The sequence below is a fragment of the Geotrypetes seraphini genome, chromosome 13, assembly GCF_902459505.1.
Source record: "Geotrypetes seraphini chromosome 13, aGeoSer1.1, whole genome shotgun sequence".
Taxonomy (NCBI): domain Eukaryota; kingdom Metazoa; phylum Chordata; class Amphibia; order Gymnophiona; family Dermophiidae; genus Geotrypetes; species Geotrypetes seraphini.
In genome coordinates this window covers 67,272,769-67,344,857 of record NC_047096.1, presented here as the reverse complement: position 1 = coordinate 67,344,857, position 72,089 = coordinate 67,272,769, and the positions used below count along the sequence as shown (strand labels likewise).

At 43.5% G+C, this 72,089-nt stretch overlaps 1 protein-coding gene across 1 annotated transcript; it reads left to right on the top strand.

Moving 5' to 3' along the window:
• Positions 1-38,087: 38,087 nt before the first annotated feature.
• LOC117347688 (keratin, type I cytoskeletal 47 kDa-like) lies at positions 38,088-59,269 on the top strand. The gene is made up of 8 exons (XM_033918927.1): positions 38,088-38,811; positions 42,090-42,172; positions 49,663-49,819; positions 52,097-52,258; positions 54,996-55,121; positions 56,412-56,629; positions 57,290-57,375; positions 58,936-59,269. Exons 1-8 carry the CDS (start codon positions 38,140-38,142, stop codon positions 59,034-59,036), a joined length of 1,605 nt encoding a protein of 534 aa, XP_033774818.1. The 5' UTR covers positions 38,088-38,139; the 3' UTR covers positions 59,037-59,269.
• Positions 59,270-72,089: the final 12,820 nt, after the last annotated feature.

The following is a 72,089-nucleotide window of genomic DNA, read 5'->3' as shown; positions in this document are numbered from 1 at the left end:
TCAAGCGGGCATTGTCAGCGCTCACCACCACTCAGAATCCGAGACAACATAGCTGAATTAAATAGCTGCATATTAAACAGTCATACATTGAAAAGAAGTTATTAAAATGCCTGTGTGGTGGACATCCTGACTGTAGGGTATTCAGGACAGCTATGGAAAGCCCTGGCTACATATAAACACTATAAGTTTCAAGTTTCAAGTTTAATATATATTTGATTGATCGCTTTATCGGTTTCAAAGCGATTTACACATGATTAAAATTACAATATAAAAGAAGTTTTAAAAATAATTAAAAACAAACAAGACATGGACAGTTACGAGATAAACTGGAAACATTAGGATAAGTAGGGGGGAAAATTACAATATATTTAAGCAGAATGGGAAACATATAAAGGAAAACACATATGGATGGGATAAGAGAGGGGATAATTGAAAAAATGTTATAGAAAAGAGAATAGAATTGGTTCCAAGACTTGTAAAAAATATGTTAAATGAGACCAAATAGTATTAAATAACAAAGGCGTCGTTAAATAAGAAAGTTTTTAGTTTACTTTTAAATTTTTCTAAGTTGAGTTCTTCACGTAGATAATTGGGGAGAGAATTCCAGGTTTGGGGGAGCTGTGGCTGAGAAGATATACTGCCGACGCGTATTGATTATTTTTAGCGAGGGAATTGTTAATAAGTGCTGTTCATCTGATCTTAAAGTTCTATTAGAAGAATAAGGGATTCATAATTTATGAATAAAAGCCGGAGTTTTTACAATGCCTTTCTCACACAAAACAAAACGAATCACGCTAAGACACTCCAGAACATGTTCTATAATAGAGTAGAATGTGGAGGAGAAGCGTAATGGTTACTGCAGTGGGCTGAGAACCCACTGGGTTCAGTTCCTACTGTGGCTTCTTGTGACCCTGGGAAATTCACTCCATTGCCCCATATAGATTGTGAGCCTATTAGGGACAAAGTACCAGTATAGAATATGTACCAGGGGCTGCTGAAAAGTTTTACGCCCAACCAAGAAGAGAATGATGTGGAACCATGAAACTTTTGATTTCAATGATTTGAAATGAAATGAAAAGTGTCAAGATTCCAGAATTTTCCTTTATTTTTTTTTTATTCCCCTTCATAAATATACACTAGAATAGATAACATGCACTTCATGTACTCAAGAGTCTGTCAAGGTTATGAGTGTATGTGTGCATAAGAATACAACCGCCCAGACAAGCATCATTTTTTGACGTGATCGGTCCATGAAAACTAATGGCAAGTCATTTTGGTTTTACTTTTTGTGCCATAGTTATCCCAACTTGAGCAACAAAGCAATCAAGGCTTTGTTACCGTTTGGATCTTCTTATGTTTGCAAACTTGGATTTTCAGCGACATTAAAGCGAAAAAAAAAAAAGAAAACACCTGCAGATGGTGGATGATGACATGCGTGTTTGCTTATTGACTATCGAGCCGCATTTTGAATTCATTTGCACTCAATAACAAGCTCATCCATCGCATTGATTAGCAATTCTATTCTATCTATGTTAGTTTCACCGTTGTTTACAATTACCCATGCATAGCTTTAAAAACTTTTAAAAAATGACTCTCAAATTTAATTTTTTGTTGGTTTTTGCAATTTTATAATTTCAATTATAATGTGCTGTGAAAAACATTTGCTCCATTTAGTGTGCTAGAGCTAAAAGAAAAAGTTTAAGAGACATTGGTATACAGAATAACAGCTTTCATGTCTGTAGCTATGGATCTGATTCAGACTATTCATATTATCCATCTGTTTCACTCTTTTCTCAATTACACCTTTTACACACAAAAAAAATAAAGATGCAGAGTAGTGTATTGGATGTACAGGCAATCACCCTGGGAGCGTGAGGAAAGGGGCAAATAGTTTCCATAACATGAAAGAGAAAACATGAAGAAAGAAGCCAGCGTGCACAAGGTGGCAATGTGGACCTTTAAGTTGCCAAGGAAAGGAGGCACGTTCAGCCAACATTTATTTATTTAAAAATGTATATACTGCATACAACTATGCTGTTTCCAAATGACATACATACTGAAGAATCTTGTTTCCCTCCGATTGTCACATATAACAGACATATATGTCTCCTCTCTTCTACCTTCCAAAGTATTTAGATCAATGCTGTCTTGTTAAAATGTTTATTTTATTTTTATTTTTCCTCTAACTCTACTTTTCACTTCTCTATTACCCTCCAGGTACTTTAGTTAGATTGTGAGCCTTCGGGACAGTAAGGGAATTTTTCAAGTACCTTTCTTATTTCTAATCTTAATGTATATTTTCTGTAAACCGCTTAGAACCTAACGGATGTAGCGGTATATAAGAAATAAATTACATTACATTACATTACATGGACCATTTGGCCTTCATCTGCCATCATGTTTCTAGGTTTCTATAACCATAAAGCTCTATGACATCACAATGCAGGCAAAGAGCCTTAGCCAATGGGAAGAAGATATGCAAATGTTAAGAGCCTTAGCCAATAGGGAGAGGAGGAGATAGTGGATGCTGCAGAATTCTACTGTTCAACGGCTCCCCCTTCTGCTTCTATTCCTTTCTCTCCTCTCTTCTACCTTCCAAAGTATTTAGATCAATGCTGTCTTGTTAAAATGTTTATTTTATTTTTATTTTTCCTCTAACTCTACTTTTCACTTCTCTATTACCCTCCAGGTACTTTAGTTAGATTGTGAGCCTTCGGGACAGTAAGGGAATTTTCCAAGTACCTTTCTTATTTCTAATCTTAATGTATATTTTCTGTAAACCGCTTAGAACCTAACGGATGTAGCGGTATATAAGAAATAAATTACATTACATTACATTACATGGACCATTTGGCCTTCATCTGCCATCATGTTTCTAGGTTTCTATAACCATAAAGCTCTATGACATCACAATGCAGGCAAAGAGCCTTAGCCAATGGGAAGAAGATATGCAAATGTTAAGAGCCTTAGCCAATAGGGAGAGGAGGAGATAGTGGATGCTGCAGAATTCTACTGTTCAACGGCTCCCCCTTCTGCTTCTATTCCTTTCTCTCCTCTCTTCTACCTTCCAAAGTATTTAGATCAATGCTGTCTTGTTAAAATGTTTATTTTATTTTTATTTTTCCTCTAACTCTACTTTTCACTTCTCTATTACCCTCCAGGTACTTTAGTTAGATTGTGAGCCTTCGGGACAGTAAGGGAATTTTTCAAGTACCTTTCCTATTTCTAATCTTAATGTATATTTTCTGTAAACCGCTTAGAACCTAACGGATGTAGCGGTATAGAAGAAATAAATTACATTACATTACATTACATATCAAGACAACATCGTTAACCATCCCTGTTATAATGTGGATAGAGCATACATTCGATCAGTTTAGAAGTACAAACCAGCTTTAAATCATACTTCGATGTCAGAAAAATTCTAGAAGGCGATTATCAACTGAAATACATTAGCAAACAATTGAGCTTTCAACATTTTCAGCATTTTCTTAAAATTTATCCTCCCCCTACAAAACCGCAGGATACCAGGCATAGTTGTACGCCAGCCACAGATATCATTGATGCTCCGATCCTAGCATAGTCGACATTCTACCCTCCAAACTTAATTTCATCCCATTTATATCTCTAAGCTGTACATGGAGGTGCAGCAAACGTTTGATACTTTAGGAGGGAAATTTGGCAGACTCGAAAAGTTAGGGTTACCAGATGTCCGTGCTTCCCTGGACATGTCCTCCTTTTGAGGACTTGTCTGGGGATCCGGATGGCTTTTCAAAACCCAGCACATTGTCTGGGTTTTGAAAAGCTTCTGGAAACGAGTGACGTCGGGACGGCAATCGCACATATGCAGATGCAACGTGGTGATATCACGGGTATGTACATGGCATTATCGCGTCACACCAGCGTATGCGCGGATGTCCTCCGATGTAGCTTGCTGCTTATGCAGGTCGAGGGGGTGGGGTATGGGGGGCTAAGGCGGGCCTGTAGGCAGAATTGAGCGTGGCCAACCAGAAGGTGGCAGGCCTGAGGATAGGGCCATGTGTTCAGATTTTCTGTTTGGAAAATCTGGTAACCCTAGGGAAAGCCAAATCATCAAATTCTGCTGACATTTGCTGCATTAAGAACATAAGAATTGCCGCTGCTGGGTCAGAGCGGTGGTCCATCCTGCCCAGCAGCCGTTCATGCGGTGGCCCTCTGGTCAAAGACCAGTGCTATAAATGAGTCCAGCCTCACCTGCGTACGTTCCAGTTTAGCAGGAACTTGTCCAACTTTGTCTTGAATCCCTGGTGGGTGTTTTCCCCTATAACAGACTCTGGAAGAGCGTTCCAGTTGTCTACCACTCTCTGGGTGAAGAAGAACTTCCTTACATTTATACGGAATCTATCCCCTTTCAGCTTTAGAGAGTGCCTTAGAGCAGTGATTCCCAACCCTGTCCTGGAGGAACACCAGGCCAATCGGGTTTTCAGGCTAGCCCTAATGAATATGCATGAGAGAGATTTGCATATGATGGAAGTGATAGGCATGCAAATTTGCTTCATGCATATTCATTAGGGCTAGCCTGAAAACCCGATTGGCCTGGTGTTCCTCCAGGACAGGGTTGGGAACCACTGCCTTAGAGAGTGCTTTAGAGAGGGTGAACAATCTGTCTTTATCTACTAAGTCCATTCCCTTCAGTATCTTGAATGTTTCAATCATGTCCCCTCTCAGTCTCCTCTTTTCAGGGGAGAAGAGGCCCAGTTTCTTCAATCTTTCACTGTATGGCAACTCCTTCAGCCCCTTAACCATTTTAGTCAATCTTCTCTGGACCCTTTCGAGTAGTACCGTGTCCTTCTTCAAGTACAGCGACCAGTGCTGGGCGCATCATGGCTCGGTATAGCAGCATGATAATCTTCTCCAATTTGTTCATGATCCCCTTATCATTCCTAGCATTCTGTTCGCCCTTTTCGCCACCACCGCGCATTGCGTGGATGGCTTCATTGACCTGTCGATCAGAACTCCGAAGTGTCTTTCCTGGGAGGACTCTCCAAGTACCGCCCTGGACATCCTGTATTCGTGCATGAGATTTTTGTTACCGACATGCATCACTTTACACTTATCTACGTTGAACCTCATTTGCCATGTCGATGCCCATTTCTTGAGCTTGGTTATATCACGTTGCAGATCTTCGCAATCCCTTCGTGTCCTCACTACTCTGAATAACTTCATATCGTCTGCAAATTTAATCACCTCACTCGTCGTACCAATGTACAGGTCGTTTAAAGTGCACGGGTCCAAGCACCAAGCCCTGCGGCACCCCACTGGTGACGTTCTTCCAGTCCGAATATTGTCCATTTACCCCACTCTCTATTTCCTATGCTCCAACCAGTTTTTAATCCACATGAGTATTTCACCCTCCATTCCATGGCTTGCAATTTTCTGAAGTAATTATTCATGTGGAACCTTATCAAACGCCTTCTGAAAATCCAGATATACAATGTTGACCGGGTCGCCCTTGTCTATCTGCCTGTTTACTCCCTCAAAGAAGTGCAGCAAATTTGTCAAACACGATCTGCCTTTGCTGAAACCGTGCTAACTGGTCCTCATCAGCCCTTGTCCGTCGACGTGATCAATAATGCAGTCCTTTATCAGTGCCTCTATCATTTTTCCCAGTACCGAGATCAGACTCACTGGTCTGTAGTTACCCAGATCCCCCCTTGAATCTTTCTTGAAGATCGGCGTAACAGTCGCCACCTTCCAGTCTTCCGGAATCTTTCCCGATTTGATCGACAGGTTGGCTATTAGACTTTGCGCCTCGGTGACTGTGTCTTTAAAAAGGGACCACGCTTGCTCTAGTGTTTTTACAGTGCTTATCCTCTTCTTAATCTTCTTCCCCACTATGAGTCTCATCCCTTCGTAATTTCCCTTTCAGAAGTTCAGCGCCATGGCCGTTGTTCTGGACCGATGTTTCTTCCCTGCGTCCAGGTCGAAGCGGATCACATTGTGATCGCTGCTTCCAAACGTCCCTTCTACTTCTACACCTTGTGCCAGTCCTTGCAGTCCATTTAGAATTAAATCCAGAATTGCATTACCTCTTGTATTTTCCTTGACAAGTTGTTCCAGGAAGCAATTGCCTACAGCATCCAGGAACTTGGTCTCCCTAGGTTCCAGTCTATCCCCGGATAGTTGAAGTCACCCATGATAACTGCGTTGCCTCCCTTGCAGTTGCGTTTAATCTCGTCCATCATTTCTCTATCAATTTCTTCGGACTGCCTTGGGGGTCGGTAGTAGATGCCGATCTTCGTTTCTTGTCCATTTCTTCCCTGAATTTTGACCCATAGAGATTCTAACTTATCCGTCGGTTATGGCGTGTTCTCTCCAGTAGATTCAATTCCCTCTTTGATGTATATGGCAATGCCCTCATCTTTTTGAGCCACTCTGTCTCTGCGGTATAGTTTGCATCCCGGTAGCACAGAGGTCAGCAAACTATGGCCCATATGAGGCAAATAACATGGGTTAGCATTTTAACACAGCTTGGTTACTTATCCCTATAATGCCCCTAACAGAATCCCAATCTTTATGAATAAAGAGTATAATTTAAAAAAATTAATCCACTGCAATAGATTAAGCAAAAGGCTCAAACAATTAGCTAAATTTAAATTTTAAAAAAACCTAGTTTTTCAACTGTTTTCTAAATAATCAGCTACTAGTCTCATACTTGGGCTGATAGAATTCCAGAAAAAGGCCTGGTATCTGCTAATCTGATTTAATTTTGTGTAGGGAAAACTATCTTGTGAGTTTCAGAATTACAGGGGGGCACTGGTGCTGTAATTATAAACAAGTCCTACTTTGGTTCATTTGTAGAGGATGACCTCTACTGAGAGATAAACTCCTGGATTCTATATGTGGCATCCAAAGTTGGACATCGAAATATGGATGCATGGCTAAGACTTACGCACAATTTAATAGCTCAACAAGCCATTAACAATCAATAATTAGGTGCTAACAGCCAATTATGATGTTAAATGGCTACAATTAGAATTTGAACACGTATCTGGCTGTACTCTATTCTGTAATGCAGGGCACCAGACTTTCATAGCGTGCAACCTAAAAAGGGTTGTTTTTATGGGAAGAGCATGGGTGTGTCAGCATGTCCTGCAATTTTGCATGTATTCATATAGAATAATGGCCCAGTGTACCCAACTTGGCTGCCAGCGTTTACACCAGATTTCTGCAGACGTAAGTCTGACGCCCAAAGTTAGGAAGGAGATCTGTTCTTAAGAGCATGTGCTGTTTATAGAATAGTACTTAACACTGATCTTTTTTGCACAATGACAGCAGTATGCTGTTTTGTTTGGAGGGGGGGCAGTTTCTTAAAAGCATCCAATTTTTTTTATGTTTAATGTAAGACGAGAGTCTATTCCACTCTTCTGGACTACAAGATGTAAAAGTATAGTGGGGAGGGGGGGATGGACAGGAACTGAACGCCAATCTTTGGAGAGGCCTTGGCCCCTGTGGCCTCCCCTGTTTTCCGATGCCCGTGCTTTTGCAGTACCTATTTCGAGTGCCATTCATAGTATCTGGCCCCAATGCATATCAGAGATAACCTTATTTTGATTCTATTTTTCTTTTCCTTCTTATACTTTACAGACACGTCGGCACACCTTGCAAAATTGCCACCTAACTGATCTTGGCCAAACTTCATATACAGAAACTGTCATGTTTCATCTAAATATGAACCTTTTTATTTTTCATTGCTATAAATTTTTTTTACATTTAAATTTTCATCTCTAATTGAGTTTTAATGGAAGACATGACATCTGTTGGTGTTTTGTGCTATAATTTGTGATGAGATGTATAAATACATCATTCGTTCAAGTAATATTTCCATGGCTGCTTTTTCTAATGGATCCATAAACAAGAACAAGTAGGATTGGGAATAGCCAGGACAGAATGTGCACAGGCCTTGAGTACTTTACAAAAAGTTCACTACATGGGAAGTCTTTTGTAATATTGTATACTCTCTATATAAAGACACCAGGTAAAGTCATCTTATCAACAGAGAATAAAACAAAAGATTTAAGCAATATCAAGCTACAACAGAGGATCCTTTTGCATAGAAGGAACACAATGGATGGATCTTTTAGAGCAGTGTTTCCCAAGTCCACCCGGAAGTACTTCTTTGCCAGGCAGGTTTTCAGGATATCCACAATGAATACGAGGTGCTACCCAAAAGTTTGGGGAATGTGAACAGTGCACACGAACTGGATATAGTATGCCCTACTGCCGCTAGAGGTGTCTAGTAGTATGCTTTGTGAATCAGTGTGCCAAAGTGTGTGCAGCTGAGTGGTTGCATTATTTTGTTTTGTGCGATTTTGTAAGGTTGTGTTTTAGTGACTCGGTGGATTTCGATATGACGGATTTTACTGAGCAAAGAATCTGCATCAAATATTGTTTCAATCTTTAAAAAACTGATGCAGAAACCCATCATATGCTCCAGGAAGCCTTTGGAGATAATGCCATGTGCCAAAGCAAAACCTTTCTTTGGTACAAACGCTTCAAGGACGGACGAACATCTGTCCACGACAATGACTGTTCCAGACGACCATCAACAAGCACAACAGTGGCGTACATAGGGTATGTGGCACCCGGGGCCCATCATTTTTTGACCCCCCCATGTAAAAAAATATTTTTTGTAATGACCATGAAACAGAATAAATGGTCAGAATAGAAACAGGCAATGAAAATTTTCTTATATTGAACCTCATATATATAACCATTATTCCAAACATAACATAACATAAATTATGTCTGAATTGTCATGACACCAGAAGTACATATGGAGTAGTTGCAGGTGATGCTTCGGATAGTTCTGATTGTGTTAGTTCGGTTTTATGTGTTTTTTGAATAGAAGGGTTTTTATTTCTTTTTGAAGGTTTTGCAGTATGTGGTCGATGTCAATTGGTTGTAGGGTTGGGGGTCGAGTGTTGCAGCTCGAATGGCTAGGAGGTTGTCGAACAGTTTTTTTTCTTTTGACATTTTTAGTTGGAGGGTGTGTGAATGGTGCGTGAGTTCTCCTATGTCTGGTTGAAGTGGATTGAATTATTTAGCTGAAGAAATTAGTTACCCCCCCCCCCCATTCCACACACATTAATTCTCTTCCATTTTTGTTCCCATTATAAAAAACACTGATAAGTTCCCAGAAAAAAAATACATTAAAATAAGAAGTGAAAACAAAGGCCCCTACAGATGAGAACATAACATAAGAATAGCCTAACTGGGTCAGACCAATAGTCCATCATGCCCAGTAGCCCATTCTCGTGGTAGCCAATCCAGGTCACTAGTACCTGGTCAAAACCCAAAGAGTAGCAACATTCCATGCTACTGATCCAGGGCAAGCAGTGGCTTCCCCTATGGCTTTCTCAAGGGACAGATTTTCTCAATATGGAGTGATTCACCATTTCACCTATGTTTTTATTTCTCCTAACTGAATATATAGGGCTATCACTCACCTTGGGAATTGCCAGTTTCACTGTATGCCAGTGTTTTAAAACGATGTGTTTGATTTTGGATGAATGCAACTGGCTCCATGGGGTCCGTGTTATTAATTTTATCCTGTAACAATAACTCACGTTGAGCATATTTGGCCCTTAAGTATGCTTTTTTGCCCAAGAAATTCTTTCTGTTTGTTCTTAAAAAATAAACTCAGAATCCATGCCTTTTCTGGTTGGAGAGCAACAGAAATTATTAATGTTGCTGGGGTCACAATTTCTTTATCTGACATCTCAAGTAATGCTGAGAAGTCCATTGCCTCTTGATCTCTAGACCTCAAATGTTGTCTTTGACCACCAGCAGGCAAATAGTAAACTTGAGACAATGGAGGTAAAAGTTTATCTGAAATTCCTAGAATTTCCTGAAAATATCTTTTGATCGTTTCCCTTGGAGTCACCAAAGTGACTTTGGGAAAATTAATCAATCTTAAATTATTACTTCGTGTGGTGTTCTCCAACATTTCAATTTTTCTTCAAAAATTAACATTATCTTTAATTATTGTCTCTTGAATCTGTTTAGTGAAAATAAAGTCCTGTTCAACTTTCTGAAAAGTGGATTTAGAGTCACTCAATTCCAATTTAACTTCTTTCAATTCCTTTGTATGTTCAATCAGTTTCCTTTCTAAATATGAGAAATGGGGATTAATGGCTTTACCAAAATTAGCCACTAATTCCCAAAGTGCCTCTAGAGTAACTTCAGAGGGTTTAATAGGAACAATAGGTTGCTGACAAGTGAAAAAGTTCTCGCTTGTCTGACAAATGCAGAAGTATCTCTCCTTTCCTCCAGTTGGTAATTTCCCCCATTTACAGCTGTAATCGCCTCCGGTTCCTTAACTGAGCTTCTCCGATGGAGTACCCCTCCTTCTGAGCTCTCCAGAGCTGGTAAACTTGCCTCAAGGGCCAGAAACTGCCCTATCTCCGGGGTTTCCTCGCCCCTTGGGGAGCTTGTTGTCCAGGGCTGTGGGGGTGGAGCTCGAACATCGGGGCTAAGGGTTGTATCTGGGCCTTGGAAAGCTACAGCTGTCTCGCCCAATCGCGGCACTTCCTGTGGGCTGCTCGCCGACACAACTGGAGCGTTTTGCATTCGCCGCAGGATATCTTCAATTGTGACCATCGGGACGCGAGGCAGCAGCGGCGCTTCATCCGCATCTCTTAGGCATGTCAGGTAGGGAAACAAACTTCCCTCACTCCCACGAAAAGGTTCTTTGAAATTTTTAGCTGGCTCCCATGGCGTGTTATTCAGCTAAAGCAGATAGCAGCCATCTTGGATCCCTTCCCCTCGAAGATTAACATTATCTTTAATTATTGTCTCTTGAATCTGTTTAGAGGAAATAAAGTCCTGTTCAACTTTCTGAATAGTGGATTTAGAGTCACTCAATTCCAATTTAACTTCTTTCAATTCCTTTGTATGTTCAATCAGTTTCCTTTCTAAATATGAGAAATGGGGATTAATGGCTTTACCAAAATTAGCCACTAAATCCCAAAGTGCCTCTGGAGTAACTTCAGAGGGTTTAATAGGAACAATAGGTTGCTGACAAGTGAAAAAGTTCTCATCAAATGCAGAAGTCTCTCTCCTCTCCTCCGTTTGGTAATTTCCCCCATTTACAGCTGTAATCGCCTCCGGTTCCTTAACTGAGCTTCTCCGATGGAGTACCCCTCCTTCTGAGCTCTCCAAAGCTAGTAAACTTGCCTCAAGGGCCGGAAACTGTCCTATCTCTGGGGTTTCCTCGCCCCTTGGAGAGCTCGTTGTCCGGGGCTGTGGGGGTGGAGCTCGAACATTGGGGCTAAGGGTTGTATCTGGGCCTTGGAACTGGACAGATGTTTCCTGACCTGTCATGTGAGACGCAGAAGCATAGGCGTGAATTTCTTTTACTAAAGCCAGGAGTATTAGCTTTAGGGGCTACTTTTTACTTGCGACATCCGTGCAAGTGTATTGTTCATCACCAAAGAATAAATGTTTTCTTTGAACCTTTTCAATTAACTACTTTCCTGTCTATATCCCGGTTGGATAAAGGAAAATCGTAAGCTCATTAGAAGTTATGCATTTTGCTCTCAGATTATAGCAGTGATTCTTTAAGTTGTAATCTACTTTGTATCTTCTCGCTAATTGTGTAAGTCTTGGATCCAATTTGAGGACTTGAGTAAAGTTAAGCCACTGAAATTTTTTACGTATTATTATGAACTTATTTGTATAACAATCTTTCTTTTTTGGATTGTTGTAGAATGTATCAGGCTTGATTTCTTTTCTGTACAAGTTTAATGCTTGATATTATGTTGAAACTTATAAATAAATTTTTTTTAAAAAAAGTATGCTTTTTGGACTGCTTCCCTGGGAGGGAAGCGAGTTTTCATCTCTTTTGCTTGTATGCGAAACTCTTCATGCGACATATGCATAGTTAAGCTCACTATAACACTGGTTCTTTATCACTTGTGGAAGTTATAAAGGAGGACAAAGCCATCGCCGATAAACTGAACACATTTTTTGTGTCTGTATTTACCAAAGAGGATATACACAACATACTGTAACCGAACAGGAGGCGAAGACAGGAAACTGACAAGGTTGACGGTCAGTCTAGAAGAGGTATGCAGGCAGATTGATAGGCTTAAGAGTGACAAATCCCCGGGACTGGATGGTATCCATCCGAGGGTCATTAAGAAACTGAAAGGGACTATAGCTGAACTGCTTCAACTAATAGCCAATCTGTCGATCAAATCAAGAAAGATTCCGGAAGACTGGAAGGTGGAGAATGTTATGCCGATCTTCAAAAAAGGTTCGAGGGGAGATTCGGGAAGCTACAGACCGGTGAGTCTGACCTCGGTACCGGGAAATATGGTAGAGGCACTGATAAAAGACTGCATCATTGATCACCTTGACGGTCACAATCTGATGAGGACCAGTCAGCACAGCTTCAGTATAGGACAATCTTGCTTGATGAACTTGCTGCACTTCTTCGAGGGAGTAAACAGGCAGATAGACAAGGGTGACCCGGTCGACATTGTATATTTGGATTTTCAGAAGGCGTTCGACAACGTTCAACATGAATGACTACTTCGGAAAATTGAGAGCCATGGAATAGAGGGTGAAATACTCACGTGGATTAAAAACTGGCTAGCAGATAGGAAACAGAGTGGGGGTAAATGGACAACACTCAGACTGGAAGAATATAGAAACATAGAAACATAGAAATAGACGGCAGATAAGGGCCACGGCCCATCAAGTCTGCCCACTCTAATGACCCTCCCTATTTATCTTTGCGGATAGATCCCACATGTCTATCCCATCTGGCCTTAAAATCTGGCACGCTGCTGCTGCAGTGCGGTGCTGCAGGGCTCAGTGGTTGGACCCGTGCTCTTCAACATATTCATAAATGATCTGAAAATGGGTACGACGAGTGAGGTGATCAAATTTGCGGACGATACAAAGTTATTCAGAGTAGTGAAGACGCAGGTGTATTGTGAAGATCTGCAACGCGACATAACCATGCTCAAGAAATGGGCAGCGACATGGCAAATGAGGTTCAACATGGATAAGTGTAAGGTAATGCATGTCAGTATCAAAAATCCCATACACGAATACAAGATGTCTGGGGCGGTACTTAGAGAGACCCCCCAGGAAAGAGACTTGGAAGTACTGGTTGACAAGTCAATGAAGCCATCTGCGCAGTGCGCAGAGGCGGCAAAAAGGGTGAACAGAATGCTAGGAATGATTAAGCAGGGGATCACAAACTGATCAGAGAAGGTTAGCAGTCCATGATGTGCCCTCACCTGGAGTACTACGTACATGAAGAATGACATGGTACTACTCGAAAGGATCCAGAGAAGAGTGACTAAAATGGTTAAGGGGCTGGATGAGTTGCCGTACAGTGAGAGATTTGAGAAACTGGGCCTATTCTCCCTTGAAAAGAGGAGACTGAGAGGGGACATGATCGAAACATTCAAGATAATGAAGGGAATAGACTTAGTAGATAAAGACAGGTTGTTCACCCTCTCCAAGGTAGAGAGAATGAGAGGGCACTCTCTAAAGTTAAAGGGGATAGATTCTGTACAAACGTAAGGAAGTTCTTCACCCAGAGAGTGGTGGAGAACTGGAATGCTCTTCCGGAGTCTGTTATAGGGGAAAACACCCTCCAGGGATTCAAGACAAGGTTGGACAAGTTCCTGCTGAACCAGAACGAACGCAGGTAGGGCTGGTCTCAGTTAGGGCACTGGTCTTTGATCTGGGGGCCGCCGCGTGAGCGGACTTCTGGGCGCGATGGATCACTGGTCTGACCCAGCAGCGGCAATTCTTATGTTAGGTCTTGCAATACAAGTACGTATAGTATTTTGTATTAAAGTTTTTTGTGGTTGTGGAATGAATCCTAAAGGGAAATTTGCTTTGATATACGAGTGTTTTGGATTACAAGCATGCTTCTGGAACGAATTATGCTCGCAAACCAAGGTTTTACTGGAATTAGGTTTCAGTTGACTGTAAGAAATGTAATGTTCACATCAGAAAAGTAAGAATTTGAAAGGCAAAGGAAGCCACATCAGTTTTGTTATAGTTTAGTACCAGAAATATAGGTCTTGAGTTTAGTAAAAATCTTGTCAGCAGCTTGAACTCACAGTATTCACAGATATGGGTTTTTTTTTTTGCCAATCAACATCTGTATTTGTATTTCCTGGTCAAAAATCAGGTTATTATCTTTACTGATTTTTAATGTTAATGTCCTTTATTTTAACTACTTAGCCTTATTTGTCTCTGTGCCGACAAGTGCACAGGTTTATCCAATGCCTGCTTCTGAAAGGAAGAAATAAGCCAGGTATTTCCATGTCATGAAGAATGCCTTAGCATTTTCACTTTACTGGCTTGAAATCACAAAGATAGACCCCCCCCAAATGGAATCACAGAACTCATATTTGGGGTTGTGACCTGGGTAGGTTCTCCATAGGTATGTCATTATTCTGCAGCTCTCTGGAGCTACAAAATTTTATTTGGCCACTATTAAGGGGTTCCCACCACAAAAGAAAAATTGACAAACACTGTTTAACAGTTTTGATAGTCTAGCAGCAAAAGCAGCATACACGATGGAAGTTTGAGGAAGTAATCTAATCTTACATTTGTAGCCCACCTTTTCAATCCAATATCTAGTAGGTACAAAAAGGAAAGGATTGATTTGATGTATGTTCAACAGTACAGTATATAAAAAAAGTTTTTGAAAAAACGCGACTATGAATGAATGAAAATCTTACTTATTTATATATTCGTATACGGAGTTTTTTTATAAACCCGTGATGATGTGTTGAGGGCTGGGCACTTGTGTAGTCCCAACCTCTCACAATTGAGGTTTATTTTTCTCCGTGCTATCATTATTATTTTGTTCTTCTATGTGACGTCAATGCTTCTGTTGCATGCAGTTTGAATGAATCCCTGCTAATAACTATATTCAACAATACGTACAGAATATACATTTATTGACTATTACGATTGTATCCTAGAAATTTACTAGTTGTACAACAGTACACATATACAGCATGGTCTAAAAATGGGAGACAGGGGGAGATTCTGGTAGTGATGGTAGCAGGCGCATTTGATGATCAGGTCAGAAATACCTGAACCATTCTGAAATGGCTAAAAAAAATGTGAATAGGTTCGTACAATTGACAAATACAAAAATCCCTGTGCTTGCAAACTTTGAATGAGCAGCAGAAAAGATAAGACGGGATAAGAAAGGATTGCTAGGGTAATATTTACATATGCTTGGTTTAAACTTGCCGGGGCATAAACCGGTGGAGCTCCTTCTAGCCTGCAGCGTCAGCTGTTGGATTCATTTCTTCGAGTTTTGAGTTTCTTTGATATACTGCAAATCAGAGCCATGCAGTGGCATAGTAAGGGGGGTGGGAGGCGGACGCCTCTCCTCCTCTGTGCCCCACCCACATAACTCTTTAAATGTTTGCCATCTAGAACAGCACTTTCTACTTGCTGCTGGTGCTGGCGTCGGCTACCTTATGACATCACTTCTGTTCGTGGGACCAGGGCGTGACCTCAGAAGGGAGCCAACGCTGGCGGAGGTGGGGAAGAGTTAGGGGGGTGCCCAAGCAGGGAGGAATAGGGGGTGGTGCATGGCGTGGCGATGTCAGGTGCCACTGCCCTGGGCACCAACCTCCCTCACTACATCACTGGGGCCATGTCTCCTTTCTTCTTTTCCTTTCATAGTTGCTACATTTTCTCACTTATGATGCAACCGTTGCATGGATTTCACTTTTGCGCTTCGATGAAGCACCATTAAGCATTATGATTCACTGGGCTTGTCCAGCAGAGAGTTACTGGAAGAATGCAAGTTAGCAATGCTTTCAAGAGTCACACCTAATCCTGTACAACCACTGCCCTGCTGTTCTTGTGAGAAAGAAGAGCAGTTGTCCACTCCGTCCAAAGATTGCAAACTTGTTCTAAGTCTGCAATACACTGATTTATTACATTTAAAGCTTCTTATTAAAGCCACCTTCCATAATATTCAGGAGTGGTGATTTTACCTAGTAAATCTCTCAGAAAATTACACAGAGCATCACTACAAAAAAAAAAAAGTATTTACACTATAAAATCAACTCGCTTGACGTCCACCCTATTTTCATTGGTTTCATTTTGATTAGTTTCATGAGTGTGTTTGTGCTTAAATTAAATAATAAGCTTCACAATCAACAACAGTATAAACCTCTACAAGATCATTTTGTCTTAAAGTCAAACAAAAGAATTATTTCTAATGATGTTCAGGGGTAACGTCACCAAGCAGAAGATTCTCAAAAACCCACGTAAAAAAGCGACGGTCTGCTAATGCAACTGTTCTGATAACGAATCGAAAAACCCAAGACATTCTTTAAAAATCGCGCTTGGAAATGAGGTCGGTGGACAGCAGCGAAGATTTCCTAATTTGCATGTGCCCATCACTGATGGGCACATGCGCAGAAAAAATGCTGCTGTCAACACCGCTGTCAAAATAAAAGCACAAAACATAGCAACACAAAACCCCACTAACACCCCCCCACCCCCGCAGTGGTGAAAGATGCCCACACTCTCCTCCTGGCAAGTAAAGCCCCCCACCCACTGCACATATACACACATCTGCCACCCCTCCCCCCCCCTAACCTCCAAGTTGAAGAGCAGGAGGGACATGGACCCACTCCTGTCATCTATCTGCGTTGTCTAAAGGGATTCCCCACCCCATTGCATCTTGGGATGCACTGGGGAGGGGCCTGAGGCTCTGATTGGCCCAGGCTGTATAGAGCCCCTCCAATGGGAGGTTTACTTACCAGGGGTTTACTTGCCAGTAGGAGATAATGGGCATCTCTCCTGCTGCGGGGGTGGGGGGTGAGGCGGGTTCGGTTAGTGGCGGGAATGTTTTATAGTGCAGCGGGAGAGTGTGGGCATCTCTCCTACTGCGGGGGAAGGGGGGTGTCAGGTTAGTGGCAGGAGGTTTAGTGCAGCAGGAGAAAATGGCCATCTCTCCTGCTGCCGAGGGGGGGGGGAGGCACGTTTGGGCAGTGTAGATGGCTTCTAGCAGTCTCTGACACTGACTGGCACCTCTGGACCAGTTGCTTTTTTTAGCCGCCAAAGCCGACACCACTTTTTAAAAATGACTTGGTATTTTTTAAGAATCCACCGGAGGGCCCATTTCAATGCTGAAGAACCCATTTGCATGTCAGTGTTGGGAGACTGCTAGAATCCTTGCTAAAGAGAGAGATAATCCCTTTTGATAATCCTTCGCTAAATTGCTTACAGGCTAAGAATATAGGAACATAAGAATAACCTTACTGGGTCAGACTGTTCGGTAGTCTGTTCTCACAGTGGCCAATCCAGGTCACTAGTACCTGGCTAAAACCCAAGAAGTAGCAACATTCCAGCATCTCAAAAAATAGCAAGATTCTGGAACCCCAATGAGAGCAACATTCCAGAGCTGAGATTGTGATGTCATAATGCCTCAGAGCCAACCTCATCAGTGATGTTACAATGGCTTAATTGTCCTATACTTGGCTCACGTAAGAACATAATAGCAGCCTTACTGGGTCAGACCAATGGTCATTCAAGCTCAGTAGCCTGTTCTCATGGTAGCCAATCCAGGTCACTATTACCTGGCCAAAACCCAAGGTGTAGCAATATTCCATGCTACCGATCCAGGGCAAGCAGTGGCTTCCCCCATGTCTTCCTCAATAACAGACTATGGACTTTTCCTCCAGGAACTTGTCCAAACGTTTCTTAAAACCAGCTACGTTATCCGCTCTTACCACATCCTCTGGCAACGCGTAAAAACAGTTTAGCAACGGCGTTAAAGTTTTGAGAATTTGGGCCTAAGACCCTTGGTCTATAAATGACGCCTAAAGTTAAGTGCCTAGATTGGCATGCCTAGCCGATCTAGGCGCCTACATTGTTTTAATTGGCTTAATTAGTGCTGATAATTGAAAGCACCATTAAAAACCAATTTTAAAAATTAATTATCCAGTAGATGCCTACCACTTTGAGGTAGACCTCTACGCTGAGGTGTCTCCTGCACGTAGGCATGGTCAGGGGCAGATTCAGGATGAAGCTTGGGCATGGACTGACTTAGGCGCCAGTAGGCGTCTACTTTAGGTGCACTCAGGCTAAATGCACCTAAAGATTCAACACCTATTGGTACCTAAGAATTCTTAGGCGCAGTGACATGGGGAGGGGGGAGGTTTGCATCTTGGACAGTGACGCCCGGCATCACCATGCTGTGTACCTCCCACTTTTCCCCATCACTTGAGCGCCCCCATACCCTTCCCTGCTGCTTAAGCATTCCCTGCACACATCTTTAAATGTTCAATGGCGCGAGCAGCATCTTTCACCTGCTGCTCGCGCCGGCCTCGGCTCCCTTATGACATCACGTCCTGGTTCTGCAACCAGGAAATGAAATCAGAAGGGAGCCAAGCCCGGCGTTACCAGCAAGTGAAAGATAATGCTCACGTTGTTGAACATTTACAGAGGTATGTGGAGGGGGAGGTGGGGGTGGGGAGGAGAGAGGCGCCAACGCCCCCCTCCCCCCACACACACACACGAAGACAGCACCCGGGATGGTCCGCTCCTTAATATACCACTGCTTAGGTGCTGCTAGGCACAATGCTATAAACAGTGCTTAGCGAATGATCGACAGCCTACGATGCTAATGATGCCTATGGCTTAGGAACATTTATAGAATCAGGCCCAAAATGCTTATTAAAAGAGCTGAACTTATAAAAATAGTTTAGGTAGCAATCACTGCTCCCTCTAAGCTAACTGTTCTCAATCTTTCTTCTGTTGTGACAACACCTGACAGACAATATTCACATGTATGTCACACTAAATACTATAGTTTTCACTTGAACAAAGGGAAAGACCCTATATATAATTTAATTGTTCCTAACAATGATGTAAGCGAAATACAGATGTAATGGTTAAAGAGAGGGATGAGCTGTAATATCTTCATTTGAGGCAAATGACATATGGCTCCAGAAAAGAAGTCAGATAGAGACGTCTGGGATTTACTTCCACTGAAAGCAATGTAAGTGACTGCAATTTAGTGACTGCAATGTGTCAGTTTCAAGAATTTACAACTGCTGTCTATATTTTGCACTGTTCAGGAAGAAATGTATTTCTTTCTATTTCTCTGGTATTGTACAGCATGCAGAGCCTGGCATCTTAGGGTGTCGTTTATGTATATTAGAAACAGAAACATAGAATATGACGGCAGAAAAGGGTCGACGGCCCAACAAGTCTGCCCAATCATGATCCCTTCCACCCTCGAGAAACTATCCCCTATCATACCTCTGTAGCGACCCCACATGTTTGTCCCATCGTCTCTTGAAGTCGAGCGTGCTGCTAGCCTCGACTACCTGACGTGGAAGACCATTCCATATATCAATCATCCTCTCGGTAAAGAAGTATTTCCTGGTATCCCCATGAAATCTTTCTCCCCTAAGTTTTAGCGGATGTCCTTTTGTAGTCCTATATTTGCATAGGGTTTACCAAGGCCAGGTGTTCTGGTAGGAATGAATATCGTGACGTGTTATTGGTGTCATGGCCCCAAATAGGAAGATATTTGTCTGCAGTTTGTCTGGCTTTTGGAAGGCCCCGAGTTCTGTGCTGCATCTAGAGAGCCTCTGCGCATGTGCAAATGTTGATGTGATGACATCACATGCATATGCACATGTGTGTGATGTCATTGTATTGACGTCCACACATGCACGGAGGCCCTCTAGACACGGCCCAGAGCTCAGGGAAGGAAACACGAGGTTTGTGTGGAGTGTGACAGGAATCAGGCTAGCCCCAGAAACAGGGAGAAAGTCCCTGTAAGCCCCATTAAAAACCCTGTTACCAGGTATAGGAAACATCCTGAACAGTTTAGAAATCCTGTGCACAACTTTAGAAAGGAGTCCATCTCTTTAAGAGTGTCTAGAGCTCAGGCTGACATTGAGAATGCAGGGCTCTTTAAGAGTTTGTCTTTCCCTGCTAGGAGGGGGCATGGCTGGTTGCTGAGGCTCCCATTTACTGAGCTTTCCTCATCAGAGAGAGGAGAGAAACAGCTGGAACAAGCAGCTGAACGTAAGCTGGGAAGGAAGCCAGTCCTTCCAGCTGAACCAGGGCCAGCACAAGGCAGTTTCTCAGAGGACTGGGAGATGGAGGAACTGGAAGACAGCCATACCAAACCAGTCTCAGAAGCCAAGCCTGAGGACTATGATATGGAATGCCAAGAGGACTATGTTTTGCCTGACTGGGAAGAACAGCAGATGGACTGTGAGTAGGCTGTTAAGCCAAGCAGTTTTTTCCTTACTGGAGTTTTGCATTTTGACCTTTTGTTTTAAAGCCTGCCAGAGTATTATGCTGGGGCATTGTGGGGTTCTAGCCATCCCAGGAACTGTAGAAACCAGTAGCTGAAAGTTTTGAGTTTTATTTTTGGAGCAGCTTGTACGCTGCTCTGAGTTGTGCTTGGGGGTGAAGAGCCTGTCTTTCAGCAACATCTGTGGTGTACAGGTCTATCTCCTCCCAGCCTGTTGGGGATTCAGCTCCACCCAACAGGGCCACAGCCAGAGCCAGGGAGAGTGTTCTTCAAAGGAGAAGTGTTTGACTATTGCACTGTTTTGTTAGGCCCCAGAGTGAGGCCAGAAGGAAAAGTTTTGGACTTTTGTTTGTGGACTGGACTGAGTCTAAAGCACGGCTTGTGCTAAGGTAGAACTTACTAGTTTCCTAATAAGAATGAACTGAATTCATAGAAGCCTTTTTATTTTTGCTCATGCCATTTCTGCAATTGTGTTTGAAGTTTGTTTACCATTAAAGTGTTTTCCCTTATTCAACCAGGGAATCTTAGTGTGCAATCTTTGGGAGGCACTGAAAGCTGTGTTCCACTACTTTTATTCAAACTCTGGGACTGGGATTCAGAGGGGCAACAAGGCCTAGCCAGGATCCTGTCCCACAGGAGACAGGACTGGGAACGGATTGGAGCAGGGATGGGCTAGGGGTGGTATGGGACGGGGGCAGAATGGGGCAGGGCCAAGTGTCCTCTTTTTTTAAAAGAAGAAATCTGGTAACTCTAAATTTAGCTGGCCATGGACCGGTTAAATTGTTTGGTTGGGGCTAGCTGCTAATATTCAGCAGCACTTAACTGTCATAAGTCTTGAAATGTTTTTTCTCCATCTTTGGATCACACATACTTGATCTCATTAAAACAAGTCTGTTTACCGGATCATTACCCAAATCCTGAAAGGAATAGATAATATACCCTACAATCAAAAACTATAAAGTAAGCACCCAAGAAATTACCAACTATTGCCCGATTGCCAATATTCCCTTTCTTGCAAAACTTACAGAGAAAGTAGTATGTTTTCAAATATCGGACTGTATTGAGAAAAGTAAGGTTCAACACCCGAACCAGACAGGTTTTCGACAGCATCATTCTACGGAGCTTTCACTGATATGATTGACCACTAACATCCTCTATCATCTTGATCATCATAAATCAGTTTTTCTGATTTTCCTAGATTTATCTACTGCATTCGACACAATTGACCATAAACTCCTGCTGCAATGCCTTCATGATATTGGAATTACATATCAAGTCATGAACTGGTTTACCTCTTATTTTGCTGAACGCTCTTCAAAAGTTATTTTTAATGACTCTTCCTCAGACATCTTTCCTAACGAATACAGCATTCCTCAAGGTTCAGTTCTATCTCCCTTACTATTCAATATTTTTTGGCTCCCATATTGACTCTAGGGCAATCAATTGGTTTCACCATGTTCACTTATGTGGACGACATCCAATTAATACATCCTATCGACTTAGATAATTCTGATGAAATAAATATCATAAAGCAGAAACTAGAAAAAAATTAGAATTTGGTTGTGTGACAACATGCTAGCATTAAACATTAACAAAAAGAAAAGTATGATCTTCCCTATCAAAGATAGACTCTCGCTGCCAAGCCCTATTAAATTTGAATCATCCCCAGTACAAATTGTACCAACACTTAAATTACTGGGCGTTGTTTTAGACAGTAAATTATCATTTCACGATCAAAAAAGCACAGTGGTGCAGAAATATTTTCATAGCCTCTGCATGGTTTGCTCTCTTTCTAAACTTCTTGACTCTTCTTCACTAAACATTTTAATCCATTCGCTCGTGATTTCATACACTGATTACTGCAATGCTTTATACAAAAGTATAACACAAAAAGAATTAAGATGTTTACAGATAGTACAGAACACATCAATTAAAATCCTAGCATATGCAAGAAAATTTGATCATGTAACCCCCCCTTGCTGATCAAGTTTCATTGGCTACCAGTTGAACACAGAATCACATAAATAGAATTGTATTACTAATCTTCAAAACTCGAGCTACTAACCTCCCAGAATTAATTAACAGACTAATCATTAATCTGCCCCACAAAGATCTCTTTGTTCTTTTTCTCAGAACTTACTTGCTATTCCCTCCCTAAGGCACAGTAACACTACGCGTACTAACATTTTCTCGTTTTCTGCCCCTTCACTCTAAAATTCATTTCCAAACTACTTAAGAGAAGAGACATCCCTAAATTATTTCAAGTCCAAATTAAAAGCTTTCTTATTTTAATGATGCCTTTGGGCTATAACCATCCTTTTAAGGAAGTATTTTAGGACCTTCAATGACTTTTACCCCCTCTTTTACGAAACCGTGCTAGCAGTTTCTAATGTGGGGAGCCACACTGAATGGCCGCGCTGCTCCTGACGCTCATAGGAACTCAATGAGCGTCGGGAACAGCACAGGCCATTCATCGCGCCTCTCTGCGCTAAAAAACGCTAGCGCAGTTTTGTAGAAGAGGGGGTTAATGATTCTGCCTCCCCACACCTTTTTGTTTTTTCCCTTTTAGTTCTTTCCTTTCAAGAATGTAGTTCCACCCCTTTCCCTATTGTACCAATCTGTCCAAGTCTTTTGATTTAACACTGTACTAACTTGTTTGTAGTAATGTCTTTTTTTTTTTCTTTAAGTCTTGTAAAATTAGCTTGTACTCTGTCATGACCTTTTTATTTGATATTCACCTCCTAGAAGCCCGATTAGGTGGTATAACAAATTTTTAAGAAACTTGGTAAGTGTTGTTGAATATCGTGGTTCGTGCCGCCAGCTCTGTTGGGGGGTATTCTGGTGGCAGAGTCAGCACTTGGCCGCTTAAGGGCTGAATATCGACTTAAGCAACTACCTGTTATCCGGCTTAAAAATAGCCAGATATTCAAAGCTGGAGCCTGCAGAGCAGTAAAAATATTCAAATAACAATATAAGGTATGGCCTAGTATGCTACTTAGAATGTTAACACAATATGTATTAGATGAACATCTTAATAAACAAGGTAAGGTGTAAGAGAAGGTGAAATATATAATAATAATAATAACTTTATTCTTCTATACCGCCATAGTCGTGAGACTTCTAGGCGGTTCACACCGAAGAGAGCTGGACAATCAGCGAAGTTACAAGGTGTTGAGATCCGGGATACAGTGTACAGAAACTTACAAAAGCATATAGAAACTTACAAAAAAGTCCGGGATACAGCAAACAGAATCTTAAAAAAGGCAGCAGAAAAAATGTTGTACATTTCAGATTTGAAAGCAGGAGTGGACATATGTAGTGTTGGGTGGAAGCTATGGAATCTCAGAAGACTGTTACGATCAGTTTCTTTTCAGTAAATTGTTGTAATTAATTTCCCACCTGATTTCATAATTTTTAGATCCAAAAAATTTAATTTGGCTTTGATGAACAGTCATAGTAAACTGGATATTTCCATCCACCTGATTCAGCCATTCCACAAAATTGTTTAATTCTTCCAAGGATGCTGACCACACACAAAAGATATCGTCCAGAAATCTTTTCCGGATCTTCACATTTTTGAAATATATGCTGTTATATATCTGTTCTTCTTCCATCTTTGCCATATAAAGGGTCGCTAAGGATGGGGCTAGAGAAGCCCCCATCGCTATACCATTATATATAGAGCGCACTTTAAATCTCAGGGAACTGCGCTGGATGTTCCAACTACAAACTGTGGCCCCTTCCGGGTTGAATGAAGCCTCGGATTGGATGGCTCAGGTGGATTCTTGATTGATGTGTGGGATCCCGGTGATAATATGACTGTTAGGAGAGACGCGTTAGGCGTCGGGATGGTTGCTAGGTGAGAGTATGACGTAAGGGGAGGGTCCTATTTAACACTCAGAACAAACGCCGCGGCCATCTTTCTTGATAGCCAGCGGCAAAAAATTGGATTAGGATTACCCTTATCTTTTGGTGAGTGACTGATATTTAATACTACTTTAGCTTTTAAAGTAGAGAATAGAAGGTATGATGTATATCTGTGTTGCTTTCTAGTTCCCCCGACCTTGAAAAAGGAATTCGAAATGCGTCAGGAAGGGGAACCGATAAGGATTTAAGATAAGTGATATACTGAAGCAATGCTGGGCACGGAGAGGGACAGACATGGAGAAGAATGCTTGATGAGGAGAAAGCATTGATATAGGGGCATAGAAGGACTGCTAGGCACAAGGACATTGATTGAAAAGGGGTGATTCTGAAAGAGGAATGATGGATGCAGGGGAATGGAGAGGGACACAGAGGGGGAGAAGCTTGGGACAGAGACAGGGGGAACAGATGCTGGACAGGACAGATAGGGACAAAATGTAAAATAGACATGCATTCCTGGGAAGACAGTTATGAAAAAATTAAGAAAAGCAGAAAAGGGATTGTGGGACCTAAGGGCTGCGGTAGAGTTTTTAGCGCACGCTGCAGATTAGCACGTGCTAACCCCCGCACTACGTGGAAAAACTAACACCAGCTCAATGGAGGTGTTAGAATCTAGTGCACGTGGCATTGTAGCATGGACTAAGCACACTAAAACCGCCAGTGCAGCATAGAAAAAGGAGCCCTAAGTTAATGGAAAAATAAACTGCTCAAACGACAAAAAAAAAAACATTTTTTTAAAAAATTCTGAATTTATTGAAATACTAGTGTTTAAGCCCATTACATTAACAGATGCTAGAATATATGTCTTTCTGTCTGTCTCTCTCCCTGGCCCCCTTTGTCTGTCTGCGTTTCTGTGTCTTTCCCTGCCCCTGTCTCTTTCTTTCTTCCTTTCTGTCTGTCTCTCCATCCCGCTATCTTTCTTTCTTTCTCTCTCTCTCCCTTCCGCTGTCTTTCTTTCTTTCTCTCTCTCCCGCTGTCTTTCTGTCTTTCTCTCTCTCTCTCTGTCCCTCCCGCTGTCTTTCTGTCTTTCTTTCTCTCTCCCTGGTCCCTTTTGTCTGTCTGTCTTTCTCTCTCTCTCTCCCTCACGCTTTCTGTCTGTCTCTCTCCCTGGCCCCCTTTGTCTATATTTCTGTCTGTCTCTCTCTCTGGCCCCCTGTCTGTCTGTCTTTCTTTCTGGCTGGCTGCCTGGCTCCCTTTGTTCTCTCTGTCTTTTTTTCTGTCTGTCTCTCTCCTTGGCCCCCTGTCTGTCTTCCTTTCTTTCTTTCTTTCTCTCTCTCTCTCTCCCTCCCACTGTTTTTCTGTCTTTATCTCTCTCTCTCCCTCCCGCTGTCTTTCTTTCTTTCTTTCTCTCTCTCTCTCCTTCCCGCTGTCTGTCTGTCTCTCTCCCTGGCCCCCTTTGTCTGTCTGTGTTTCTGTCTCTTTCCCTATGATGTCTTTCTGTCATTCTCTCTCTCTCTCTCTCTCCCTCCTGCTGTCTGTCTCTCTCCCTGGCCCACTTTGTCTGGATTTCTGTCTGTCTGTCTCTCTGGCCCCCTGTCTGTCATTCTTTCTGTCTGGCTGCCTGGCCCCTTTGTTCTGTCTTTCTTTCTTTCTGTCTGTCTCTCTCCCTGGCCCCCTGTTTGTTGTCTTCCTTTCTTTCTGTCTCTCTCCCTCCCACTGTCTTTCTGTCTTTCTTTCTCTCTCTCTCTCTCCCTCCCGCTGTCTTTCTTTCTTTCTCTCTCTCTCTCCCTCCCGCTGTCTTTCTGTCTTTCTTTCTTTCTCTCTCTCTCTCCCTCCCACTGTCTTTATGTCTTTCTTTCTCTCTCTCTCTCTCTCTCCCTCCCGCTGTCTTTCTTTATTTCTCTCTCTCTCTCCCACTGTCTTTCTGTCTCTCTCCCTGGCCCCCTTTGTCTGTATTTCTGTCTGTCTCTCTCTCTCTCTCTCTCTCTGGGCCCCTGTCTGTCTGTCTGTCTTTCTTTCTGTCTGGCTGCCTAGCCCCCTTTGTTCTGTCTGTCTTTCTGTCTGTCTCTCTCCCTGGCCCCCTGTCTGTCTTCCTTTCTTTCTGTCTCTCTCCCTCCCGCTGTCTTTCTTTTTCTCTCTCTCTCTCTCTCTCTCTCTCTCCCTCCTGCTGTCTTTCTTTCGCTCTCTCTCTCTCCTGCTGTGTTTCTGTCTTTCTTTCTCTCTCTCTCTCTCTCCCGCTGTCTTTCTGTCTTTCTTTCGCTCTCTCTCTCTCTCCCCCCCCACCTTAGTCTGTCTATCTGCCTGGCCCCCTTAGTCTGTCTGTCTGCCTGGCCCCCTTTGTTCTGTCTGTCTTTCTTTCTGTCTGTCTCTCTGCCTGACCCCTTTCTCTGTATGTCTGCCTGGCTCCCTTTGTTCTGTCTGTCTTTCTGTCTGTCTCTTTCCTTGGCCCCCTTTGTCTGTCTTTCTTTTTTTCTGTCTCTCTCCCTGCCCGCTGTCTTTCATTCTCGTGCACTGCCGCCTTGTCTTTCTGTCTCTCTCCGTGGCCCCCTGCTAGCCTGCCTTTCTTTGTCTTTCTCCGTGGCCCCCTTCTGTCTCCCCCTCAAAGCAAACCAAGATTGCTCCCTTCCCCCAGCACACCCCTCCCCACAAAGCAAAGCAAGTTTACTCCCTGGCCCCCTTTCCCTCTACCCCCACACTTCCCTGTGCAGCAGCAGCATTTCCCTCCTACCCTTCCCTGTGAATCAACAGCATTCCCTCCCCCTCCATTTCCCTGTGCAGCAGCATTTCCCTCCCCTACCCCATTTCCCTGTGCAGCAGCATTCCCTCCCCCTCCACTTCCCTGTGCAGCAGCATTTCTGTTTGTTTCTGGTTGGCTCACTTACAGTTCCTTGCCGATGTTATTTTTGAGTTTAGAGCTGCCGTAGCAGCTCCGCTCACGAACCGCGCCTGCGTCGTAAGCCTTCTCTTTGACGTGACATCAGAGAGGCTTCCAACGCAGGTGTGGCTTGTGAGAGGAGATGCCGCCACTGCTTTGAACTTAAAAATAACTTTGGCAAGAGACTGTAAGGGAGCCGGCCAGACTGCAGGCGCAGAACAGCACCTGAGGGGCCGCGAGTTTGAGACCGCTGTGAGGACGAGAGGGGGGAGTTGCCTCCATGGTCACCGCCTCCGTATGTGCAGAAGAAACCACCACTGACTCCTTCTACTGCACATGTAAAGCCACGGAGCTACGGATCACAGATCACACAGGTAGGAGTATGCATGCACGCTTAGGGTTTTATTATTAGTGATGTCAGCTTTCAGAAATGTTTTTCGACCACATAAAGACAAAGCGAAGTACTATGAAAAGAAACCAACTAAACTTCACTAATGTGGGCTTTTTACAAAGGGGTGCTGCTAGAAGAAAGTCACTAACCCCTCCTTTTACAAAACTGTAGCGTGGTTTTTAGTGCCGGCCATGGCAGTAACAGCTCTGACACTCATAGGAATTCTATGAGAGTCGCCGGCCATGGCGGTAACAGCTCTGACACTCATAGGAATTCTATGAGCGTCGGAGCTGTAACCACCATGGCCAGTGCTAAAAACCACGCTACAGTTTTGTAAAAAGGGGTGGGGGGGGTAAGCATGAAAAATGTAAAGGCTCTTTGTTTTCTCTAGTATAATTTAATGAAAATATTGAATTGAACTGAAATTCTGGATAATAATTAGCAACAATATTGTTTAAATGCTGTCAAATAAACTTGCAGAATTTTGGTACACAAATTTTGTGCGCAGAATTTGAATTCATATTGTGCAGAATTTTGACTTTTTCGTGCAGAATTCCGCCAAGAGTAAAGTGTGAAAGTTTCTATGGCAGGCCCTATACAGGATAAGGTTGCTCCACCACCCTTAGCCATCCAGGGTAAAAGGGGGTCAGGTGGAATGTCCAAGGCCACAGCGAGCTACTGTGGAATTTGAACCTCAGCCCTCTATTCCCCAGCCTGCTATTCAACCCCTCATTTTTCCCTGTCATTTCTAAAAAAAAAAAAAAAAAATTCAACCATGCTGCAAAGCTTTTTTGTTTAAATAGTTTAGTTGATTGGAAACGTTTCTTGGAAAAAAAACATGCTTGGCTTGTATTGCCAAATTTATTCTTGGAAACTAGTCATTTACATGTTAAGACAGGACGTGTATATGTACAAATGAAAATTCCTTTCTCAATAAAAATAATTAGATGTGCTGTAAGCAGTAGGAACTTCATCGCCCTAAACCACAGTTCTTCAACTGCCGGTCCGCAGAAAATTTCTGCCGGTCCACGCAGGGCCGGCGAAATCAAGTCGGCAGTTAAATTTCCTGCCGACTGCGGTTCCTGCTGACTAATGTTCCTCCCAGCCTCAGGCGATCATGACAGGCTGCCAACGTCGGGGTCTTCCCTCTCTGAGTCTCGCCTGTTCGGAAACAGGAAGTTGAAACAAAATAGGCGGGACTCAGAGAGTGAAGGACCCGACGTCGGCAGCCTGTCTTGATCACCGCCCCTGCCGAGTTGCTGAAGAGGGCCGCGGGGAAGTTGCGATTAGAATGGAGAGAGCTGCAGATTCAGGTGCAGGTGGAGGGAGATGGTCAGCGTGTGCGAGCAAGATCCTGGGGAGCCTTCACAGTGGCTGTCTCTCCTCCCACCAGCTCTCCTATTTGCCAGGGCAGTGATTTACCGGCAACTTCCTGCAGGCAAGTACTGAGAGCTGCTGGAAGGGGAGGAAGCCACTGTAGGAGGCTGTGAAGCTGCTGGATAAAGGGAGAGCTGTTACTGGACTTGGAGGGAGTTAGAAGGAGAGATGCTTTTGGGAGGGGAGGAGGGAAAGGGATGGGAAGAGAATTAATGTTGGATAGAGGGAGGAGGGAAGGGAGAAGGAGAGATGCTGCTGGAAGGGGAGGAGGGAAAGGGATGGGAAGAGAGTTAATGTTGGATAGAGGGAGGAGGTAATGGAGAAGAAGGAGAGATGTTGCTGGGAGGGGAGGAGGGAAAGGGATGGGAAGAGAGTTAATGTTGGATAGAGGGAGGAGGGAAGGGAGAAAGAAAAAAGGAAGGAAACAGCAGGCAGGGAGATTACAGGAGGGGAAGGGGGTCAGGGTGGAATGGAGAGATCAGATGAGGGAAAGGGGAGAGAGAGGAATGAGAAAGTAGAGAGACATTGATGCTGGAAAGGGGTCAGCAGAGAAATGAGAGAGGAATAAAGATGCTAGATCTGGTATAGGAGAGATAAAAATGAAGAAGGCAGTGAAGCTGGAATGAATGATGTAAAAAGGAGAGAGGAGGAACAGGCTGGATGGACAGGGAAGAGGGGCATAGAAAGAAATCAGATACATATGGAAGGGGGAGAGGGCAGACATTGGATGGAATGGGCAAATGCTGGAAGGAAAAGAGTGAAAAGAAGATGAAAGCATAAACCAGAAACAACAAAAGGTAGAAAAAAATAATTTTATTTCTATTTTGTCATTAGAATATATCAGATTTGAAATATATATCCTGCTAGAGACATAACTGGGGACTGCAGTATTCTGTTAGCATGATATTTCTATGTAGCATTCTATAATAACCTGGCTTGTTCAGTTTTCTTGATAGTAGAGGGGATATGTGAAGGGGAGGGGAGACAGGGATTTTGTTGGTCCGTGCTCTGTATATTTGTATTTATAAAATCACAATTGTTCAGAATATTGTTTCTTTTTATACTTTAATAAAATACGTTCAATATAAAATCATAATTGCGGCTTGTGCAGATGGGATCAGATGGTTTGCGGGGACCGAGCTCCCGGAGATGGGGCGTAAATGGGGTTTTTAAATTTTAGTCCTAGTAGTTTGCCGGTCCACAAAATAATTCTTTTATTTCTGCCGGTCCACGGGTTTAAAAAGGTTGAAGAACACTGCCCTAAACAATTTCAGAATGCAAGCATTGTAACCATCAATCTCTAAAGGATAATGGTCTAATAAAGGCCACCATCTGAAAATCCGCTCAAATGATATCTTTCTTCCGACCCTCAGAAATGCCACCATCCACTCCAATAAACTTCATAGTGGTTGGATTTACACATTAAATCCTCACCGGGTCATTAGTGTAGATAAATATTTTAAATAGTAATGTGCTCTCAACTCATTTCACATAAATTGGTTTCAAATATAAAGCCAATACTTAGCTAAAGTGGTTCATTCAAGGGATTGCTCGCCAACATGTTTCACCCTGAACATTATCAGGGACACGGCAGAGGAAATTAGGCCAGTAGAAGACCAGAAGCAGCGTGTTTACAGTGCCTGGGACGCTGCTGGAGCTGCGAGGTTTGTCGGACGTCAAGTGGTGGGAGGGTCGGCTGGGAGGGTCAACGGGGGTTTCTGGTGTGCCGGATAGGGTTGGTGCAGGGGGAGTTAAAAACATGCTGCTCAGGGGGATGGGAGGCAGGCAGGCAGGCATTGGGGGTGGGTCGATGGGGGGTTTCAATGGAAACATGCTGCTCAGGGGGATGGGAGGCAGGCAGGCAAACTGGCATTGGGGGGGGGTTAAATGGAAACATGTTGCTCAGGGGGATGGGAGGCAGGCAGGCAGGCTGGCATCGGGGGTGGGGTGGGACAAAGTCTGGAAGATAATGATGGGGACTCTACCACCTGGGCCTCGTCCTCCAGATCAGACACCTCCAAAACATCCTCAGGTAGCAGACTTTCCTCGACTTCCACCTCCTGTTCAGCCTCTGCCTCTGACACTGTCTCCCTGGCTGCCTGTAGGCACGTGTCCTGCACCACCTCCTGGGCTAGGCCCTCAGCAGCATGCTGTGCGCGACCTGTGTGCAGTAAGAATATGAAGTTAGGGTTACCATAGCGTGCATTGGTTGCATACTACATACACAATTACCTATCAACACCCCCACACAACCCATTGAGTCTAAGTGGGTGTAGAGACACAGGTCAGGCCAGTGTGTAAACAAATATGTAAACTACTTTCTGTGTACAGTTACACCGGTATACATCTAAACAAAAGATGGCCAGCATATGCAGGTAACACTGAATGGCCTTGATGTATATGTTGACACAGTGGACTGACCAGTATCTCATCACCCACATTTTGGGTGGCAATAGGTTGCATACCAGAACAGCTGCCAAGGAAGAGCACATTCACAAGAAGGTGAGCTTTGAGAGGTAGCAGACATGATATGACATAGGATAGAGGGTGACAGGTGCAACTATGAATCACACATTATGCTTAGAATTGGATAGTGTCTCTCTGAACCCCTGCTCTGCAATGAACTGCATTGTCAAGGAGGCATAACTGAACAAGGGATATATGCCTCCACAACAGCAGGCCTGACATTGGTCTGGAGCTATGAAGATGACCTCCAGACCAACATGTGGCCAGCAGCTTCTGAGGCGTATATCCCTTGTTCAGTTATGCCTCCTTGACAATGCAGTTCATTGCAGAGAAGGGGTTCAGAGAATGAGCACTCAGTATGCTACCAGCGCCGATATCAACTGGAGAGATATTTATTGATGTGACAATTACCTCCCATTCCTGCATTATAGCTTTTTAGCATCTGACTGTCGTCTACACGTTTCAGGGTTTCTGGTATGTCTTACATGGCAGCTGCCATACCTGTGCTACTGACTGTGTTGGGGGGGGTGGCTGCCACTTACGTCCAGCTCTGAGGCGGTGTCTGGTGCGCCGGATGAGGACTGGATTGTCCCAGTGGACCCTGCACCACCTGCGCCTCAGGGACTCAAGGTCACGGTACACACCATAACGCCTGCAAGAAAGATATGGTAGAGAATAGGGTCAGGTGACAGTCCTTTGCATCCCCCTTTTCAAACGTATGCAGGGTTATGAGGGCACTAAGCACATCACATCTGTCATGTATATTCTGATGAAGTAGGGCCATATCCAGAAATGAAACTTCTGCCTGCCAAGATATTGTTATCCTTCTTTATCTATCTATCTATCTATCTATATATGCTTCCTTTATATATATCTATATATTTTTATAGAACACACAATAAGCAAACTGTTCCTTGAAAGATAGGGGTGGGAGCAACAGGTGACAGGTTTAGAAACTAGGACACACTGGCTACATAGTGATAGGTACTGAGGGGTTCTCACCTATGCAGGGTGTCACATATTCGTGACCAGACCCTCATGGCAACATTGCGAGATGGTCTTCTGCCATTGTGGCCAAACACCCTGGCCTCATACTGGAGGCACAGCTCTACCAGGGACTCCGTCTCCCCTAGGGAGTAATTAGGTTCCCTTCTTTCCACCATCACACCCGCACGCACTCACACAAGCTCTCACACACACACTCACACACCCTCTCACACACTCACCCTGGTGGCCACACACTCTTCCTAGCATGCCCTACCTCACTACACGATCTCTCACTCCCACAATCACTCACACTGTCTCTCCTGTCTGTCACCCTTACACTCTCTCTCACTTGCTCTCACACACACACTTACAGAATCACTCTCCAAACACTCAATCCCACTCAGTAATCAATATATCTAACCTCTCCACCAACTAACTCCTAACTATCTCCTAACTCCTCACACAACGCCTACTACACCCACAAGGGTCGCACTTCCACGTGTTGGTTTATATATGGGCAAGCAGGATGTTATTGGGGACAGTGTGACATCAGTAGGACACGTGCCAGGACAACTAATAGATAAAGAGCGCTATACGACTAGCAAGCCGTCCAGCGGAACACGGCAAAAATAGTTGTATGTCTTGTTTGGACAATTGCCATTTTAGCAGGCAAACTAGGACGCTTCGGTATAGCTCATGTGGACGTGTTTATGTTGGACGTCATTCGTGCCAATAATCGAATGACTTGGACATCTTTCTATTATCGACACATTTCCCTAGACGTCTTACGCCACCGACGCATAGAGCTTTTATACGACCTATTGATTATGCCCCTCCATGTATTTTCTCTTTGAATGTGATTTAAGTTCAATTTCTTTCTGTACAAGTTTGTGTGCTTGATAAGTAAGTTGAAATTTATAAATAAATAAAAGTACCTGACGCGATTCCAAAAAGTAAGAGGATTTTATCTTGTTTATGTTATGATTTGGAGTTGTCAGAGATGGAAGAGTTCACAGCAGTGCGGTGCCGATGAGAATGATTCTCTCGGTACCGAGAGGACCCAGAGCTGTGGTGATTCAAACCAATTGGGAGATGGTGCTGACATTCATCTCGGTGTCAAGATATTGATCTCTGGTGTCTATATCGATACTGCTGTTGCATCGAGTCTGAATAGATACATCCATGATGATGCTGTGGGGGGCTGGACTCGTTGGCAATGACCGGTACCAAGCTCTGAGAGGAGCTGTAACTGGCTGATGTCTAACTATGCACATTTGCAACTAGGAGGCACTATCAGCGCAATTTGGTTTTTGTCACGAGGATCACTGTTTGCAAGCAGGAAGACCTAGTATCGGTCGGGTTAAAACCGCTGTTAATGTTATTTCAGATTCAAAATAGAATTGCTCCCTTTGAAACCAGAGACCCATCGTCGGTCATGGCAAACCCCGCCATGATGACTCGGTTATCTGATGGCAAAGTGACAGTCACACCCCTGGTATGGGTGGAGTCATTGCAATCATGAACCGGAACTTTTCGCCGGAGACGCAGAAGCTCTTGGAGCTGCAGCTAGGAGCTCTCTCCAGTTGTGAATAAAATAATAAAGAAAAATAATAGAGACAAGGGCGTTTCAGCTTCCGACCAATGTGGCGGTTGAAAAATAACTGAACGGATTCTAGGGTTCAAATGGAAACGTTAGGGCAAGAGAATAGTGCACTGTGACATCACCCATATGTGTGGCTGTTGCTATCCTGCTTGTCCATGGAGAAGCTGGTGTGACAGCAGCTTGGGGGTTGCTGCTCGTGCCAGGAATGTTACAGAGATACGGGGGAAGGAAAGTGTCGCACATGTGGGAGGCAAGGAAGGAGCAGGGGGGCAGAGGGGAGGATGGGTGCCTGTGCCCTCACCAAAATGGTGACTGGGGCAGACCACCCTCTCCTTAATATGCCACTGATTACCATTACCCTGGGCATTAGTGGACTGATGAGAATAGCTCACATAACCCCAATATTGAAAAATCTGCACTGGCTACTGATTAAGCAAAGAATCCCATTTAAAGTGTTGTCAATGGTACATCAAATAGTCTTTCATACTGTACTACTTTGGTTTCAGTCTCTTTGGGAGATTTATAAACCTCAAAGGGCATTAAGCTCTGAGGGGAAAATGAAATGGTAGCACTGACAGGTGATAATGTAAGATATGTGGCAACTCAAGTACAAATGTTTTCCATTGCTGGAATATCACATTGGATCAAGCTTAGCGGGCAACTAAGATTATATGCAGACCACTGCAGCTTTATAAAAATGTTGAAAACCAAGATGTTTGTTGATGCATACTTTTGGATCCGTCTTTCCTAAAGTTGTTTGGGCAATTTTGTAACACTTTCTTTTTTTTTTTTTTTTTGGGGGGGGGAGTTGTTGTTGTTTTTACATTTTGAAGAATTTGTAGGTCTTGTTTTCATATATGCTGATGTTATTATGCAGAATAGTTTGTATTGGTTTTGGTTTTGATCTATGTATGTTTATTTGGAAACCGCTGTGACTCCAAGCGGTATATTAAGTTTTTAAATAAATAACATAAATAAAATAAATTTAATCCCCATTCCCCCAGGTATATTAGGTAGAGTACCTGAATGTAAACCACTTACATTATAAGTGGTATATAAATAGTAAAAATAAATGCGTTCATCTGGAGCATTATAAAAAAGGAAATTAGATGGCTTCAGATTGTGTAAAACACAGCTATTAAGATCATTTGTGGCGCTAAGAAATACGATCATGTCTCACCTCTCCTATTCAGTGCACATCGGTTACCTGTTGAACATAGAATTAGTTATAAAATCTTACTTTTAACCTTTAAAACAAGATTAAATAACCAGCCGGAGCTCATTAACAGACTTTTAATTCCTTATAATGCTTTAAAATCGCTTCGTTCAATGTCACAAAATCTTCTCGTCATACCTTCTTTAAAATTAATCAACACGTTGCGTTCCAATAACTTTGCTGTCACTGCCCCTACTCATCATTTGCGCAGTGAATCCGAAATAAAACAATTCAAATGAAAACTAAAAACGTTTTTGTTCTAGGATGCCTTTGGACAATAACTGTCGACTTGCTCGACTTAAAGAAACGATGGGATAAACATGTGGGTTCACTTTCGGGACTTGCTTAGGGGGGAGTGTTCTTTTAAGGGGATGGTTCTTTTGAGTGGGCAGACATGTTGGACCAACGGCCCTTTTCTGCTGTCATACTCTATGTGGCTCATAATCGAAAGAGAAAAACGTCCAAAAACCGGCCTAAGTCGGCACTTGGATGAACATTTCTCAAAAACGTCCAAGCGCTGATAATCAAACCGGGTTTTGGACGTATTTCTAAATGACCTAGGCCCTCCTAGTGCCGCTCAACGTCGAAAACTAAACGGGGCGTTTTGGGAGGCGTGTCGAGGGCGAGACGTGGGCCGGTTTAGACTTAGTCGTACAGCATGTATAACCACAAGTGATACAGCCCACGATCGACGGAACTTGGACGTTGTGACCTAGATTACCATTTGAAACATGGTCTAAGTCACAAAAAACCACTAATAGGGAGAAATTTTCTAGTACTCTGTGATGAATTAACAATATTCTTTATTAAATCACAGCTTTATCACGACTTACAGACTTATAAGTTAAAACCACATAACTCACTCTCCAATAACGCTGGAAAAGTTCATACGGCTAAATACAAAGCCAGATTTTTCTTCCTGCTCCTGCCATCATGTGGCGGGCAAATATAAAGTTCAATAGCAGCGTCAGTAGGAAACTTGTGCAGTCGACTGGCAGGAGCAGGAAGAAAAATCTGGCTTTGTATTTAGCCTTATGAACTTTTCCAGCGTTATTGGAGAGTGAGTTATGTGGTTTTAACTTATAAGTCTGTAAGTCGTGATAAAGCTGTGATTTAATAAAGAATATAACTAAGTCACAAAAACCCACTTAAACTCATCAGATATGCACTGAAAACACATAAAACAGACCCACACACACTACCCCAGTGGTCACCGACCCCCCCCCCCATAAAAATTTTAATCACAACTTTAAAATTCAGCCTCCAGACCATCATCACCTGGCCGCCTGGCATAGGAAAGCCTAGTCGTCCAGCACAGAGGCAACTTAAGTTGTCTTGGGGGTGGGTTAGGGACCCATAGAGAGGAGGACCCATGCCCATAAGCCCCTGTAATCACTGCATTGCTACTTAAACATGTGCATTGCCCTATACACCCCCAAAACCCTTTTTTACTGGCATATAAGTGGCTCCTGCAGCCATAAGGGCTATTGGGGTGGTAGATAAGTGGGTCTAGGGGATTCTGGAGATGGTTTGGGGGGCTCACCATCACCTATAAGGGAGCTGTAGTGAGGAGACGCCATGGCACCCTGTTTGTGAAGTTCACAGCAGTGCCCTATAAGGTACCCCACTATTTAGGTGCCCTATCTGGGTGTTCTGTCCATCACTTTGCAGGCCCCTCCCACGCCCAACAGGGCTTGTTCTAGACGTTTTGGACTTGGACGAACAGTTGGACGAAAATGTGCTTTAAAGATCGACGCTTTAGCGGCTTGGACGATCAGATCTTCAGGACGTATAATTGGACGATTTTTGAAAGTCAAAAGACGTTGGACATCTCTTTCGAAAATGGGACTTAGGCTCTTTTTGACTTTGGACGACTTGCAAAATGGACGTAAACGGACTTAGCCATCCCTTTCGATTATGCCCCTCCACGTTTCTATGTTTCTCTCTTAAGGACAAAAGAAAAAAATGTTATCACTTTTACCCTAACCTATTGTTCTTTCCTTTTTGGTTTTGCTTTTTCTTTCACGATTGTAGTTCTTCCCTTTCTTTCCTATTGTTTGAAGTAAGTCCATATGTCTTATTATGTGTTTTACTAAGTCACTTTGGTCTTGTCTAGTTTCCCTGATTTTTAATCTGTTTTTATGTAAATTTTATATTGTACACCGCTTAGAAACCCGATTAAGCGGTTAAAAAATTTTTTTTGATAAACTTGATAAAACTCTTTCATGGTATTGCCTTAGCAAGCCAACTTACCCTCTGCTGGAAACATAGCTCTATGACTTAACACATGCAGATTAATGAGGGTTGTGTTTTTTCTCACAGTGAACATTCCCACAATGAATAATTCCATTATTTCAAGAGATGGTATATATGCGGAGATGATATTCTCACAACAACTAAATCATATACCGAGCTCTGTGACTAGCTGCATCTTCTCTTGTCTGTTTATTGCTGCATAAATGTTGCTTCATGTTTGAAATAACTGTGTAAGCATGCACATCTGTAGTAGCCTCAGGCCATAGAAGATGGAGAATTTCAGTACCATTTATTTTGATACATAAAAACAATTAACTTAATTATTTGCTTTTAAAACTAACTTCCATATGAGTTATCTTCAGCACAAACAGCTCATGAGCCAACAGAAAAGAAAAAGAAATCCCAGCAAAGGGAAAAGAAGCATAGAAAATTGGCTAGAAATGTACTAATGTGTTTAAAATATTTAAAACGGATTACAATGACTAAGGTATTGAGCCATTCTTTTCCTTTATCTCTTGCCAACCCAACACCCTGAGGGTCTCTTCTTCTTAGCAGAAATAAGCATAAAGGGTTATGTATTAGTAATAGCAATCCATCCAGTTATTGGTAAGAATTCCTAAGTTGTCAAAATGTTAATTGGAGAGGTAGAATGTAAAAGTGAAACACCCACTTCATTTTGTATATAAAGGCTACAAACCCTCTCTGTGATACCACCAGCTCCCCTTCTCTGCTGCATTGCTTCTCTTAGAGAGGTTACACCTCTTTGCAATACACCATGGCTTTCAAACAGACTATTGGATCAACTAGGGTATCAATGGGTGGTGGATCTACTAGGGTATCAATAGGTGGTAGTAAAGGAAGCTTTAGTGGGGCCTCTTATGATGCTGTTGGAGGGGGATCATCTGGTTTTGGTAGTGGCCATGTTGGTGGATTTAGAGGTAGCCAGTCTGGTGATTTTGGTAACGTCCAAGGTGGTAGTTTTGGTGGAGGGTTTGGAGGTGGCCAAGGTGCATGTTTTGGTGGAGGCTTTGGAGGGGGCCAAGGAAGCGGTTTTGATGGAGAATTTGGAGGTGGCCAAGGTGGCAGTTTTGGTGGAGGGTTTGGAGGTGGCCAAGGTGCATGTTTTGGTGGAGGCTTTGGAGGGGGCCAAAGAGGCGGTTTTGATGGAGAATTTGGAGGTGGCCAAGGTGGCAGTTTTGGTGGAGGGTTTGGAGGTGGCCCTGGTGGCGAGGGCCTCCTTTCTGGAACTGAAAAGGAAACCATGCAGAACCTGAATGATCGTTTAGCTAGCTATCTAGACAAGGTGCGAGCCTTGGAAGAAGCAAATTCTGACCTAGAGGAAAATATCAAGGAATGGTATGAGATGAATCGTCCTGGTGGCTCTACTGGTACGGGACCACGTGACTACAGCAAATATTACTCTATATTTGATGATATAAGGAACGAGGTCAGAAATTTTCATTTAATTAGATCCTTTATGCATGCCCTGTTTTGTTTCTGGGTTGTTGTTTTTTTGGTTTGTTTGTTTTTTTTACAAAGTTCAGAAATATTGTGTACTACTTTCCTGATAAACCAAGGAGAAAATGCATAAATCACCATATGTAACTTAAATTCTGAAGTAAATTCTAAAATCTTATTCTCATACTAGAGCAGGAGAATTCTTGACAGAAAATTTTATGTTAATCAGTATTCTTTGAAAATAAGAAACCAAGGGAAGTAGCTACTGCCATATACTACTATTAACAAGGGTTAATTTACCACTAACTCATTCTCTTTTATCACAGGTCCCATTTTATGCTAGGAGAACTAGGTACTAATATAACCAAAGATAAGAGTAGCATGTCTTAACAATAGCCAGTAGTGGTTGTGAAATGCAGTGCATGGTTAATTAAGATTATGTGCAGACTTTAAAAAAAAACCTTTAAAGACCCATCTATTTGTAAGAGCATTTTTATAAATAAGGAGATGTTAATATCCTTTTCCCATTAAGACTGGATTTGAATTAATAGTATTTGATGTATTTTAATGTCTAGTGTGTTTTGTTCAATTTGCTGAATTGTAAATCTTACGAATTTGTTGTTTTATTTATGAATGTGGATATTGTGACCCACATAGTATATATAAGCGGGATAGAAATTTTTAAAATAAATAATAAAATGATTGAAGGTATTAAACACAACTCAAATTACCCTTCTCAAGACACATGGGAGAAGCTTGTCCGATAATGGGGATGCTCAGCACCCACTTCACTGACAGAGCTAGCACATATGGTAGGATGTAAAGCATACTAGAGAAAGGAAAGGGAACTTATATACAACCTTTTGTGGCTTTGGCATGTCATAGCTGACATTCAAAGTGGTGGGCACTGGAGGATCAAGTGACTTGCCCAGGGTCACAAGGACCAGCACTAGGATTTGATTTCACAACCTCTGGGTGCAGAGGCAGCAGCTCTACCAGTGAGCCACACTTTCAATCTGTCTTAGTATTGCAATTCTTATGTTCTTATATGAGCCAAGCATAGGACAATCAAGTTGTGACATCACTGATGAAGCTGACTCTTAGGCATTGGTGGAATGAGGCATTGTGACATCACAGTCTTAGCTCTGGAATGTTGCTACTCTGGGTTTCTGCCAGGTACTTGTGACCTGGGTTGGCCACAGAATACCGGGCTTGATGAAAGGGAAAGGGAATGGGGATTTGTATACTGCTTTTTTGTGGCTTTGGCATTTCAAAGCTGACATTCAAAGTGGTGGGCACTGGAGGATTAAGTGACTTGCCCAGGGTGACAAGGAGCAGCACTGGGATTTGATCTCACAACCTCTGGGTGCAGAGGCAGCAGCTCTACCAGTGAGCCACACCTTCAGTCTGTCTTAGTATTGCAATTCTTATATTCTTATGTGAGCCAAGCATACACCAATCAAGCCATTGTGACATCACTGATGAAGCTGGCTCTTAGGCATTGGTGGAATGAGGCATTATGACATCACAGTCTTAGCTCAGGAATGTTGCTACTCTGGGTTTCTGCTAGGTACTTGTGACCTGGGTTGGCCACAGAATACCGGGCTTGATGAAAGGAAAAGGGAATGGGGATTTGTATACTGCCTTTTGCATTTCAAAGCTGACATTCAAAGTGGTGGGCACTGGAGGATTAAGTGACTTGCCCAGGGTCACAAGGAGCAACACTGGGATTTGATCTCACAACCTCTGGGTGCAGAGGCAGCAGCTCTACCAGTGAGCCACATCTCCCCCCTCTGCACGTTTTATAAAGGAAATTCTTGTAAAGCTCTTGGAATGTAAGTAGGTCTGCTGCCATGTTGTTTTTAGAAATATTTAGGTCATTTTAAAAGCATTTACATGTGTAAGTTGAAACTAAGGCCAGTACTGGGCAGACTTGCACGGTCTGTGCCTGTATATGGCCGTTTGGGGGAGGATGGGCTGGAGAGGGCTTCAGTGGCTGGGAGGGTTTAGATGGGCTGTAGTAGGTTTTAACGGAGATTTCGGCAGTTGGAACCCAAACACAGTACCGGGTAGACCTTTGGATTCTTGCCCAGAAATAGCTAAGAAGAAAAAAATTTAAAAAACTAAAATTGAATCAGGTTGGGCAGACTGGATGGACCATTCGGGTCTTTATCTGCCGTCATCTTCTATGTTACTATGAAACACATGAGTAAATGCAAATTCAAGAGGCGTGGTTTGGGTGTGGTTTGAATGGTCCAGAACTCTACACAAGTAGTCTTCATCTTGCATGGGGAATGTGTATGTGTTTAATAAAATTTCCCTGTTGTACAACTCATATGGATACAAAGAGAATTTTTAAAATATTATTTTGGCCAGGGCTCTATACGAGGGATTGGGGAAGAAATTGTTTTATTTCCACCTCCAAATTTTTTTTTAAAGTTAGCAGTTTCATTAGTTCATTGGTGGCTCTTATACATCTCGTAGATTTATACAATGGCCCCCTATATGTCTCTGCTGATATTTCTATTTGGAAACCTCAAGCGTGCCATTTCCCAAAGGAAGTAGCTGCACTTGCACATGGAAGGTGCTGTATAGATTTCTAATGTGGCTTCTTCTGCTATATGTGCTGGCAAATACATGTATACTCCTCCATATCCTGATACATAATTTACAAAAGCCACCGAGTTTGGTAGAACCTGTTGTAAAATACTGTCTAAATCAAGCCTATCCTGACCTGACATTGCCCTGTTTAAAGCAAGCTTTTGGTCTTCTAAATCATAGGCTCCCAAATTGTGCACAGGAACCCAAAGGTGGATACCAGAATACTTGATGTAGTTCATAAGATAGAGACCCATTATGATGAATCATAAAAACATTTTACAGGTTGTAACTAATGAATATTTTACAAACTTACAGCATCTATCTAACTGAGGGTAGATTTGCAATTATAATTTTGGGGCATGGTTTTACAGCAAGTCTAAAACTGGGAAGAGAAGGGGGTCTTTGTCACAGTTCTTGAGTTGGCCTGTTCTGACTTACTCTACTTGATATTTGTCATTCTGAAGTAGCTATAATGAATTGTTTCAGTTTATATATTACATGATTGTTGTTTGAAGTTTCAATAAGCAGCAGTGTTTGGTTTTTGTGTTACTCTTTGATATCCATTGATCTGCACGGTCAATAGATATCAAATAGAGAAACAAAGACACTGTACAAATAACACCTAATGAAATATAGCACTGTTCATTAAATATTCTCCATTTTCAGATTATCGCTGCTACTGTTGACAATGCCCAGATCATTCTGCACATTGACAATGCCAGGTTGGCTGCTGATGACTTCAGGCTGAAGTAAGTCTAGCAGTCTCCAAGCTTACACGTTGCATTTGTCGAGGTTGTCTCCTCAAAACTACACTGCAAAATAAAATCTTTATTCAAACATTTCACAGAATGCCAAAGTCTCAGTGAGAAAGTTGTTTAGAGAGAGTTTTTTTGAGGATGTGCAAATCTTGTTAAGAAAGCTATAGTTCCTTCCAGTATAAAGGAAATTATTCCTTCAAACAGTATATATAGAATTAGGTTGTACTAGAGTTGTTGTTTTTTTAGTTTATATCCAACTAATTAAAAATTGTTTAAAATAAAACCAGAATCTTGATCATACTTAGATGCATTACCTCTCAGCCCTTTAATGTTAGGTATCTATATACCCTCTCATATATCTAAACCAGAAAAATACTTTAAAATACTACTATTTCTATAGTGCTACTAGACGCACGCAGCACTGTACAGAGTCACAAAGAGTAAGAAAAACTGTCCCTGTAAGAAAACTGTCCCTGCTCAAAAGAGCTTACAATTTAAACAGGCAAGACAGACAAACAGGATGTCATGGATACAGTTAAGGGGAACAATTAATCAGCTGGCTGGGTTGGAGGGCAGAGGAGTAGGGTTAAGGATTGAAGGCTATATCAAAAAGGTGGGTTTTCAGTCCACTTTTAAACAAGGGAAGGGAAGATTAATTTAAATGAATCATATCAATCTGGATTTATCCTGACCTGCCAAAGTTACTCAAGAGAGACAGAATGCTTTTCAGTCTGTGCACCACAAGACATGTTGCCTGGATGTAGTTTGCTTTACTTATATAAGAACATAAGAATTACCACTGCTGGGTCAGACCAGCAGTTAATCGGGCCTAGCAGTCCGCTCACGCGGCGGCCCTCTGGTCAAAGACCAGTGCCCTAACTGAGACTAGCCCTACCTGCGTACGTTCCGATTCAGCAGGAACTTTTCTAACTTTGTCTTGAATCCCTGGAGTGTGTTTTCCCCTATGACAGACTCCGGAAGAGCGTTCCAGTTTTCTACCACTCTCTGGGTGAAGAAGAACTTCCTTACGTCGTACGGAATCTATCCCCTTTCAACTTTAGAGAGTGCCCTCTTGTTCTCTCTACCTTGGAGAGGGTGAACAACCTGTCCTTATCTACTAAGTCTATCCCCTTCAGTACCTTGAATGTTTCGATCAGGTCCCCTCTCAGTCTCCTCTTTTCAGGGGAGAAGAGGCCCAGTTTCTCTAATCTCTCTCTGTACGGCAACTCCTCCAGCCCCTTAATCATTTTAGTCGCTCTTCTCTGAACCCTTTCGAGTAGTACCGTGTCCTTCTTCATGTACGGCGACCAGTGCTGGACGCAGTACTCCAGGTGAGGGCGCACCATGGCCCGGTACAGCAGCATGATAACCTTCTCCGATCTGTTTGTGATCTCCTTCTTTATCATTCCTAGCATTCTGTTCGCCTTTTCGCCGCCGCCGCCACACATTGCACGGACGGCTTCATCGACCTGTCGATCAGAACTCCCAAGTCTCTTTCCTGAGAGGTCTCTCCAAATACCGCCCTGGACATCCTGTATTCGTGAATGAAATTTTTGTTACCGACATGCATCACTTTACACTTATCCACGTGGAATTTCATCTGCCATGTCGATGCCCATTCCTCGAGCCTGATTATGTCATGTTGCAGATCTTCGCAATCCCCCTGCGTCTTCACTACTCTGAATAACTTTGTATCGTCCGCAAATTTAATCCCTCGCTTATTGTACCTATGTCCAGATCGTTTATAAAGATGTTGAAGAGCACGGGTCCAAGCACCGAGCCCTGCGGCACCCCACTGGTGATGCTCTTCCAGTCCGAGTATTGGCAATTAACCCCACTCTCTGTTTCCTATGCTCCAGCCAGTTTTTAATCCACGTGAGTATTTCACTCTCGATTCCACGGCTCGCAATTTTCCGAAGTAGTCGTTCATGTGGAACTTTGTCGAACGCCTTCTGAAAGTCCAGATATACAATGTCGACCGGGTCGCCCTTGTCTATGTGCCTGTTTACTCCCTCGAAGAAGTGCAGCAAGTTTGTCAGAAACCATGCTGGCTGGTCCTCATCAGACCATGTCCGTCAAGGTGACCAATGATGTGGTCCTTTATCAGTGCCTCTACCATCTTTCCCGGTACCGAGGTCAGACACACCAGTCTGTAGTTTCTCAGTTCTCCCCTCAAACCTTTTTTTAAGATCGGCGTAACATTCGCCACCTTCCAGTCCTCTGGAATCTTTCCCAATTTGATCGACAGATTGGCTATTAGTTGAAGCAGTTCAGCTATGGTCCTTTCAGTTCCTTGATGACCCTCGGATGGATGCCATCCAGCCCCGGGGATTTATCACTCTTAAGCCTATCAATCTGCCTGCATACCTCTTCTAGACTGACCGTTAACCCTGTCAGTATCCTGTTTTCACTTCCAGCATATAGTCTGATGGGTTCCGGTATGCTGTGTATGTCCTCTTCGGTAAAAACAGACGCAAAAAATGTGTTCAATCTGTCAGCAATTGCTTTGTCATCCTTTAGCGCTCCCTTTATTCCTTGGTCATCCAACGGTCCCACCGCTTCCTTCGCGGGTCGTTTCCCTTTAATGTATCGAAAGAACGGCTTGAAGTTTTTCGCCTCCTTGGCTATTTTTTAATGTTTGTAAAATGTGTGACTATACAGGCATTCCCTGAGTTGCAGACCCGACTTAAGTACGACTCATACTTAAGAACGCAGTTGTGGCTTCATTTGATTTCACTGAACAGTATTACCAGTAGCATAGACTCCTACACTTCTCCTGCAACAGATTCAGGAATGGTACATGGCCACATTAAGAACAGTGTGTGGTTGTGCATGCCTTAGAGCAGATGTGTCAAACTCTGGCCCATGGGGTCATATAATTTGGCCCGCGAGACAATTATCAACTTACGATAAAGCTGGCCTCCAGAAGTTATCAGATAAAGATTTGTGCATCTCGTGGCCATGGCTGCAGCCACCACTGCCATACTATGCAATGCTGTTCTCCCTGCATTTAATCCTCGCAGCCAATCACAGTCTCTATCACCCTATGCACTGCCTTCTCATTGGCTGCCTACCACTGCTCCGCCTCCTGATCATGGGTACATAGAGTTTAGTTGCCTTTTAGGAGTCCTTCCTATTAGTTTAGAACAGTGGTCTGCAAACCGTGGCTTACGAGCCATATGCAGCTTTTTAGCCACTTGAGTACGGCCCTGCCATTAGCCAAAATTTCCCTGCACAGAAGGGCCCCTACACAGCAGCTGTTCTCACAAGCCGGTGGCTGCCCCAAAGTTTTCCCTGTGCCGCAACTTCCTGTTTCTGACAGGGCAGATCGCCGCAAAGGGAAAGCTTCGGGGCAGCCGCTGGCAGTTTGTGAGAATGGCTCCATCAGAGCCGGATTAAAGGATAGGGCCCAAAATGGTCAGGGGGGGCCCAGCGGTGTGGTGCTTTAGGGCTGTTTGGGCATCTCCCTCACCTTTGCTGGATTCGCAGCAGAGTCAATGCCCGGCCTCCCCTAGCATCATCGTCCCGGGCCCTCCCCGTCGACCCTCCCACTGCGAGAAGACCGACAAACCTCCCTCCAGCACTCGTCGGCAGCCGCAGCATTCTAAACAGGCTGCTTCGCAGTTTGCGGCCTTCTGCTAGTGATTCTCTCTGCAGCGTCACTGATGATGCTAAAAGGAGGTTTGTCGGTTGTCTCGGGGTGGATCAGCGGGGCTCGTATGGGAGGGAGAGCTAAATGTTCCTTTTCAGAGGGGTCCCAGCTACAGGGAGAGAAGCGGTCTGCCCTGGGTGCTCCAAGGCTTGGCATCATTAACTTCTTCGAGCAGCAATAGCGTTTACAATTAACTGCTGTTGCCGGCTTTGGGCCTTCCTCTCTGCTGAGTCCTGCCTATTTCCTGTTTCCATGAAGGCGGGACCTGACAGAGAAGAAGGCCCAAAGCCGGCAACAGCAGCAAATTGTGAATGCTGCTGCTGCTGCTGCTTGAACAAGTTCATGACGCCAGGTCTTGGAGCACCTGCTTAGGGGCTGTACTGCCGACCGGCGATTGGGTTAAAGAAGGAGGAAAGAGAGCAGAGAGGGAGAGAATTGCTGCACCCAACTGGAGGGAAAGGAAGGAATGAAAGGAGATGCCAGGCCTTGGAGGGAGAGAGGAAGGAAGAGATGCCAGGTCATGGAGGAAAGAGAGGAAGGGACGGAGGAAGAAATGCCAGGGCATGGAGGGAAGAGAGGGAGGGAGGGAGGAAGAGATTCCAGGGCACGGAGGGAAGAAAGGGAGGAAGAGATGCAAGGGCATGGAGGGAAGAGATGCAAGGGCATGGAGGGACAAGAGGGAGGGAGGGAGGAAGAGATGCCAGGGCACAGGGAAAGAGAGGGAGGGAGATATGCCAAGACATGGAGGAAAGGAAGAAGGTATGCCAGACCAAGAGTAAAGGAAGGAGATGTCAGGATGGGGAGGAAGAGATGAAAGGAAAAAAGAGAGATGCAGGGAATCAGGGAAGGGAAGGAGACAGATGCCAGATTGTGGGGTGGGAAGGAAAGGAGAAGAGAGAGATTCCAAAGCATAGGGGAGGGGGTGGTGACAGAGAAAAATGGAGAGATGGCAGAGCTGAAATGAATCATGTACAAAGGTGAGAAGGGGCACAAGATAGACAGTTTATGGAAGGAGCATAGAAAAAAGGAAGATGCCATATGGAACAGGGAGAGGGCAGACAGTGGATGGCAGGAGCAGAGAGAGAGGACAGACATGGAAGGGGCTGATGCTGTATGGAAGACAGAGAGAGGACAGATGCTGGCTAGAAAGAAGTGAGTGAAGACAAGATGATAAAAGCAGAAATGACAAAAAGGTAGAAAAAAAATTTTTTTGTCAATAAATAAAATTATTATTATAATATCTGGTTTTATTTAATGTTAGTAGCTAGTTTAAACCGACTCCTAAAAACATGGTTCTTGAAAGTAAATTTGGTTCTCAAAAGAAATCTTAATCGTGGTACTGCTGATCTTTGGCTTTTTTGACTAATGAGTTTGCCTACCACTGGCTTAGAAGTCTTAGAGCCCACCCACAAGCAGGGCATGCTTGCCTCGCTACTCAGGGACGTTGGCTATGGAGGATTACAGAGTTGGCAACAAGAAAAGAGGCTAAGGTGGTCCAAAACATCTCCACATTACCATGGAAATACATGATAATGGTCCCCATTCCTGCTGTTGTATTCCTGGGTGGTCTTTAAAATTGTTTTCTTCATGTTGATGTTCACGACTGCCCGGTCCCCTCTGCTGCTGGACCTCCTGCCTGTCTGCACTCACCCGGCTGCCTAAACTTAATCCTTCCAGCAGGCATTTGTTTGATTGGTTTCATTTTTTTAATCCCCATTGCAATGGTATATGTTTGGGAAAGAACTTCAAAATGAGGTTTTTGTTTGATTGGGGTTTTTTTTTAGGGGGGGGTTGTTTGTTTGATTGGGTTACATTTTTTTGGGGGGGAGGGTTTAATGTATGGTGGGGTAGGGACATGCATATAAGTTTGGGGGGTTTTTTAACCCCCATTATTATTTATAATTTCTGTAGCACTGAAATGCGTACACAGCGCTCTACTGCTGCTGCCTGGATATTTATGGTAATTTTTAAAATAAATATAAATGTTGGGCCACGACTTTGTCCATATTTTTAATTTTGGCTTGGGGTAACCCTATACTTCTCTTAGAAGTCTTAGTAAGACAAAGGGGTGCTTTTATTAAGGGGTGCATTTAGCGCACGCAAAATCGGTATCTTAATTAAAAATTTGGCCCTCGACTTGGCCTATGTTTTAGATTTCGGCCCCTTATGCGATTTGAGTTTGACACCCCTGTCTTAGAGGGAAGATTAGAGGGAACACTGGGAACAGAAGTAAGCCACAAGAATCTTAAAATCTACACGTTCTGAATTACATACAAATCCGAGTTAAGAACAGCTTTAAAAACGTAACTCATTCTTAACCCAGGTACTGCCTGTATAGGAATAATCAAGCCATTGTGACATCACTGATGAGGTTGGCTCTTAGACATTGGTGGAATGAAGCATTATGACATCACAATATGAGCTCTGGAATGTTGCTACTCCTTGGGATCTTGCCAGGCACTTGTGACCTGGGTTGGCCACTGTTGGAAACAGGATACTGGATTTCAGGGACCTTCGGTCTGTCTCATTATAGCAACTCTTATGTTCGTATGTGAGTCAAGTACAGGCAGTCCCTGACTTACAGACACCCAACTTACGTACGACTCATACTTAAGAACGTGGTTGCAGCTTCATTTGATTTCACTAAGCAGTATTTCCAGTGGCATAGACTCTTACACTTCTCCTGGAGCAGATTCAGGAATGATGCATGGCCATAAGAACATAAGCAGTGCCTCCGCCGGGTCAGACCGTAGGTCCATCCTGCCCAGCAGTCCGCTCCCGCGGCGGCCCGAACAGGTCACGACATGTCTGAATCACTAGAAGGGGCCCCCTTGCCACCTTGGTTTCCCATTGAGTCCTATCTTCCCATCGAAGTCCTAACCCTCCAGTCTTGCACATGCACGTCCTGGTTGGGTTTCTATACTTATTACCTGGTTAGCTTTCTATACTTGTGTTACATCCCAGCACCTCTCTCAGTATCCCACGATCCCTTTATCCCTCAGGAATCCGTCCAATCCCTGTTTGAATCCCTGTACCGTACTCTGCCCGATCACCTCCTCCGGTAGCGCATTCCAGGTGTCCACGACCCTTTGGGTGAAAAAAAACTTCCTTGCCTTTGTTTTGAACCTATCTCACTTCAGTTTCTCCGAATGCCCCCTCGTACCTGTTGTCCCCCTCAGTCTGAAGAATCTGTCCCTATCCACCCTCTCTATGCCCCTCATGATCTTGAAGGTCTCTATCATATCCACATTAAGAACAGTGTGTGGTTGTGCATGATGCACCTTAGAGAGAACACAGGTAGGGACAGTTGGCCCTTTTGTCAGCTGGGACCAGAGATAAGCAGCAAGAATCTTAAAATTTGCAAGTTCTGAGTTACATACAAATCTGAGTTAAGAACAGCTTTAAAAACATAATTCGTTCTTAACCCGGGGACTGCCTGTACTGTATATTCTAATATAAATTACATTTATTTTGTTTCAGAACAATTAAGATTTTTCCTGAAGGGGAAAAAAAGGTCTATCTTGAGCTAGTTCTGATATCATTGCCCAAATGGGTTAAAGCCGCTGATCTATTGTATGACTTCCTGTTTCTCTGTGAATGTTTCCTTCCTCTTATGAATGTCTTTAGTAGGCTAACAAAGGTGTGGACTTCACCGATTGGTTCTGAATTCTTTGTATTTGTTTCTTATGATTACTAGATGTATTTGTGTCAGGAGTCTGTTTCTGTATTTCTTTAATAAGATTGTCTCCCGTAACCTATTTTGAAACATCAAATAGAAAATGAAAAATAAATTCTGTCAATTGTCATTTACGCGAATTCTGTTTTGTAGATATGAAAATGAGTTGGCCCTGCGCCAGTCCGTGGAGGCTGATATCAATGGCCTACGAAGAGTCCTGGATGAGCTGACACTGTCCAGGGCTGACCTGGAGATGCAGCTGGAGAACCACATAGAGGAGTTAGCTTTGCTGAAGCAGAACCATGATGAGGTAGAAGCTCACCCTCGCTGCTCTGGTTTCCTCAATCTGATTTGCAAGTTAGACGAACAAACATAGATACGCATAAGTATATGCACACGTATTTAGAGAACGTTTACTCTGGTGGATAAAGAAGAACATGCGAATTGAATACAATCAGGTATCTATTTCACAAAGATGGGGCTGATATTCATCTGGGGCGGATATTATATAAAGACAAGCCCCAGCCCCAGTGGTTGGCTAAGAACATAAGAATAGCCGTACAGGGTCAGACCAATAGCCCAAAATCCTGTTTCCAACAGTGGCCAGATCAGGTCACAAGTACCCGACAGAAACTCAAATAGTAGCAACATTCCGTGCTGATTCCAGGGCAAGCAATAGCTTCCCCAAGTCTGTCTCAATACCAGACTATGGACTTCTCCTCCATGTATTAAACAGCACTATCTGTTTAATTAATGCCACTAAATACACATTTAAGCAGTGACTGTTCCAAGGATTATCCCTCTAATGTAGGCCCAAAGGAAACACCTTGTGCATTCAGGAACTGAATATTGCCTCTAAATGAATAATTCCCAGCGCCTCCTCCACCCCGTCCCAGCCCCAAATCATTTTTACACATACAAAGCCTGGCCATTTAGCATGTATAAATAGAGGCATTGCACGTGTAATGAACAATTTCAGAATAGAAACATAGAAATAGACGGCAGATAAGGGCCACGGCCCATCTAGTCTGTCCACCTTAATGACCCTCCCCTACCTTTCTCTGTGAAGAGATCCCACGTGACGATCCCATTTTGTCTTAAAATCAGGCACGCTGCTGGCCTCGATCACCTGAAGTGAAAGAGGCTTTAGATATAGAAATTCAAGCTCTCCTTTCCCTCTCTTAGGGGTAAAAATAAATCTATTAAGCAACTTAGTCATTCTTTTTCCTTCATATTGACAGCTCTGGAATAACTTGCCACTTTCGTTAAGAAGCTTAGGCCCCTTCTTATCATTCGGGAAGGCTTTGAAGACAATTCTGTTCGCCAAGCACTTTGGAAATTAACTACTTCCATCTCTTCTGCATTAGTTCTTTTCTCATCTTGTTCTTTTGTATCTTTCTTTTTCTTAATGTCAACCGAGTTGAGCTCCAAGTTGGCAGATGACCTGGTTTACAAAACTAAGTTTTAGTTTAGTATAGTTTATGTATACTCACAAAGAATTCCCCTTTAGCTTTGACACCTGCCTTGACCCATACTATCATAAGAGCATAAGAATTGCTGCTGCTGGGTCAGACCAGTAGTCCATCATGCCCAGCAGTCCGCTTACGCAGCAGCCCTCTGGTCAAAGACCAGCACCCTGAGACTAGCCTTACCAGTGTACGTCCTTGTTCAGCAGGAACTTCTCTAACTTAGTCTTGAATCCCTGGAGGGTGTATTCCCCTATGACAGATTCCGGAAGAGTGTTCCAGTTTTCCACCACTCTCTGGGTGAAGAAGAACTTCCTTGTGTTCGTACGGAATCTATCCCCTTTCAACTTTAGAGAGTGCCCTCTCGTTCTCTCTACCTTGGAAGGGTGAACAACCTGTCCTTATTTACTAAGTCTATCCCCTTCAGTACCTTGAATGTTTCGATCATGTTCCCTCTCAATCTCCTCTGTTCGAGGGATAAGAGGCCCAGTTTCTCTAATCTTTCGCTGTACGGCAGTTCCTCCAACCCCTTAACCATCTTAGTCGCTCTTCTCTGGACTCTTTCGAGTAGTACCATGTCCTTCTTCATGCAGTACTCCAGGTGAGGCCGCACCATGACCCGGTACAGCAGCATGATAACCTTCTCCGATCTGTTTGTGATCCCCTTCTTTATTACTCCTAGCATTTGCCCTTTTCGCCGCTGCTGCACATTGCGCGGACGGCTTCATCAACTTGTCGATCGGAACTCCCAAGTTCCTTTCCTGGGAGCTCTCTTCAAGTACCGCCCCGGACATCCTGTATTTGTGCATGAGATTTTTGTTACTAACATGCATCACTTCACACTTGTCCATGTTGAACCTCATCTGCCATGTCGAGCCTGATTATGTCACGTTGTAGATCATTGCAATCTCCCTGCGTCTTCACTACTCTGAATAACTTCGTATCGTCCGCAAATTTTATCACCTTGCTCATCGTACCTATGTCCAGATCGTTTATGAAGATGTTGAAGAGCACGGGTCCAAGCATAATAAAAGCGCTTCTTTCAGCCAGGGCTTAACACAAGAAAGTTGTACTGTATTTAAATAGTACTTCATCGTGGATTAATTCTCTTCCTCTATCAGGAGATGAAAGGTTTGTATGGAACTGGAACCGGCCAAGTCAACGTCGAAATGAATGCTGCTCCTGGCATTGACCTGACCAAGCTGCTCAATGACATGAGAGGACAGTATGAAGAACTTGCAGAGAAGAATCGCAAAGAAGATGAAGCCCAGTTCAATGAGGCCGTAAGTGTATACATAGCAACTTAATGTTCATAGTTTCATAGTTTATTTAAGATTTGATTACTCGCCTATCCTGAATTCTAGGTGAAAATACAATAATAAAAAGGAGGAATACAAAAATTAGGACAGAGACATATACAAACTGACTACAAAGACAAAAAAAGACAGTTAACAGGAGGGAAGGAGGAGGAACTACAATAAAGCCTAGGAAAGATGGCATTGATGGATAGAACAATGGGAATAGGGAAACAAATGTTATACTGCTGTATCTCTTTGACTAGAAAGCTGAAAAGAAAGAGGGAAGATAAAAAAAGAGGGAGATTAATGTTCAGAAGTGATTTTAGGAAGGAAACATTAATGTTCAAAAGCATCTTTAAAATGGAACACTACAATGCTCCTTTTGAATTTCTCTAAATTAGTTTCCGCTCTTATGTGTAAAGACAAAGAGTTCCAAATTGTGGATGCAGTCCAGTGGCGTACCTAGCATATGTGACACCCAGGGCCCATCATTTTTTGACCCCCCCATCTATATGAAAAATATGATTTTTAGTAACAATCCACATATCGCACAACAAGAGTGTACCTAGGAAAAGGCGGCATCTTAAACACTGCAGTGAGCACTAGAACACCAACACATACATTGTAAAACTAAACAAGCCAGATCCTGCACAGTCAATTGATCCTGTATAGTCGATGCTATCAGAAAGCCATGTCCCTTTCATACACACAGACAGATACACCCTCGCCCAATATGGAATAATCACAAACTAAAAATAGAAATATGTAGACAAAAGTTAAACTGAACCGACAAGAAACCAGACTCTGCATACAATGCAACACTACAACACCACAAAAACAGTAATACATGTTCTCTAATACTGTGCAAAATATAGACAGTAGATGTAAATTTGAAAACACTGATATATAACAATCACCACTTTACAAATTAACAAATAAAAATAAAACAAATAAGAAATAAGAAAATACCATTTTATTGGACTAATCCCCGTAAGCTCGGTCCCCATCCCTGCAAACCACCTGATTCCATCCACACAAACCTTGAATTGTTTTATATTGTACTTATTATATTAAAGTATAAAAAGAAACAGTATTCTGTACAATTGTCAATTTATAAATCAGCGTCTTCTCCCCACTCTCTCTTCCCCATTTCCCTTCAGCGTCCTCAGCCCACTCTCTTTCCTCTTTCCTTCAGCGCACACACATAAAAACAAGCAAGTAATTTTATATCATTTTCATTCTATTCATTCATAGAAATTAAAGTCTAAATAATGCCAGTCACATAACAAAACATGATTTTACAAAAATAATTCCCTGCACAGTCAAGCCTGCAAGGATTACTAGATGTCTTTCAGCAGCTCCCCTCCCTCCCCCTTACCTTCGTGGCCAAGTCAAAATGATCTACCAACAATAAAATTTTTAAAATACAAAGCACACTGTACGCAGAGAAAATGTTAATTATCATTTATATTCTGCGGGTTTTCAAAGAGGTCAAAGCAGATGACTTTATACAATGTCACCTCAGTAACAACTATACAAAAATAGACAAATATACCCCCTCCCTTTTTACTAAACCGTGATAGCGTTTTTTAGCGCAGGGAGCTGCGCTGAATGCCCCACGCTGCTCTCGACGCTCATAGGCTCCCTGCGCTAAAAACCGCTATTGCGGTTTAGTAAAAGGGGGCCATAGTGCAAAATATAGACAGCATATATAAATTCTCAAAACAGACACATTTTGATCACTAAATTGAAAATAAAATCATTTTTCCTACCTTTGTTTGGTAATTTCATCAGTCTCTGGTTGCACTTTATTCTTCTGACTGTGCATCCAATATTTCTTCCCTTCTTTCAGCCTCCTGTATGCTTCCTCTCCTCCAGACCTCATTCCCTCCCCAAACTTTTTCTTTATTTCACCCTGCCCCCTTCTTTCTTTCTCTCTCCATGCCCCCTTTCTTTCTCTCTCTTCGTGCCCCATTTCTTTCTTTGTTTCACCCTGCCCCCTTCTTTCTTTCTCTCTCCATGCCCCCTTTCTTTCTGTATGTCTTTCTTTCTCTCTCTCTCTTCGTGCCCCATTTCTTTCTTTGTTTTACCCTGCCCCTTCTTTCTTTCTCTCTCCATGCCCTCTTTCTTTCTTTCTCTGTCTTTCTCTCTCTCTCTCTCCGTGCCCCATTTTTATCTTTTTCTTTGTTTCACCCTGCCCCCTTTCATTCTGGCTCCCTTTCGTCCATCCCCCTGTTTATTTCTTTCTCCCTCCCCCATGCCACCGCCTTTGGGGAAAATGCTGTCACCGCCACTGGGGAATAGGCTGCTGCTGCCGCCATCGGGAACAGGACGGCTCTGAATTCGCCCTGTTTCTCTTCTCTATGGGGCCGACCAACTCTCGCCAGACAGGCAGCGATTGGCTGGCCCAAAACGTCCTCTCCAACGTCAGAATTGACGTCGGGTGGCGAGAGTTGGTCGAACCTGCAGGGAAGAAAAGAAGGGAGAGCTCGGCTGGCTTGTTCCCGATGATGGCAGTGGAAGCCTTTCCCCGGTGGCAGCCTATTCGCCGGTGGGTGGCCAGCTGTCCACCCCCTTGGAGCGTGCACCCGGGCGGACCGCCCTCCCCCCCCCCTTGGTACGCCACTGGTGCAGTCCCAGAGAATGCTGAAGCAATGATCATTTTTCAATCACTGGATCTTCCCGACTAACCTAAGATCTTCTTTTCATTGTTCTGTCTTAGAGCAAAGCCTTGAAACAGGAGCTCTCTGTGGGTGTTGAGCAGGTGCAAAGCAGCAAGACCGAAATCTCAGATCTGAGACGCACTCTTCAGGGCTTGGAGTTAGAGTTACAGTCCGCACTCGCCATGGTACATATGTGATAGCATTTATGGCAGGCTCTCACTCAAATTAATTACATTCAATCTCCTATACAGTATATATTTTGCCTTTTGTCTTTGTTTTGTTCTATTTCTATCATTTAAATTTCTCCAGAATTCTACTGTTCAACGGCTCCCCCTTCTGCTTCTATTCCTTTCTCTCCTCTCTTCTACCTTCCAAAGTATTTAGATCAATGCTGTCTTGTTAAAATGTTTATTTTATTTTTATTTTTCCTCTAACTCTACTTTTCACTTCTCTATTACCCTCCAGGTACTTTAGTTAGATTGTGAGCCTTCGGGACAGTTAGGGAATTTTTCAAGTACCTTTCTTATTTCTAATCTTAATGTATATTTTCTGTAAACCGCTTAGAACCTAACGGATGTAGCGGTATATAAGAAATAAATTACATTACATTACATTACATTACATATTTCTATCACAAAATGCTTTGAGGCAACAGCAAAAAAAAAAGGCAGTAATGCATGAAAATGTGCTATTAAGAAATGATATACTCGAACCTCATATGAGAGGCAAGACAATGCCACTATTTCCGGTGGAAAAGAGGTAGCTGACAATTTCCATCTTGGAGAAGATTTCTCTTTCCAGCTGTTAAATAGCAAGGGAAACAGTAGCTTGCTAAGCTCGTAGTTTACGGACGAATGTGTATAAAGAGAACGAAAAAAGAATTAATTTGAAAAAAAGAAGAAACATTATATTTAACAAGGCAGATCACATAATCACATACACAGAAAATACAACAAAACATACATATAAAATCAAAATAACAAAACAATTTATCCTTAAACCATCTCATACTTTTCCCTCTATTTAATAATTAGTTCTTTGTCACCCATACTTCATTTATGTTATGTTAAGAAATATCTGGCAAGTCCTAAGTTTTACCACAACTCACAATTTGTAATGAAATAGAGCACCTTCAAAATAAAGATCTAGAGCAGTCCCCGGAGCACACCCAGCCAGTCAGGTTTTCAGGATATACATAATAAATATGCATGAGATAGGTCTACAAGCACTGCCTCCATTGTTTGCAAAGCTACCTCATATGTACTCATGTGGATATCCTGAAGACCTAACTAGTTGAGCATGTCCCGAGAACTGGGTTGAAAACCCCTGCTCTAGAGGTACTATAAACTTTTAAAAACTCACTGTCATTTTTTTCCCCTATTATAAGGTCATTTGGGATGGGAATGAACTGCAGTCTTTTTTAGGCTCTGTTTTCTGATTCCTTTCACATTTTGATCTTTTTTATGTACCGAAAGAAAAGATCTCTGGAAGATAGGTTTGCAGAAACGGAAGGTCGCTTCTGTATGGAAATTGCAAGAATACAGGCCATGATTTCCAGTATAGAAGAGCAGCTGAGTGAAATCAGAGCTGACATGGAGCACCAGTCTGCAGAGTACGCACAGCTCTTGGACATCAAGACCCGGCTGGAGATGGAGATTGAGACCTACCGCCACCTGCTGGATGGAGAGAGAATGTAAGTAGATGATGTAAAATTGATGAGATAATTTTTCCATTTAATAATGGTCTTCAGATCATTTTGCATGCTGAAACAAAAGGAAGCAAGAAAAAAAGGCCTTCCCCAGTATCAATGCTCTACCCTTTATTTATTTATTGGGATTCAGTTTTGTCTTTCTTTTCAATTATGTCCCTTGTGCAGCCTCCACACAGATCATTCATTTGTCTTCTTTTTGCCCCCTTTGTGGTCTCGGCTCATACCTACCTCCATGTCCTTTACTTTGTTGCCAGTTATATAAGGAATAGGGGATGGGACTTGATATACTTCATTTTTTGTGTGGTTTACACATTCATAGCGGTTTACATATTTTAGACAGGTACTTATTTTGTACCTGGTGTTAAGTGACTTGCCCAGAGTCACAAGGAGCTGCAGTGGGAATCAAACTCACAACCTCAGGGTGCTGAGGCAGCTGTTCTAACTACGAGGCCACTCCTCCACTCCAAATTCTCGTAATTTACTAGATCTTTTCTCTCCCTGCCTAGTACAAGCAGAATCACTTCTTCAAGAAATCAGCCTTTTAATCTCCAAACAATTCATCAACTTTTCCTTCCTGACTTATTAGATACATTGCATTATTTCAATTGTGTCACATGACTGTATTCTTTTATTGCATTACAGGGGAAGTAGCCAAGGGTATCAGCATGATTCAAGCTCTAGAGGCAGCCGTGGATCTCAGTATGAATCAAATTCTTCCAGTTCAAAAGGTAGGTACCGTATTTTTTGCTCCATAAGATGCACCTCACCATAAGACACACCCTAGATTTAGAGGAGGAAAACAAGAAAAAAAACATTTTGAACCAAATTGTGCACCCAGCCTACCTAACTCCTTGCCAAGCTCTGCACCCTGTCCCCCCTTCCCTGCTAGGCTCTGCACCCCGTCCCCACTTCCTTGACCTGTAACCTACAACCCTCCTCACCTCTAGCACATTTCCAAACTGATTTATTGCTGTAAGGTACATTTAACATTCAATCTGGTAAATCACGCTCAGGAATAATCAACATTTACCTCAGCTTCCTGTTACTTCTATGTACATAGCTAGATCAGTATGGCTTTTTACATGACATGCCTTCTCCTAACATAATATGGGCATAAGTTCCTGCATCACGTTTCTAATCGGAAGAGCTAAATAATAAAACCACTTGTTGGGTTGTTGTTTTTTTAAAATTTTACATGGGACAAAAAAATCTTATGTGGGACCTATTTCCGTGTGTCTCACCTGACTGTGGGCGCACCACTATTTAGCTTAATCCCCCGGGGCTCTTTTCATTTGCAGTTAAAATGAGCTGTTCAGCCACAACCAAGCGCAAGAGAGCACCTTGCGCCCCAGCTTCCCTTCTGCTGCATAGCTTCCTGCTCACGCCTCCGGGGTGACTCTGTAGGATGGGCAGGGCGCGTGAGGGGTGCGACTGACAAGCTTTCAGCTCCTTCCGTGGTGCTCTGCTGCGTGACTGCACTTTCTCGCCACCAGCCCCAGCTGATCTCAGCACGCAGCGTCACGACGCCCTGACCTGACATTTACCCCTTCACTAACGTGAGTGCAGTTGCGCGACCACTCTAGTGTCCCACAAGAACTGACGCAGCCATGCTGAAAACGGGGTAGGCCCAGGCAGCAGCGCAGACAACACGCTCCTGCCGGCCCACACACCGCTGGGCCACTAGGCTTAAGGGGCGCTTAAAAAGATACTGCGGGGCGTGAATGTTTTCATCTTCGCTCCATAAGATGCACCCCCTTTTCCACCCCCTTTTGGGGGTGGAAAAAGTGCATCTTATGGAGCAAAAAATACAGTAGGTATTATATGTGTGACTTTGAACACTTGCAATAAATATAATTGGTATTTTTTTGTGTGTTACTTTTTGTGTGTGTGTGTGTGGGGAAGGGTTTGAGCAGCTGCATGATCAAGGCAAAACAGGAAGTAAGACTACAATGTTCAAACATTCCGCTGATGTGTTTCAATGGCCCAAAATTTCAGAGAAAAAAAAATACTCTACTTCTGTGAGTTTTTTATTACTAAAAGTAGCAATTTATCAAGTGCTAGGACCACACATGTACCCAACCTGTGGTTCTGAGTAAAGCAGATGCTTTTTACGTGATGTAGTAAATAATAACTGAATGTTCTATCTCATTCAAAGCCAATGACTGCTCCAGCTAGAACAGGAAATTACTTTTTCCCCTTCAATTCTATCCTAACCATAGACAAGAAAACAGGATTCTAATGAGCACTCCTTAGATGCCTTTGTAAGCACTTCTAATGTTAATTTCCAGAGATAAAGAAAAGCAGAATGATTAAGACAATCATCAAGGAAATGGTAAATGGCGAAGTTGTCTCATCTCAAATACAAGAAAGAGAAGAGAAAGTGAACTAAGACAGCAAGACACAGCACAACTTTCTTCTATTGGCTGATCTAAGTTTGGCATGGACATGAAAACTCATGAAGATCTACTGTCTGGGGAAATTTTTCTATGCTTCAACTTTAATGTAATGTAATGTAATGTAATGTAATTTATTTCTTCTATACCGCTACATCCGTTAGGTTCTAAGCGGTTTACAGAAAATATACATTAAGATTAGAAATAAGAAAGGTACTTGAAAAATTCCCTTACTGTCCCGAAGGCTCACAATCTAACTAAAGTACCTGGAGGATAATAGAGAAGTGAAAAGTAGAGTTAGAGGAAAAATAAAAATAAAATAAACATTTTAACAAGACAGCATTGATCTAAATACTTTGGAAGGTAGAAGAGAGGAGAGAAAGGAATAGAAGCAGAAGGGGGAGCCGTTGAACAGTAGAATTCTGCAGCATCCACTATCTCCTCCTCTCCCTATTGGCTAAGGCTCTTAACATTTGCATATCTTCTTCCCATTGGCTAAGGCTCTTTGCCTGCATTGTGATGTCATAGAGCTTTATGGTTATAGAAACCTAGAAACATGATGGCAGATGAAGGCCAAATGGTCCATGTAATGTAATGTAATTTATTTCTTATATACCGCTACATCCGTTAGGTTCTAAGCGGTTTACAGAAAATATACATTAAGATTTGAAATAAGAAAGGTACTTGGAAAATTCCCTTACTGTCCCGAAGGCTCACAATCTAACTAAAGTACCTGGAGAGTAATAGAGAAGTGAAAAGTAGAGTTAGAGGAAAAATAAAAATAAAATAAACATTTTAACAAGACAGCATTGATCTAAATACTTTGGGAGGTAGAAGAGAGGAGAGAAAGGAATAGAAGCAGAAGGGGGAGACGTTGAACAGTAGAATTAATGGAATCATTTTCTCTCCTCCTCCTCCTTCTGTTGTGCAATAGGCTATTGCAATGTAATAGATAAATAGATTGTTCATCCTCATTGTTTTATGCAGTGTTTTAAAACTTTTATCTATTATATTAGAATGGCTGTTTGAACACTGGCTTGACCTTATTGAGTCTATAGCAGACATGGGCAACTCCGGCCTTCAAGGGCCGGAATCCAATCGGGTCTTCAGGATTTCCCCAATGAATATGCATTGAAAGCAGTGCATGAAAATAGATCTCATGCATATTCATTGGGGAAATCCTGAAAACCTGATTGGATTCTGGCCCTTGAGGACCGGAGTTGCCCATGTCTGACTGGCAATGTTATAGAATTAAGTTAATTAGGTAATTTTTTTTTTAGTGGAGTAAGATAAACAAAGCACAAGAAGAGAAATTGGGTTGGAAGAGAAATCATTGTCCTTTAATGAGAGTCATAAAAATTAATGGTACTCCTTTCAGATTTACCCTGTTCTTTAATCATGTCCTTTATATCTATAAAACCTGAAAAGTATCTTTTCATTTGTTATGCTTTAATAATTCAATAAAGTTTTTTTCTCAAGCAAAATGAAGTACATCTGACTGTTCACTTACTCTATCGAACACAACTTTACTTGGCATTATGGTGCTCATATGACGCATTTCTCTGAGTAGAAAAAAATACAAGTGCAGGAGAAAAAATATTTTTTTACTCCAATTTTAGATTTTCCAATATATAAATTTACTAGTCTTTAAGCCTGTTACATTAACAGGTGCTAGAAAGCAGCCCCCTTTCCCTCTCCCCCTCCAATTCTTCCCTAATTGTCTCTCCATAGCCCCCCTTCTGTCTTCCCCCCCAAGCAAAATGATTTGCCTCCCAGCACACCCCTCCCCCCGAAGCAGCACCCTTTCCCTCTACCCCTCCAATTCCTCCCTGACAGTGTCTCTGTGGCCCCCCTTCTGTCTCCCCTCCCAAGCAAAGCTATCTACCTCCCAGCACACCCCTCCCCCAAAGCAGACCCCTTTCCCTCTGCCCCTCCAGTTCCTCCCTGACTGTGTCTCCGTGGTCCCCCTTCTGTCTCCCCCCCAAGCAAAGCTGTCTGCCTCCAAGCACACCCCTCCCCCAAAGCAGACCCCTTTCCCTCTCCCACTCCAGTTCCTCCCAGTCTCTCTGTGGCCCCCCTTCTGTATCCCCCCCAAGCAAAGCTGTCTGCCTCCAAGCACAGCCCTTCCACAAAGCAGGCCTCTTTCCCTCTCCAGCTCCAGTTCCTCCCTGTCTCTCCGTGGCCCCCCTTCTGTCTCCCCTCCCAAGCAAAGCTGTGTGCCTCCAAGCACACCCCTCCCCCAAAGCAGGCCCCTTTCCCTCTTCCTCCCTCTTCCTCTTCCTTCTTCCCAGTTCTTCCCTGTCTCTTCGTGGCCCACCCAATTTTCTCTTCTCGCGGTCTGGCCAGCTCCCCTAGTCCCTTGCCGCCGCCGCCACCCCTTTCCCTTCCTACGGTCGACAAACCTCTTGGCTCCAGCAGCGGCCGCAGCACTGTAAACACGCTGCTTCGCAGCCTCTACTGCCCCGATTTGCTCTGCCGCGTATCTGATGATGTCATCAGGGACACGGAAGAGAAAATCAAGGCAGTAGAGGCCGCGAAGCAGCGTGTTTACAGTGCTGCGGCCGCTGCTGGAGCCAAGAGGTTTGTCGACCGCGGGAATGGAAGGGAAGGGGGTGGCGGCGGCGGCAAGGGACTAAGGTAGCCGGCCAGACCGCGAGAAGAGAAAATCGGGTGGGAGGCTCAACGGGGATTGGGGGGGAGAGGGGCGAAGACGACGACGAAGACTGAGCCCTTGCTTTCTCCCTAGCTCCCAGTGCCCTACCGGTCTGTACACCGCGATCTGGAGAGCAGGGAGTCCAACGGTTGCGGCTGGCAAGCAATGCGGCTGGGAAGCAGTAAGGCTGGGGACTCGTGCATGCGCACATCTGCAAAGCCACGGACATACATCTCACAGATCAGGGATTTCAGATCACGCAGATCTGAGTGCGCATGTGCGTCTAGCGTTTTATTATATTAGATAACAAAACAGAGAAAAATCTCACACAAAATAAACAAAATTAAAATCTTAAATAAAGTGCTCAGTGTGTTATACTTTCTAGGCAACAGCAGTAAAGATAAACCATCATGGCACCAGCCCTTCCTACCTACCACAGTACATGTATAGCCATGTGACAAAAAGCCAGCTAAAGGTAAAACAGTAAATGAAAACTTATCTTGTTGTAGATAGCTGGTTGATGGTATCTTCACATTCTGTTTAAGTAGAACTACCAGTGACAACAAAAAACAGCGTTGCTGGGCATGGTTGAAAATCCAAAGTGCAAAACAAACAGTCAGTGAATCCAAAGTACAAAATAATTCCTCATCCTCTGAGATCATTTCTCTGAGAACAAGTATCATTCTCTGCATTTCAGCAGAACTGTTTACTTATACTTCAGCTTATAAAAAATGGCAAACCACCCCTATCCCCCACCCCCCATGGAAGGAAGACAACTATGCTGTGTGAAATATAACTTTTCAAGAGTGGTATTGGCCAACTCTAAGGCCAGACAAAATGTGAGGCCAAGCTTGTACAAACTGTAGCCTGCAGACAAGAATCCCTAACCTTCTATACAGAATAGCCAATGCCAGTTCCATGCAACTCTCTTTGAGATTGAACTGCACAGTGCCTGTACTCTCATGGAGGAGACTGGAAATAAGGCTTACAGATAGCCATTCAGTGCTAGCATCAACTGTTCCAGCATGGGACAGACTGCAAAATTGAAGGAAACTGACCTTGAAGAAATGGAAAAGGCAGACAAGTTGGCTAGAAAACTGGGGGCACAGGGTGTCTTGGGCAGCAAAAAATGACTGGTGGCTTGATTTGTAAAAAGAAAAGTATAGATTGTAGCTATTAAAGATGAGAGGGGTAAAACTCATTCTCAAATTGGAGATACATTAAACAATTTTTGAATTTTTATAAAGCTTTGTATTCTTCCGAGTCTTATCCAAATAAGGAAATGGAGGGTTCAGAGTTCTTACAATTATTCAAGGGACCAAAAATTCCCGATCATATAAAAGGAAATCTTGAGGCTCCTATTTCATTGAAAGAATTACCAGCAGCGTTGAAGTCCCTTATAGTTGGATCTGCTCCAGGTGGGGATGGTTTCACTGTAGAGTTCTATAAATCATTCCAACTTATCCTATTACCACATTTATTGAAATTATATCAGGCTTAACTGATTAAAGGTTGCATTACAGGTACTATGGCTAAATCTTTAACAATTGTTTTGCCGAAGCCAAATAAAGATCTTATGTTGGTTTCAAATTACTGGCCTATTTCTTTGATTAATGTGGATGGAAAATTGTTAGCTACGTTATTGGCTCTATGTCTGGCCAAGGCTCTCCCTTATATTATTGGATGTAGACAGCTTTGAGGAAGGTGTTGTGGTGGATTGCCCAGTCCCAAACCTTCAGAGCTTCTTGACGACAAAGGGAGGCAGATCCCGTCCCTCCCTATTTGTTGACATAATACATGGCAACTTGGTTGTCCGTCCGAATGAGGACTACCTGGTCATGAAGAAGATATTGAAAAGCGTTGAGAGCCTTAAGAATCGCTCTGAGTTCTAACAGATTGATATGACACTGACGATCCGTACTGGTCCAGAGGCCTTGAGTACGGAGACCATCGAGATGAGCGCCCCACCGTAGGTCGAAGAATCTGTCGTGAGGACCTTCTGATGGGGGGGGCGTTTGAAAAAGCAAGCCTCTGGAGAGATTGGAAGAAAGCATTCACCAACGGAGAGACTGCTTCAATGAAGGAGTGACTGTTATGTGTTGAGAAAGTGGGTCGCAAACCTGCATCCATTGAGATGCCAGAGTCCACTGAGGAATTCTGAGGTGAAGTCTGGCAAAAAGAGTCACCTGTACTGTGGAGGCCATGTGACCTAGGAGTACCATCATGTGTCTTGCTGAGATGGAAGACTGGGAAGACACTGTATGACAGAATTGAAGAAGAGCTTCCAGATGTTGTGGGAGGAATGCTCTGAGTTGGACAGTGTCCAGAACAGCTCCAATGAACTGTAGATTCTGTGAGGGCTGAAATTGGGATTTGGGAAAGTTGATTTCGAATCCCAAACTTTGTAGGAACCAGGTAGTCCATTGGGTCGCTATAATAACCCCTTGAGATGTTGAATCTTTGATGAGCCAGTCATCGAGGTAGGGAAATACCTGAAGACCATGGTTCCATAGAGCTGCCGCTACCACTACCAGGCACTTGGTGAACACTCTGGGAGATGAAGCCAGGCCGTAGGGCAGCACTCTGTATTAATAATGCAGATTCTCCACCCGAAATCTGAGATATTGATGGGAGGCCAGATGAATGGGGATATGAGTGTAGGCCTCCTTGAGATCCAGAGAGCATAACCAGTCATTCTGCTCGAGAAGGGGATAAAGGGATGCCAGAGACAACATTTGAAATTTTTCTTTGACCAAAAATTTGTTGAGAGCCCTGAGATCCAGAATGGGTCGCAGATTGCCCGTCTTCTTCAGAACAAGGAAGTAACGGGAGTAAAACACCCTGTTCTGCTGTTCTAAAGGAACTGGTTCGATGGCATGGAGACTGAGCAGAGCTTGAGCTTCCTGAAGAAGATGGGCGGTCTGGGAAGGATTGGAAGGATACTCTCTTGGAGGAAGCTCTGGTGGAATCTGAGTGATGCACCCATAGGTCGAATGTAATATTCATCCATAGGTGGTAAAAATGATGGAGACGACCTCCTATAGGGGGAAGAGAAGTCAGAGTCAGACCAGTAGAGGTTATGCTCTGTTTTAAACAATCAAAAAGGCTGAGTAGCCTTAGGTGCAGCAGAAGGTTGAGGTTTTTGTTGCTTCTGAGGCTGCTATTTTTTAAGAGGAGGGCGATTGGAAGGAGCCGTCCTCGGAGCAAAACGCCACTGATAGATAGGAGCAGGGCATGTAGGTTTGGGAGGAGCTGGCTTTGGCTTAGGTCTGACAATAGAAGCAAAAGATTTTTCATGTTCAGACAATTTCTTGGTGGCTGCCTCAATAGATTCATCAAAGAGGTCATTGCCCGCACAAGGAATATTAGCTAAGCGATCCTGAAGATTAGGGTCCATGTCAATGGTACGAAGCCATGCAAGGCGACGCATAGCTACAGAGCAAGCAGCTGCCTGGGCAGATAACTCGAAGGCATCGTAAGATGACTGGAGGAGATGTATTCAGAGTTGTGATAAAGAAGCAAGGACTTCTTGAAATTTAAAGTGCTTTTGAGTATCCAAGTAAGTCAAGAATTTTGGTAATAGAGAAAAGAAGGAACTCAAAATAAGTAATAAAATGAAAATTATAATTGAGGACTTTAGAGGACATCATGGCATTTTGATAGATGCGACGTCCGAATTTGTCCATAGTTTTCCCTTTCCTTCCTGGAGGAACAGTGGCATAGACCTTGGAAGAATGGGACCTCTTCAAGGAGGACTCAACTAGCAGGGACTGATGAGATAACTGTGAGTTGTCAAACCCTTTGCGAAGTACAGTTTTATACCTAGAGTCCAATTTGCCTGGTATGGTATAAGGGGTCTCCAGGCATCGACCGAAAGTCTGAGACAAAAGCTTGTGAAGAGGAAGCTTAAGTGACTCTGCCGGAGGTTGAGGGAGATGCATGACTTCGAGGTACTCCTTAGAGTATTTGGAACCAGCATCTAATTGAAGATCCATCCAAGTCAACAGCCATCTGACGAAGAAAAGATGAGAAAGATAGCTGATCGCCAATGCTTTGCCTCGAGAAGGACTCGAGGACATCGAGGAAGCCTGGGTCGAAGATGAAGCTTCGGTAGGAAAAAAGGAATCAAAAGAATATGGAGACTTGGATGAAGCAATTAAAACTACTGCATCCTCGAGGTTCGGAAGTGGAGACCTCAAGCGAGGAGTCGGCGGTCTAGTCGAAGTAGGAGTAGAGCGACATTCTTTAGAAGAAGAACTATGCCTGGAAGTATGTCTTGATGAAGGCCTCGATCGTCTGTGAGAACGATGCTTGGAAGCAGATCTCGAAGATCGAGGAGACTTCGCCTTGGAGACAGAAGCAGCGATACTATCAAAGAATGGATGGGATTGGAGGCTGTAGAGCGAAGCTCCAGAGGCTTGATAGAGGAACCTCGATGCACTCCCAAAGACTCTGCTCCTTGTATAGAGTGTGAGGATTCCTGCTGAGGCACTTGCAAAGATTCTGCTCCTTGCTTCACGTGCTTGGATACCAGATCAGACACTCGCAGAGACTCTGCTCCTTGCAAAGAGAGTGTAAGTTCAGACTGAGGCAAAGGAAGTGGCTCGACCTCACGGGAGTCTGCTGAATGCCCAGGCTGGATGAGAGGAAGAAGCTTCGGTCCCATATTAGTAAGGAACTGAATGGATTGCTTCTCCAACATGGTCTGGAAAGAAGCCAGCAAGGATGGATCTGCGTCTGAAACCGGACCACCTGCTTTGGCTGGAGGTTCCACCGAGGCAGTGTAAATGTGCTTCGACTTGGAAATCTTAGGCACTTTGAGCACCACTGCTGGAACTTTCTGCTGAGCTATCTGACCTGAGGAAACAGGGGAAGATACAGCAGGTGTCGTCGAAGAGAGAGCCGCTGCAAATGACGAAGGTCTGATGAGGCTCGAGGTGGAAGCAGTAGAAACAGGAGGAATTTCAGTCGAAGGTGAGGCCGAGGGATCGGCCATGTCTTCCATGTCGAGGGATCGGAGGAAGAATCCATCCAGAACAGCTTCTCCACCAAAAGTTGATTACGTTTAAGGGCTCGAGGTTGAAGAGTAGCACAGCACTCGCACGACTTCGGATGATGTTCCAGCCCAAGGCACTTGAGGCACCGACGGTGTGGGTCCGTAAGGGAAATCACACGATGTAATGTAATGTAATTTATTTCTTATATACCGCTACATCCGTTAGATTCTAAGCGGTTTACAGAAAATATACATTAAGATTAGAAATAAGAAAGGTACTTGAAAAATTCCCTTACTGTCCCGAAGGCTCACAATCTAACTAAAGTACCTGGAGGGTAATAGAGAAGTGAAAAGTAGAGTTAGAGGAAAAATAAAATAACAAGACAGCATTGATCTAAATACTTGGAAGGTAGAAGAGAGGAGAGAAAGGAATAGAAGCAGAATGGGTTAGCGTCAGTGATGAAGTGGAGCAAGTAAGTTTAGGAGGAGAGATTGACGTTTCCAGAAAGGGCTTCTTCAGGGAAGAGACTTGGCCGACAGTCCCAGGATGCCTATGTCTCCTCCCCTGAGATGTTCTCCCATCCATGCATTCCCTCCCAGACACACTGCCCGTGCCCCAGCCGCTCCAAGGAGGCTGCCCCAGATGAGGCCCACGGTGAATGCAGGATTCTCTCCTCTGCGGGAAAGCCGCCCGGAGCCGACAGTCGATCTTCTTAGCGGATTGCAGGGTGGGAAGAGTTCACACTCTTGGTAGGATCGGGTCTGTGTGCTCTCGGTGGTTGTGGCTGGTCTCGTTGCTGCTTAGGTGTAAAAGCAGTTGATCTCCACTGCTGCTGATATTTAAAAGCACGATGGCACTGGCTACACTTCTTGAAGCCCGTGACAAGCCGGGACATAGGAGGAAAAATAGCCGCCGCAAGATCAAAGTTCTTGGGCTGCGGCCGAGCGGCCTGCCCTGGCAAATAGACAGAAGATTGAAAATTTTTTATTTTTTTTTCTTAAACTAGAAATAAAAGAAATAAAGTAAGAGCAGCAATTCGTGAAGAAAAAAATGCAAACCGTGGTTCAGAGAAGGCACGTAGTAACAAAGTTAAACGCAGAGAATCAAAGATGGACTTCTCGGCTCCACAGAAAACTGAGGAGACGCGCCCTACGCTGGTCGGGAAGGCACTCGCGCATGCGCGGTGCGGTTGACTCGAAACTTCTGGTTTCTTCAAGCAAGTCTGTTTGTGAGCTTCCTCATCTGGGCTCCGCTGATGATGCCACCCATATGTGAGAATAGCTGCCTGCTTGTCCTGGGATAATACATTGAACTCATTTTATATTTAGACAAAATCATTACTAAACCTTAAATCAGTTCTTAAATTGATTAATAATATTGAGCAGTATTAATAATAAGTTATTGTTAATAACACATCCTATCTACAATTATGTAGATTGAAACCTAACAAATATAAATTTCATTAAAATAAATTAATAGAAATTAAACTTTCTTGTTCTCAAATACAATACAATACATTAAGACCCCCCTCCTCCTATACTGATCAGCTCTCATACTACTGACAGGAAGAGAGAGAGAGAGAGAAAAAAAAATTATATATATATATATATATATACACACACACACTCACACACATGAAACTTTAATTTGTGTATATATATAGTAGTGTTAAAGCCCGTTACATTAACGGGTGTTAGAAAGCAGCCCCCTTTCCCTCTCCCCCTCCAGTTCCTCCCTGACTGTCTCTCTGTGGTCTCCTTCTGTCTCCCCTCCCCCAAGCAAAGCTGTCTTCCTCCCAACACACCCCTCCCCCCAAAGCAGCCTCTTTTCCCTCTCCACCTCCAGTTCCTCCCTGACTGTCTTTCCGTGGCCCCTCTTCTGTCTTCCCCCCAAGCAAAGCTGTCTGTCTCCCAGCACACCCCACCCCAAAGCAGCCCCCTTTCCCTCTCCCCCTCTAGTTCCTCCCTGATTGTCTCTCCATGGCCCTCCTTCTGTCTCCCCCCAGGTAAAGCTGTCTGCCTCCCAGCACATCCCTCCCCCAAAGCAGCCCCCTTTCCATCTCCTCCTCCAGTTCCTCCCTGACTGTCTCTCCGTGGCTCCCTTCTGTCTCCTCCCCAAGCAACGCTGTCTGTCTCCCAGCACACCACTCCCCCAAAGCAGCCCCCTTTCCCTCTCCCCTCCAGTTCCTCCCTGACTGTCTCTCCGTGGCCCCCCTTCTGTCTTACTGCCCGCCAAGCAAAGCTGTCTGCCTCCCAGCACACCCCTCCCCAAAGCATCCCCCTTTCCCTCTCCCCCTCCAGTTCCTCCCTGACTCTCTCCATGGCCCCCCTTCTGTCTTCCCGCCCCCCCCCCCCCAAGCAAAGCTGTCTGCCTCCCAGCACACCCCTCCCCCCAAGCAGCCCCCTTTCCCTCTCCCCCTCCAGTTTCTCCCTGACTGTGTCTCTGTGGCCCCCCCTTCTGTCTTCCCCCCCAAGCAAAGCTGTCTGCTTCCCAGCACACCCCTCCCCCAAAACAGCCCCCTTTCCCTCCTATCCGACCTCCCTTCCCGCGGTTTGGCCGGTTCCCTTAGTCCCTTGCCGCCCCCTTCCCACGGACCCGACAAACGTACTGAATCCAGCAGCGGCTGCAGCACTCTAAACATGCTGCTTCGCGGCCTTCTACTGGCCTGATTTGCTCTGCCGTGTTGGGCAGAGGAAATCAGGGCAGTAGCAGGCCGCGAAGCAGCTAAAAAAGAGGGGAAAAGTTAAGTTTCCAGTAAATGAGAGGGGTTACAACCCCCCACAACGCCGGCGAGATCTCTATTAAGTAAAGTGGGGGGGGGGTTCCCACCAATACCCCCCGTCGGAGCCCCTTAAAATACTGTTTTTCTTCGGCGCGCTTCCGCCTTGCGCTCAGTTGTCTGCGCTAGGTTGTCGGCGCGCCTTTGTCGGCAAGCACTTTTGTCTATGAACCATTAAAGCTCCATGACCATGACCCTTTTTAGTTTCATAAAATTCAATCTGGAGACTGTGGCTTTACCAAACTTCCAATAATATATTCATATAGCATTCCTTCATTACTAAATATTGTGAAACAGGCAGTTAATGCGCAACCCAGCAAGCAGAATTAGTCAAAATTCTAAACCCTCTAAAACTAGTTCTGAGTCCCAGCGCTAGTCTTAGCATGTCAACAGTTCAATCTAGTATGATCTGCCAGTTCTATATTATATTTTCTTTTATTTTCCACATTCTTGTGAAAGGTGCCACCAAGGCTCTGCCATTTGCCGTGTATGCCTTCTTCTATCAGGGGCCAGAAAGCACGTAATTGCTCCTACCAACTGCTGTTCACAGCTTTGCACTCAAGAGACTTGATGACCTGCCTTTCATCCTGCTCCAATTCAAATGACCTGAGCATGGGAGAAAAAAAAAAAGGTGAGATGGAAACCAGAAGTGTTTTCCTCCAATTAGAGCAGCAGCAGAGCAAAAAGGGAGGATCATTTTGAAGATATCAGCATTCTCATTGGTGGAATTTTGTCAATTTCCTCAACTTTCCACAGCCATTCTTTCAAGTAAGAGCCAATACAGTTACCACAATTCCAGAATTTAATGTGGTTGCCCAGGTAATGTCTGTTACATAGATCCAACCGCTTCCACACTAAGAAATATGGAAAAGCTTAAAATATTTCAAAATTTAAATGTCCCACTGCAAAATTTCATCACCAGACGATACAGCCCCTGGCAGATCCCACTCAGTCAGTCTCCATACACAACCTCCCCCCCCAAGACATAGTCTAGTCCACAGCAGAGTCTCAATCCGGAAAAGAACTTCTCCAATTAGCACACCAGAAAATTAAAAAGGGAGGACCTTGTTAGATGTAAATGCAGTCCTATTGGTGGGTTTTCATTAGTTTCTCCCACTCTCCTTCAAACTGCTCCCGGTAAGGTTTAAATCTCAGGATAAAACAAAGTTCATATTAAACAATAAACAGATGAAAGAATATTCAAAATCTCACCCAAACACAGCTTAGAAAATAATATGACATCGCTTAACTTTAAAGGCAACTGATTCACTAACTGTCACCAACTGTCTGATCACCCCAGTTAGGTTTCCATATGTTGTTTGTCCTGATCAATAAAATCCTCAAGTTTCTTTGGATCCTGAAATTGAATTGTATTATTATTTAATGTGACTCTCATAACCGCGGGGTGGAATAATCCATATCTTGCTCCCAGATCCTTAAGCCCTCCACGAAGATTTAAAAACTGCTTCCTGACAGCAGCAGTCTGCCTGGCAAAATCTGGAAGGAAGAGAAGTGTTTTTTTTACCATTCCACATCACTGACCTTGCTTGTTTAAATCAAAGTACTTTGATTAATATTGGCCTTGGCCCCTTTTGATTTTTTTGGATCTTAAAAGACACCCTATGTGCTCTCTCAATCTCAAACTTTTCTTCAAAATGCAGGGATAAGACTTCAGGGATAAGAGATGTAAGGTATGATACAGGATTTCCTTCCTCCCATCCCTCCGATATCCCAATAATTCGGACATTGGCCCTCCTATTTCTATTTTCCATATCTTTCAGCTGGGCAGACATCTGAGCAATAATTTTATGATCCAGTTTGCTCTGAGTAGCCACCTCTTCCACTGCTATCATCTGCTGCTCCAGCTGATCCACCCTGGTGTTGCTCACTGCCATTTGCATGGAGAGATTTTCCACTTCACTTTGAAGTCTATTTATTTTTGAAGTTGTCTCCCTTAGCATTTCCTTAATGATCTGGAAACCAGCTACTACTTGCTCTATTAGTTCATAAGAATTCTTTGGCAAAGGAACTTTGGATGGTGTAGGAGGATCAGCTTTTGAGCTGTTTAGCATTTCCACCCGAAGTACCAGCAATCTCTCCCTTACTTTGTTTCCCTGAAGCCATACTCAACTTTAGTAAAGCAATATTTCATAAAAAGGATGTAATTCAGACCTGCAGAATGTTCATATAAGTGAGGCAGGAAGGAGCAATGTGATCATGCTGCCATCTCCCTCGTGGCCAAGCTTCCGGAATCGTTACTAATTTTTTTAAAAAGGCAACCAAAAAATTCTACAAAAACTGTCAAAATTATATTATAACAAAACAAAAAAGCATTGGCAGTACCCTGTATTGAGCTCTCAATGAGCATCCACTGGCTATAAATGAATAAGAATTAATAAACATGAGACACCTCAGTATGGGCCTAAATTTAATACGTTAATAATTTTTTGTGGTCCCGGGCAGGAAACTCATAGGTGACCAGCACCAGGTTTAGAAAACCTTAAGTCTTGCCCCGTACATCATTCGGTCTATGTAATGATAAATAATTAATGTGAATAAACGCTCAGTGGGACGCCTTAGGAGCAAAATAGAAGGCTGAAAAAACGGCTCAAGAAGCCCT

What these genes read in the sequence shown, in the direction of transcription:
- LOC117347688 (XM_033918927.1), top strand. Translation starts at nt 38,140, where the DNA reads ATGGCTTTCAAACAGACTATTGGATCAACTAGGGTATCAATGGGTGGT. An exon ending in TTGATGATATAAGGAACGAG is followed by an intron (nt 38,812 to 42,089) that starts GTCAGAAATTTT and finishes CTCCATTTTCAG; the next exon opens with ATTATCGCTGCTACTGTTGA. An exon ending in AAGCCCAGTTCAATGAGGCC is followed by an intron (nt 52,259 to 54,995) that starts GTAAGTGTATAC and finishes GTTCTGTCTTAG; the next exon opens with AGCAAAGCCTTGAAACAGGA.